This window comes from Typha latifolia, chromosome 11 (genome assembly GCF_019914945.1).
Source record: "Typha latifolia isolate L0001 chromosome 11, TyphaL0001v2, whole genome shotgun sequence".
Taxonomy (NCBI): Eukaryota; Viridiplantae; Streptophyta; class Magnoliopsida; order Poales; family Typhaceae; genus Typha; species Typha latifolia.
This window is the reverse complement of record NC_133096.1, coordinates 3,073,779-3,145,867: the sequence shown is the minus strand read 5'-3', so window position 1 is coordinate 3,145,867 and position 72,089 is coordinate 3,073,779. Positions and strand designations below refer to the sequence as shown.

The following is a 72,089-nucleotide window of genomic DNA, read 5'->3' as shown; positions in this document are numbered from 1 at the left end:
TCAGGCACTAAACGCTATTACTGTCAAGGACCGGTAACCTATTCTGTAAGCTCAACCTGAGGGCCGGGTATCATCAAATTAGAGTTCACCCGGCGGCTGGAAGAGCTTGCATTTCGGACTCCAGACGAGCATTACGAGTTCCGGGTTATGCCTTTTGGTCTCACCAATGCTCTAGCTACCTTTCAAGACCTCATAAATGATATATTTCAGCCTCTCTTGTGAAGGTATGTCTTAGTATTTTTTGAAGGATGTGCTGAATTTGTTGAAGCAAAACAAATTGAAGATCAAGAAGTCCAAGTGCCTATGAGGAGTACCACAAATGGAGTATTTAGGCCACATCATCTCAACAAAAGGTTGATACGATCTTCTCTTTGGGGCTAAGGCTCTGATACCAGCTTGATACGATCTGGCACGGAACTTTGAAATTAGATCCCAAAATATTCTGTCGTCGGATCGACGTGAGATTTTGATATGTTGTAGCCACGTAAAAGAGCTTTGCAACAAATCTAGTTATAGGCGAATCGGAGTTGGGGATCTCGAGATATCGTTCGTTTAGTGGACGAACGTCAGGATGCTCTGTTTGGATTCGTGGATGGAGGCACGAGATCCTGGGTAATGGTGGATGGTGGTGGACCGGCGTTAATGTAGTGGCACCGATGAAAAGTGATGGTGGAACGGTTGTGGTTGATGGAAGGATTAGGGCAAGTGTTGGATAGATTGGACGAAGGGGGAGAAGAGGGCCACCCCTAAGGGACTAGGGTGATTAGCCGGACGAGGGAGGTAAGAAGCGGCGTCGCCGGGGATTGAGAGAACGGGAGCGAAGAAGACGAAGGAGGCAAGGCAAAACTCAATCTCAATAATCAATAATGATTTTGGTTGCCCTACACATCCTTTTATAGGCTAACCAACAACTCACATTAACCCTAAAACACAATTTTTGCCGACCGCGTTCGAACTCGCCCGACCGAGTTCGAACGCACCGAATTAGCTCTTCTGGATTTGCGAACACGATGCTGGCGTTCGAACGCGTGATCGAACGCGTGATCGAACGCGCCTGTCGGTATTTGCGAACGCGATGCAGGCGTTCATAGTGCGTTCGAACGCACCGCGTTCGAACGCACAGTACATTCTCTTCTCCACGTTCACAACCCCGTTCACAAACCGCGTTCGAACTCACTCCACCCGTGTTCGAACGCGACTTACATAAAACTTATTTTAATGGAAATTAAACACTAAAACATGAAATAAAAACACTCCTAAAGTGAATCCATGCTCGAGACGACGTCGGTGAAGTCTGAATCGTATCAATCCACCACGCTTCCGCAACCTTGTCCTCAAGGTTTGAAGTTTGGAAAGCGATCCATGATATCTGACTCTAGCTCCCAGGTAGACTCGTCAGTAGATTTGCCCAGCCATTCAATTAGCACTTCAGTCTCTAATCTGGTCCCATGGCGTCTTCTCCTACGGTCTAATACTCGGACCGGTTCAGTGGGGCCATTCTCCTCCATTAGTTCGGGTAAGGCCGAACCCACCACCTGGTTAGGCCCGATCTGGGCCTTCAATGCTGATACATGGAAGACCGGATGTATCCCGGTTCCTTCAGGTAGGTCCAACCGGTAAGCTACTGGACCGATTCGTTGTAACACTCGGTACGGACCATAGTACTTGTAACCCAACTTTTGGTTCAAAATTGGTCTCAATGTGGATTGCCGATACGGTTGAGCTCGAACGAACACCAATTGATCCACCTCAAATTCTCGCTCACGTCGGCCTTTGTCATGAGTTTGCTTCATGCGATTTTGGGCTGTGGCTAGGTGAGTCTTGAGCAGTCTCAATGTTTCATCTCGATCAGCAAGCTCCAAGTCAAGCTCGGTCCTATCCGCCGCCGCGAGTCTATCAGAGGCACGCAAGACAGGGGGAGTGCGCCCATAAACCGCCTCAAAGGGGGTCATGCCGATGCTAGAGTGATGAGCCGTATTGTAGGGCCACTCAGCCCATGAAAGGAATTTGACCCAATCCCTTGGTCGTTCCGCCACAAAGCATCGCAAATATTGCTCCAGTCCGCGATTCACCACCTCGGTTTGGCCATCTGTCTCGGGGTGATAAGCTGAACTCAGGTTGATTTGAGTCCCTTGCAAACTGAAGAACTCGGACCAAAACTCACTGATGAAGATGCGATCCCGGTCTGACACGATCGTCCTAGGCATCCCATGCAAGCGTGCCACTTCCCGAACAAAAATTTCAGCAACCCTTTTTGCTGAAAACGGGTGAGACAATGTTATGAAATGAGCATATTTGCTCAGTCTATCCACCACAACCAACACCACCGATTGTCCCCGAACCTCCGGCAGCCCCTCGATGAAGTCCATGGAGATATCCTCCCAAATACGCTCTGGTATAGGTAGTGGTTGTAGCAGCCCGCTAGGCTTGAGTGCCTCCGATTTGACTCGTTGGCAGATTTGACATTCACGCACATACTTCTTCACGTCCGTCTTCATCGCTGTCCATGTACAGTTTTGGGCCAGCTGCTTGTAGGTACGTAATACCCCTTCATGCCCTGCTATAGGAGTATCATGGAAGTGTGCCATCAATAGTCTCCGTAGCTCTTCGTTCTGGGGTACCTTGATTCGCCCGCACTCTAGTACTAACCCATCGCGCTCCTCGTGCTCGGGGTGGCTTGAGGGGTTCTCTCTCAACTCCTCCATGAGTTGGACCAGCTCACTATCCTCTGCACTAGCTCTCCGTAGATCTGAGAAGAAAGGAAAGGTGGGCGCCGAGAAAGAAGCGAGCTCCCTTGCGACCCCTTCATTTGGAAGTTCAAGTAGCGGTTGGCTTCCATCTAGCAGCAGTCTCTTGTCATTTCTCCAAAACGTCAATGTGAGGCTTGTAAAATCAAATGTCACGGGCCCCAAGCTTCGAAGCCATTGGGTCCCCAAAATAATATCGGCACCTTGCAAGGCCAACGGATAAAGATCCAATGTGAAAGTTTGGCCTTGCACCTTCAATTCCGCACCTCCACAAATAGAATCCGCTCGCAATGTGGTGCCATCTCCGATCGTCACATCGAACCCTTCCATGGGTTCCGACTCGAGCCCAATCTTCCTAGGGAGCCTCTTGTCAATGAAGTTGTGGGTGGACCCGGTGTCAATCAAGATTCTCACTGTGGTTTTCTTGACTACCCCGTTTACCCATAAGGTTTTTGGCGCAGCTGTCCCCGAATAGGCGTGGAGGGAGATTTCGGCTATCATGTCCTGCCCGGGTGGCTCCTCAGTTTCTTCTCCTTGATGTCCAGCCACATCTGCACCTTCAGCTGCAAACTCATCCTTCGCTTCCTCCAATCCATCGATTAGCATCACCGATCCCATCGGTTTAGCGCAACGATGCCCGGGTACAAACTTTTCATCACAACGGAAGCATAGGCCCTTCGCTCTTCTTTCTTCTACTTGGGCTGGTGTGAGTGCTCGTCCCGGACCTCTAGGTGCATACTTCACATCTTGGGATGGCTTCAAGGGTGCTCGAGGAGGTACCACTGTAGCAGCAACCCTTGGTACTCCGATAGTATTTCCCGCCGCTATGTCTCGTTCCGGATCATGTCCTTGTCTAACCGGGGGAGGATGCACCATGAAGGGTTGATGATCCCTCCTTCGGTTTTGATTAACTTGTTGTGGTTCCGGATCGTATTGACCCGCCCACGGATCTTGATCTCCAAGGCGGTCTCCATAGTGGTTCACCCGTCGGATGGGTTCACCTACAACTCGACCTGGTGTAACCATCCTTGCTTGCCTCTGCCCATAGGGTGGTGGTAGCAGCGGCTCTTGTGGTTGCAAAGGCTGAACCGGTGGCGGTGGGTTCAAGGGGGTGGACTCGCGTCGTGGGGTCGATGGTGCTTTCCCGTTCGCCCATAGTTCCCGCATCATCTCCATCATCATCTGGTTGTTGATTGCCAATTGCTCTGAAATAGACCCCAACATGGCTTGAACGCTAGGTTCTTCCGTATTCTGATTAGATCGGGCGATTCCACGGGTGGAAGTCCTTGCAATCGTTTCTCCCTCCTCTATTGGGAGAATCTCTTCTTCATCATCTCTTTGGAAGCACTTGTCCGAGGAAAGGTGGCTCTGATACCAGATTGATACGATCTTCTCTTTGGGGCTAAGGCTCTGATACCAGCTTGATACGATCTGGCACGGAACTTTGAAATTAGATCCCAAAATATGCTGTCGTCGGATCGACGTGAGATTTTGATATGTTGTAGCCTCGTAAAAGAGCTTTGCAACAAATCTAGTTACAGGCGAATCGGAGTTGGGGTTCTCGAGATCCTGGGTAATGGTGGATGGTGGTGGACTAGGGTTAAGGCAAGTGTCGGATAGATTGGAAGAATGGGGAGGAGAGGGCCGCTCCTAAGGGACTAGGGTGATTGGCCAATCGAGGGAGCTTAGAAGCGACGTCACCGGGGATCGAGAGAATGAGAGCAAAGAAGACGAAGAAGACAAGGCAAAAACTCAATTCATCAATAATGATTCCATGGTTGCCATCCACACCTTTAGAGGTAACCAAACAATTCAAAAATGGTAATTATTAACCCTAAAACAGTAGATTTTCGTCGATCGCGTTCGAACGCGCCCAATCGCGTTCAAACGCACATTTCGCGTTCTCTATTTTTGCGAACCTGATATAGGCATTCACAAACATGTTCGAACGCACTCCATCCGCATTTGAATGCGACATACAAAAAACTTATTTTTCTATGAAATAAATACTAAAACAAGAATAAAAGATACCCTTAAAGTGTATCTATGCTCGAGACGTCATCGGTGAAGTCCAAATCGTATCACCTTCATCTCCATAATCATCCATAACCATAACATCCACTCCACTCGTCACCACCAATATCACCCATGTTATTCCGTGTTTTCATCTCAGTTTCTATTCGAATCTGTGAAGGGCGTAATACAAAAGTTCTAGATCAGGAAGTTACGAATCTAATCCAATTGGTTTCATAATTTTTTGACTATAGGAGAATATTTGACGAATATTTTCCCTTGGTTGCACGGACCACTTTCTGCAATAAATTATTCAGATCTTAAAGGAATTGTTCTGTAACCTATGTTTTCGTACAAGAACCCATCAATTTGGTATCAGAGCTTATGAAATTGGTATCAAAGCCAGATTTTGATCTTGGGACCTGTGGGTTATGGGCCCACCACGCTTCCGCTGATACCACTTTGATAGGCTCTAATACTAATTTGATAAGCTCTGATACCAAATTGATGGGTTCTTGTACCAAAAGATAGGCTACGGAATAATTCCTTTAAGATCTAAATCTATTGCAGAAAGCAGTCCGCGCAACCGTGAGAAAATATTCGTCAAATATTCTCCTGTAGTTAGAAAATTACGAAACTAATTGGACTAGATTCATAACTTTCGTATTTACGCCCTTCCCAGATTCGAACTAAAACCTTCATATTTACGCCTTTCGCAAATTCGAACTACAAAGGGGACAAAAATATGGAATAATGTAGGTGATGGTGGTGGTGACGGGTGGAGTGGATGTTAGGGTTATGGATGGGTATGGAGATGAAGGTGGATAGTGGATGTGATTAAGGGATATAGACGAAGGGAACGAAGTGGTCGAGATCCCAAAGAAGAGGAGTGGCTTGACAGACGAGGGAGATTAGAAGTTAGGAGAAACCTTGCCAACGGTAGAGTTGGAAGGACGGTGAAGAGGGAAGAGGGAGAGAGAGATTAGAGAGACGATAGGAGGCAACAAATTAATAATCCAATAGCATTATGAATTTGGCTACCATCCACATATATATAGAGGCTAGCCAATAAGTCCCAAAACAATAAGTAACCCAAATTCCAGAGGATTCTCGCCGATCGCGTTCGAACGTGCCCGATCGCGTTCGAACGCACAAAAAGCATTCTCTGCCGATGCGAACGCGACTGTAACACCCCCGCCCAACACGGGCACGTGCACGCCCACGCGCCCACACGGCACGCGCGGCGCATGCGACAAGTCGGGCGGGGCCCATCACGCACAAATACTCTCCTGTGCACATATAATCATGACATTATTAAATAAAACCTGCTAACCTATTCATGATCACATAATCCATCACCAGATAAATCATACTATTAACCAAATAAACTTGTTAACATATGAATATCCCAGTCCACAATAATATACATTAAACCACTATATAATCTGGCAGGACCCACACAGGTCACAACAAACCATCAAGATACAATTAAAATGACTAATATAAGAGTATACTATGATTCGACCTGTATTATACAATTCATCGTCTAATACAAAAGAGTACAAATATCAAATACTAGTACAACTCAATTCCTATATAAACTATCATCATCGTTCTAAAATATCTTCTCAAGATATCTCAAGTCGCTATCACGTACCACATATATGAGAGGGTTAGAAAATAAATAAAGAGAGTAATGAGCAAAAGGCTTAGTGAATAGACCTTATCCCAAATCAGTGATGTCAAACAAAAAGTAAATCATGTAGTAGATAATATGAATCATGAAAAAACCCTAGACACAAGTATGAATCTAAATACTAGGCAATAATATCGCTCGTTCACTTAAGTAAAAGTCCGTAGAAATATTAGGAACGAAAGCAGAGATGAACACCAAGATTTTAACGTGGAAAAACCCAAACGGGAAAAAACCACGGATCCAAACTCAGATCAAAACCAATCACTAGAATAGTAGCAGTTACAAGACTGACTCACAAAACAACCCGTCGATCTAAACGACTTTGTTTTTCTTAGTCTTGCTCACTAGAACCCACGATTCACTGCTTCTCATGATTGAAGTCCAACCTCAGTAACCCTTGAGATTGATCTTTTATCTAGATAGCTCTTAAGACGAAAGATTAACTTTTGTAGATGAGTGGAGCCTTGTTAGTTGAAGAACCGATGTAGCCTCAAAATGTCTCCTTCGATAATACTTCTTCAACCCCCCTCAAGATAGGGCATCACAATCCTTATATATGATCTCCAAGATAGAGTCAAATCCAAGTCTTATCCGTACTCACGAAAGTCCAATTTTATCAAACTTTGTTGGTGCGTTCGAACGCGGCCCGGGTGCATTCGAACAGCATGACTTGAACTCAAGTGCGTTCGAATGGGCCCGAGTGCGTTCGAGCGCGACAACTTGAATTCTTCAGGTTGTGTTCAAACGCGTTTGTGAACGCAGCTCTCGATCTATGTGAACGTAGTACCCGCGTTCGAACGCGATTGTGAGCGCGGCTCTCTGTTTGTGTGAACGCAGTACCCGCGTTCGAACGCGTTTGTGAATGCGGCTCTCTGTCTGTGTGAACGCAGTACCCGCGTTCGAACACGTTTGTGAACGTGGCTCTCTGTTTGTGTGAACTCGATGGCTTTTCTCCAATAAACTTGCAATTCTTCAAACCAGAGATATTCTAAACTTGTGTAAAGCTCATATACATGAAAAAATACACTTAAAATATTTTGTACACAATTGCCAACAAATAAAAACCTAACAAATCAGAAAAAGAAAAAGCATCATGTAATGAATGAGTATATGAATGTTCCTTAATAACACATAAATGAAAAATAGATAACATGTCATGTCATAACTAATAAAATATATAATCCTCAACAATGTATAAATAAATCTCCAAGTCATACCGTCATCATAACTCTCTCTCAAATATAACACATATGATGCATGCCGATCATGATCATGCTATGATATTAAATGCAACCACCTATGATGCATATTAACCATTCAATAATCAGGTATAACAGATGATAATGAAATCATATGTATTTCTCAACATCACGATCATCACCGACATCTCAATATAATATCATCATATTAGACAACTATGCACAGTCAACACCTAGTACCCGGTCTCAACATCATGTCTGAAGGCTCAGAGCATACTCCGCCACCCGCAAGAGTATCTCAAATATAACCATACCCCGCCACCCGCTAGGGTATCAACATCCATCCAGACCGGGCACCCACATAGTTGATAGAAACCTCGTAAGGATAACTCGCCACATATGCCCTAGTGAACGGCATGTGTCCGAATGTCTGTTGCACACACAAACTAACGACCTTAGATGTAAGACCAACAGGATCGCGACTATGTTGAGCGATCAATCATCTCCAGGCACGCCCTAACCCTCGTGCCCACTCGAGTATCCTCACGCTTTCTATCAACTATCCTATTAATCACATTTTGTGTTTTCCTTCTAAATGACAGATCTTATGCATATGTCAAGTTCGATAATAAGTCAATGCATAATAGGAATTTAGGTGGAATAGGAATTAAGAGAAAATAATGCAATGTAGTCTCCAACTGTATCGTCAACATATGCATACTCATGTTAATTTATTACATGCATACTCATTCTATAGATCAACTCGGTATACAATCATAATAGTAGAATCATCTCGAATTATCTCTATATATATCACCAATGTACTCATATTCTAGATCACCATAATCAAAAACATGATAAAATATGCTCGACTGTGATCATCTCTAGATAAAATTATATAATCATGTTGAAGGCCAAAACATGTATGTACATAATATATAATATAACCTAATTTGAGAAAGGCGTCTAGGGGATAAGACTATTCACCACCACTACAAATACCAAGAGGAAATAAGGGAAGAAGGAGGAGGAGGAGAAGAAGAAGAAGAAGAAAAAGAAGAAGAAGAAGAAGGAGAAAGGAGGAAGGGAGGGAGGTGCAGACCCGGGCTGGCGAGGAGGGCACCGGCAGCTGGTGGCCAACCAGCTGCCGGCCTCTCCCCGATGGCTCGGCTCCGACGGGCCCTAGCCCAAAGCAAGAAAAAGAGAAAGAGAGAGAGATAGTGATAGAGAGAGAGAGAGAAGAAAGAAGAGGAAGAAGGAGGAGGCTCACCTGCGGTAGCATGACGACAGCGGCGGCAGGTCGGCAGTGGGGGGAGAGAGAGAGAGAGAGAGTTTGAGGGAAGAAGGAGAGAAAGAGAAAGAGAGAGTCTGAGGGAAGAAGGAGAGAGAGAGAGACCAAACGAGAGAAAGAGAGAGAGAGGAGAATAAAAAGATAGAGAGAGGCGGTGGGGGGGTTGACGGTGGCTGCGACGTCGCTGGGGCCCGCCACAGCCAACTGGCTGCAGCCGGTTAGCTACGGCGACGTGAAGGGGTGCGTGGCACCTCCCCCACACTACCCCATTGCATGGGCATGAGGTCGGCCACACTATGGCTGGCCACGTATGCAAAGTTTAATTTTTTTTAAGGATAGGTTGTATATTTTCCTTACCCCCTTATAAAAATTTCAACCCCGAAATTTAAATCACACTCGTATTGTAAGAAAATCCACATATCTAGTTTTACCACCTTCTACTCAAATCGGCAACTGTGCAATCTTACTTTTTTTCAATTCTATAACTTATATCAACCACAAGTAACTCCCTTACAAAATTAAAATTTCTAGATCTAGGTCAGTTAGGTAATCATACAATGTCTATGCACATCAATAATACCACTGGTCTGCCAGAAAGAGTACATTCATTCTACAATATAAAAAGTGTTGTCATCTATTACTTGAATCATATTCTACTCTAAAATACCTCAAGCTATCCAAATTTATCACTTTTTCTGCTAACTACAACAATACATATCATAATGCCATAATCACCTATGATAATACGATACAACCTGTTTAATTAAATTATCTTCAATCTACTGAATATATACTCTGATCCCAAACATAATGGATTATCCCGCAATACTATCACTAATACCAAGTAGAACGATAAATACCAGTTATTTCAAGGACATCTGAAATACTTAACTCATGCTTCTCTTTCTAGATAAATGATCTCACTAATCTAAACATACTCAGTATCATAGGATATCCTCATAAAATTTAGGCGATAGCACAAACACTCTTATTTAAAGTGCACTGCTCATATGCTTAAACCATTATACAAATTACTAGATAAATTAATATAAGAGATCATACCTATCTATATCAGACTACAATATCAACCTGTATTCATAATACATTCTTCATAATAACATACAGTGCATCAAATCGAACCAATCAATGTAAACCCTAATACAAACTCAACCGAAATTTATATCCTCGCCTGATTCTCCACATTATCTTCCTTCTTAATCTGCAACATCTAAAAGGTTAAATCCAAACTATCTCAAGAAACATACATGATAAACTTTATAATGATCCTTCTATCAATCACTTCTGTATCTAAACTATTCATTCCTCGATTCCCATAATTCCAGTTTGATCATTATCTATTTAATTACTATCACTACTGGTATATCCACCAAAATATCACTTAATGATATCGATATTCAGATCCAAAGACTATCCACTGAGTTCTATTAAATAATCCAATAATCTCTTCCATATCTCGACAGATATAATATTCAGTTCATAATATTAATCCATTGCCACACAAATATTTACTAATCTATCATACTTAATCTTTAAGAATACATAAACATATTTTAGACAAATCCACAAAATCATTGTACATAAACTAAAGCTACTAAGATTAATCTCCCGAATTGGTAATGCTATTATGATCTGCTAATAAAATAACTAACACTAATTGCTTCATGTAGATCAAAAGACATCCAAAAATATAAATTACAATCTTACTAATATATCTTCCATTTTACTTTAGGTCAACTCACAACCTTAACTTTGCTATTCATTAAAAGATCAAATTTCGACAAACTATAATGGAACCAATCATGAAATCATTATATCCCAATTATGAAATCATTATTTCTAATTAAATATCTTTATCTTAAGACTTAAATGTAAACATGTAAGTCTTAATCATTAAGATCAATCTCATCATTCTAAAGGCTCGCTCAATAATCTCTAGTAAAAATCAAACATGTAAGCCAACAATTAAACAAATGCTAATATAATTATTTTTCTATACATCATTATCTGTTTATCATCTAGCAGTATAATAAACATCCATCGATACACTGAATTTGATTCGTTCTATGAAGCAATTAGTTCAATTTCCAAATCATTTATCAGTCATAATGAATAACCATATCTATAGGCTCTATGAATAACTCTATCATATTATCTCTCCAATTAGTATCACCAAAACAACTAACCTATAAAAGCACATAATACCTCAATTTAACATGTATGATTAAAAACCAACATATCTTATTTATAATTAAATCATTTAAAACCTTATATTTCTTCAAGAGTCACAACTTAATATTCTATCACATCCTCTATATAAGGTGCACCACATATACTGAACAATTTAATCTTATAGCATCAATAAAATCCTTCTATAATATTATTAATATTACCTAATAATCACGAAAAATAAGTCTGTATATTTGTAAATTCATCACCCAAAATACACCAAAATGCACGATTTCCATGCTATAATATTCTTATCCTCTCAATCAATGTCCAAAACTAAATCAATAATCAAAATATATTTTCACTGTCATACGAGATATATCATGAGACTATCAACTTTAGCAACTATCATCACCCTATATAATTCATCTCATTACCATTCTTTCCATCTAATCAAATTCACACAATTAGCAACTTCTAAACTAAACCTACTATCATGTTATCCAGAAAGATATACATTAAGTCTCCACTACTGAAATAATTCATAATCCAATAGCTATATCCATGTCATATTTTCTATGCTCATTACCCTATTTGGTAATCATCAACTTAAATATTTAAACAAGATGTTAATCCTCTAGTAGTACTGTAACACCCCATTTTTATAAATAAAAAAATAAATCGTGCATCACAGGTGCCTAACCCCCCCCCCCTTCCCCCCCGCCCCCGTCCTCTCTTCTCCTTCTTCCCTTTCCCTTGCTGTGCACGCCACCTTCCCCACCTCCTCTATCCTCCCCTCACCGTAGCCATCCCAACCCCCCATTTCTTCTCCACCTCACTACCCCTCTCCCTCTCCTCTCTCTCTCTCTCTCTCTCTCTCTCTCTCTCTCTCTCTCTCTCTCTCTCTCTCTCTCTCTCGGGTTGCCGATGCCGGAGCGACGAAGCCCTGGACCGAGAGCCGTCGAGCCTCCCCTTCGATAAGCCTCTCCCCCCGCCATTAATTTTAGTAGTTAATTTCCCCTCCCTCTCGTGATCAACCTCGGCGGCCGATGACCCCGCGTCCGACGCCAGTCTAAGGGCTCCAGTGGACGGAGAGAAACCCCCTCCCTAGGATGGCTTCGGGCCCTTGGTGAAGGGAGGGAGGATGGACTCCCCGTGGCCGTCGGGTCCTCCTCCTCCCCTTTTTTTCCCTTTTCCCCTTTCACTTACCCGTCGGTCTCGTGGCCGTGCCACCGGCCTCGTGCTGCGCCGCCGGCCCTGTGGACCTCCCCTTCCCTCCCTCTGTCTCCTTACCTTGGAAGGGAAGGGCATGCAAGCGTGGGGGTGGTTTAACCCCCCACCCACACTCGTGCTGGCCGCAGCCTACGAGACTTGTGGGCTGCAGTCCAGCCGCAGCCCATGAGCCTATCTGGTAGCAGGCTACGGTTCTAACCGCAGCCCATGGACCCACAAGGCCTGTGGGCTGCGGGTCAGACCGCAGCCCATAGAGCCCGTGGGCTGTAGTTGGACTGCAGCCCACAAGCTATCTCCTCCTTATCTTCTGATTTGGGCTTGGGCCCAACCCAATACCTCCCAGCCTAGCTCATTTGGGGCCATTTGGACTCTATACCCCTGTTTAACTATTTCCACCCAATTTAATTAGCCTAACCCCCCGTAATGACAATTTATTATCATGTGAATTTTGGAATAACATAGGACTCACTCTAGGAGACCCCAGACTCATGTATATGCCAAACATAAATGCTCTAATAAGATAATTAATTCTATTAGTTCGCTAATCTTACGTATGGCTTACTTGCGTGAATTAATAGGATTGACACAGCGTGAGGGGGATTTTAGGATTCCGGAGGAGCCGGCTAGCTGACGAAATTTAGCATACTGTGGAGACCCCCCAAGCGAGTAGAGTTATACAAATCTAGAATAATGTAGTTACAGTCATTATACCTGTCATGACACTATAGGAAGTGTCGGTATTAATACATGTATTTAGTATACCATATTATGTCGTTACATATGCAGTTATTGATAATTTGCTCATCATGATATTATGAGAATGTTAATGTAGCATAAATATTAGTGTGATGATGCTCTACATGTATCTTGTACGACAAACCCTTGCATATATGTATATCTGTTGTGAATATAGAATGTAACGATCATGATTACTATGACATGCTTGATACACTCATAGACACTACACCACTTCTACCTATCATTAGTAGTCGGATTCTGACTATGCAGTACCCTTACTCACTTAATCTAGGGTTAACGGTATAGTGTATTTTATATGACTATACTATTAGCGGCCTACACCTGAGGTCGAGAGCCTGTTTGGCATTCAGGTTGTTATACTGCATAGTCTGGACTAGATTATGATAATAGAAGAACATAATTGTGAGGCGGGGATATAACTCTAGCGGTACCCGATGACGCAGGGTTAGGGTGTCTATTGATGAGCTGAGGGCTCCTAATTCTCCCTCTAAGGGGGGTGATGATTTAGAGAGAGTGAGATATGAGCTTTCGACCGGGGTCCTTAGTTTGATGGCCACAGACAACTGGTCACTTGTAGTGTCGCCATATACGTGTAGGTGGCATTACCGCTAGATGTGTATATATCCCCCCTCGATGTATGAGATGATAGATGGTTATGTGATGGATGATTATTTCTTGAGAGTATTTACCTTGTGTGGTGAATAGCTCGATGAGCGATGATAAGTATGATTAATGCTTTGATAGGCATGAGATGACTAAACTGCTCTTTTATTGCTATACATAATATGTAAATACTATGATTGAGATGGGTATGAATAAGAGATTGTACCAAGCTTTATATCTGTGTGGACTTATCTTGATACGTTAAGAACTAGCATGTTCCAGGATAGTGACTAATAATCTTTATCGATTGCATTGATTTAGTAACTCATGTTAAGTCATCTCAATAAGCATATTGTTATTGCTAGCAAATATAGGCATACAATGTATATACATATGCAATTTCATTATTTTAGATGGTATGGATCCTACTCGCTGGGCTGTAAGCTCACCACCTCTTGGTGGCATTATTTCAGAACTAGAGGACGTAGGTGTGGGTAGTGAGGAGTAACTGCCTTTCTTTTTTAGTATGTATATTAGTTGTATTAAGCCTCTGCGAGGGCGTTATGATTAATGATGTATTTTGGACTTTAGCATTGTATTTTGGATGTATATTTAGAAGGCTTGTTGTGACCTGTGGAACTTGTATCCGGACTCTTATGGTTGAGTTTAATTATAGTGAATTTGTGCTGTTGTGTGCCTTGTGAAATCTTTGTACTGACAGGTCATGTGATGCACCGCGTGGGGGGATTTACCCACGCGGTTTACACGTATATTTGGAGGTTTGGATGTTTCAAGTACTATTGGACAAACATATCCCTAGTAAATCATCCATCTAGTAGGTACAATCAAAATTTTATACCTACTAACACAAGTATCTTGCAAACATAATTTATCATACCAGTCATCCAAAAAATTCTTTTCCATATACAATCTACAATCATCTATATCACATCACCTAATATTTTTTTTCACTACACAAAATCATCGTGTCTTACTCATCCATCCACAATCCATAATTATTACTCTCATAAAAATTAGAATAGTCTCTCTGTACATATATCTTTTTTCATTAATCTCCTAATCTCAAATGTATCCATAATAGATCAAAAATCAAAAAATATGCTATATCTGCTCAAAATAACATCAAATCTACTGATAATAATCCTTCTGCACAAAATACCTATCTCCACATGTTTACAAATTTCTACACTTTATCACAACATATGAACATGTCGACATCTCCAATATTACGCTCCACTGACTATAACACCTCAATCTCAATAACATCAATGCAAGATATAGTACTATCTCTTCCTATTCATTAGTCGCTCAGATAAATTCTCAATATATCAATATCACAAATTATTTCTATCAATATCATCAAGTATCGAAACTTAATAATCTCAACATCACCACCTAGATCTCTATCTCAACCAATTAATATCAAACTCATCGAGATTGACTACTAGGGTAACCCTAAAATAAACCGACAACTACTATATTTGATGGTTTGCTAGATCATCCTTAAACCTAAGCTCTGATACCACCTGAATTGTAACGCCCCCGCCCGGCACAGGCACATGCACGCCCACGCGCCCACACAGCATGCGCAGCGCACGCGACAAGTCAATTGGAGCCCGTCATGCACAGATACTCTCCTGTGCACATATAATCATGACATTATCAAATAAAACCTACTAACCTCTCCATGATCACATAATCCATCACTAGATAAATCATACTATTAACCGAATAAACCTGTTAACAAATGAATATCCCAGTCTATAATAATATTTATTAAACCACTACATAATCGGCAGAACCCATAACAGGCCACAACAAACCATTAAGATACAACTAAAATGACTAATATAAGAGTACACTATAATTCGACATGTATTATACAATTCATTGTCTAATACAAAAGAGTACAAATATCAAATACTAGTACAACTCAATTCCTATATAAACTATCATCTATATTGTCTCGCATCTATAGCTCACCTCATCATCGCTCTAAAATATCTTCTCAAGATATCTCAAGTCGCTATCACGTACCACATATCTGAGAGGGTTAGAAAAGAAATAAAGAGAGTCATGAGCAAAAGGCTCAATGAATAAATCTTACCCCGAATCAGTGATGCCAAACAGAAAGTAAATCATGTACTGGATAATATGAATCAGAAAGAGCATCATGTCATGAATTAGTATATGAATATTCCTCAATAATATATAAATGAAAAATAGATAGCATGTCATGTCATAACTGATAAAATATATAATCCTCGACAATGTATCAATAAATCTCCATGTCATACCATCATCATAACTCTCTCTCAAATATAACACATATGATGCATGCCGGTCATGATCATGCTATGATATTAAATGCAACCACATATGATGCATATTGACCATTAGATAATCAGGTATAATAGATGATAATAAAATCATATGTATTTCTCAATATCACGATCATCACCGACATCTCGGTATAATATCATCATACTAGACCACTGTGCACAGTCAAAACCTAGTACCCGGTCTCAATATGATATCCAAAGGCTCAGAGCATACTCCGCCACCCGCAAGAGTATCTCAAATATAACCATACCCCGCCACCCGCTATGGTATCAACATCCATCCAGACCGGGCACCCACATAGTTGATAGAAACCTCATGAGGATAACTGGCCACATATGCCCTGGGGAATGGCATGTGTCCGAATGTCTATTGCGCACACAGACTAACGACCTCAGACGTAAGACCAATAGGATCGCGATTATATCGAGCGATCAATCATCTCCAAGCACACCCTAACCCTCGCGCCCATTCGGGTATCCTTACGCTTTCTATCAACTATTCTATCAATCACATTTCATATTTTTCTTCTAAATAACAGATCATATGCATATATCTAGTACGATAATAAGTCAATGCATAACAGGAATTTAGGTGGAATAGGAATTAAGAGAAATGATGAAATGTAGTCTCCAACTGTATCGTCAACATATACATACTCATGTTAATCTATTACATGCATACTCATGCTATAGATCAACTCAGTATACAATCATAATAATAGAATCATCTCTATATATATCACTAATATACTCATATTCTAGATCACCGTAATCAAATGCATGATAAAATATGCTCGACTGTAATCTTCTGTAGATAAAATCATATAATCATGTTGGAGGCCAAAACATGTATGTATATAATAAATAATATAACTTAATTTGAGAAAGGCGTCTAGGGGATAAGACTACTCACCACCACTGCAAATACCAAACAACCACTCGTTCACGTTATTACGACAACGATCAAGCCTCGATAGCTAGGTCCACAGGGTCTTGAACAGGGGGTCGGGATCTGAAATTATTTATAACAAATAATGTTAGTCTTTCTATTCATTAAAATTAACCTAGCAAAAAGATAGTTTCTTGTTGTAATTATTTACTCTTCATTTCTATATTTATTTTCGGTTGGCTGCGGCGATGCGAGAGGGTGCGTGGCACCTCCCCAACGCTGCCCTATTGCATGGGCACGAGGCCGGCCACAGTGTCATGCCCATGCAAAGTTTAAATTTTTTTTTTAAGGATAGGTTGTTACAGCGACGTAGGCGTTCAAACGCGCCCGACTGCGTTTGAACGCGGCGTTCGAACATGCCGCCCGACTACGTTCGAAAGCGCATTTCGTGTTCTCTGTTTTTGTGAACCTGATGTAGGCGTTCGCAAGGGCGTTCAAACGCGACCCCTGCCGCATTCTAACACGACCTACAGAAATTTTATTTTAATGAAAATAAATAATTAATGCAATAAGAAAAGACTATAACAAGGTGTATCATTCTCATACTTCATAAGAAAATATGGTAATCCACTTTGTAGAGAAAGATTCTATCAATAGCATGCTATATTCATAAGCAAACTAACATCTCACTTATTTATTTTTAACAACAAAGTCCTGCATAATAAGGTAAAAAGAACATAAAAAGATTCTGTATAGAAAGGATCTTCTAGTGATATTAACTTATTAATAGAATTACATTAGGAAATTTAGTGGAAAAAGGGAACTAAAAAATAAATTTACAATGATATGCAAAATAATAACAAGCAACTTGATTTATACTCATTCCAGCTTCAATCCTGTTTATACAAGGGCATGCTACTTATCTATGGTAGTCTATTTTTAATTGCAAAGTGTATAGTATACTGAGGGTTGCCCCAAACTTTGAAATGAGGATAAGGCATCACAAACTTACACTAATCCAAATCAAATTTAATAATGTCAAATTTAATAATGTCAAATTTAAACTATTGCAAATTGTATTGTAAAAAGCTAGATAGATAGAATAACTTAGACTTAGTTTTTTTTTATCAATGGTAAAAGAGAAGGGAGGAGGGGACAATAAAGGAAATTGATCCTTGTGAGAACATAGTAGGGCGTCCTTGAGCTTCTCGTCACCGAAGAGGAAAGAATTAGGATGTAGAGAAGAAATGGGGGCTTTTGAGAAATTTTGAACAATTTGAGCTTCGTATTACCAAAGTAGAGATTTGATGGTTTGCAATCTAATGAAAGAGTGAGAAGAGAGTTGAAAACAAGAACTCAAGATCTTTGAATGTCTCCCCAAAGAGAGAATTAGGAAAAGAATTTTACTTTTTGTAAATGCTATAGATCTCTCTCTGCATTTAACGTAAGGAGATATTTTTAAAGTTAGTGCAGACAATAAATTTAGTATTTGTTCAGAAAACTTAGCTAAAGCTGCAAGGGCGATTTGCACCATAAAATAAATTCTTTTATAATTTTGCCTGACTAATCATTTTAAGTTTTCTTTGCAGCTTCACCTAAACTTTTCCAAGTATACCAAAATTGCCCTTGCACTAATTTTGAGGATATTTCTTCAATTGTAAGTTACGATAAGACTTTATTTAAATATAAATTGGTCAAATCCCCATCAGCAACACATTAAATATGGTTTTATCTTTTTCTGATTTTATATTCATTAGTAACGGGGATAGAAAGAGAGATAAGATTTCTTTCTTCTCCTGCACTAAAACAAACTCTAGATTTCTTTCTAGCAAGGAAGAGTTTTACAACAAACTCTTTCTTTTCACCTCTCCAATGGAAATAGCTCAAAAAACTCTACCCCTACCATTATGCTATAGTCTTAGATGAATCAAGCTCATATATTAATTTGTTGTAGTGAAAGCTAATTTTGTGAAACAATGAAGTTATATTTAGAACAATTTGGATGTTATTTTATGGACCATTTGTGTACAACAATAATAATTCATATATGTCTGAAATGTTTGTGTATAACAACAAAAATTTATTTCTGAAATATTTGTATACAACAACAAATAATCTAGAAGTTCTAAAATGTTTGCAACGATAAGTATTTTAATACATAATCAAATATAATTTCGTAGTTCGTATCCTAGATTCCATAATTGATAATTATGGATTCAGTAGTTACTATCTATGGATACCATAATTAATAACTATAGATTTCATAGTTAAATAACTATGGAATTTATAATTATTAATTATGGAATCTATAGTTACTAGGTATGAATTCCTAAGATACTAATTTGAGATTCCATAGGTAAGAACTCAAAATATACTCTGTTATAGATTATATGATATATTTAATTTAAACTTAATTCTTAATTGTAACACCCGCCACCAAATATATGCCTTCACGTCGGTAGAACCCACGTGATTATCATATGACCTACTGGTTAATATTTCAACACAATATATAATAAAAAAAGTCCATATTTCAACAAATAATACAGACAAAAAAAGCTCATAACACCATGGCACAACAAGCCCAAAATACATATCTAGAAAATATAAATCAATACCCATGCAAAAGCTACAAACCATCTAGCTTAATTTACATGAATAGAATAAAATAAGAGAGAGAAGACTAAACACCAGTCTTCGCCAAATCCTCCACGGGTCTGAGCCATCTACTAATCTAAAAATAACTTCACTAAACGGTGGTGAGCACAAAGCCTAGCAAGTATCCACTACTATAATCTAAAAGTAGTGCAATGAATGATACAACAATAAGTAAATATGAATATGTGCGATATAATCAAATTAATGCATCAGTATCTCATACTCAACATGTTCATATAATGTGCACATGTATTAGAAATCGATAACCTACCATGCATCAATCCGGACTATCAAGTCTTTAAACTCGAGTTCACGCCATGCTCCACTCATAGGCAATGTCAATACTCACCGACCACAAAGAGAGGCTAAACTCTAATGGTAGAATCATCAGCCAATCACCTGGCAAACAGCATGACTAATTGTCCATTACTACAGACTGAGAATCTTAGTCATAAGGCTATCACATAGGTTAGTATCATACATCGATACTACCATTATATCTCGCCCCTAACCCTGGCTGGGGAGGTGTTAGGTACTATCAAGACGCAGTAGTTACCACTTTATGGTTGTGCACATGTGCAAGTGACATGATAGTATACATCACAACAAGCATAATGAAACACACATTATTATCATATTTTATGTGCTAACACACATATTTATGCCTAATAAATATACATAAAAATCATGATATGTGAAATTTTATCAAACAATAAAATAAAATTAATATGCATAACGTGTAATAATAATAGTAAGAAAAATGTATGCACATGCATGATATGAATGTGATGATGTTATAAGGTAAGTTACTTTATTCTTTATACTACTAGATTATAGAAGTTTCACTTGCTTGAACCGCTTTCATGATACTAGCTGCAATTGTGCCACGTGATTATCCTCATAATTTATAGAGTCCACCTCGATAAGAAAAAATAATAAAAAGCATAAGCACAAATACCTACCACGGATTAATTAAATAACCCTATTGACGTTCGATATAGGCTTAGGTAGGTCTATTTAAGAATCCTCCTATTTAATAGACAGATAAGACTAGCATAGCTATACCAAGGCCCAATACATTATTAAACGTAATTAAAATAATTTACCTCAAGTTATCGTTCATACCATTATTACCATTACCAATTCAAAGTAAATCACATAGTCAATATTGAATTAATCAACTTCTTTAAATAGGGCAATTTCCTTACTACCATTTCACTACACTAATCTGTATTAATTCTTTGATAAGAGAAATTATTACAAATATGCTCAAACCACCAACTCCTTTGATAAAATTGATTTAACCTAAAAAATTATAATCAGCAATGCTAAACTCCAATTAGAGCTATATCCATATTAAATTAAACCATTAAAATCAAATAGTAGTGGTACTCTTATACTGTTGCATCATTTATTAATAAAGGTTTATAGCACTTAACATAACAAAAAAAAATCACTCTCTATCGATAATTATTATTATTAAGGCTCAAGTTTGACAGTGATAATTAAATAAAAAGACCAAAGAATTTGAAATAAATTAGAGAATCATTAGTCTACTTGGGTCAACTCAAAGCCCAAAGAGTCCAACACAAATCCACTAAGAATGGGTCCAATGCCCAAAGCCACAATATTAACACACACTACCCAATAAAGCCACTTGGGCCAGGCTACACCCAAACTTGCGCTAGGCTGTCTACTGCCCAAGTTTGGCCTGGGCTGCCAGTAGCCCACCCACCACCAAATTGTGTTGGGTTGCATGCAACCCAACCATACCTGACACTTGGGTTGGGCTACACCCAACCTGACTCAGCACTCGAGCTGGGCACTCGGGCTGGCTGCACCTGGCCCGAGCTTGAGACACCCCGCCCCACCCTCCTTCTTCACCTCAACCGAAAGGAGAAAGAAAGGAAGGATGGCTGTCGATGGTCACCGTTGCCAATAGCCGGGGCCACTAGGCCGGACAACACCCTATCAGTAAAGGAAGACACCCTATTAAGGATCAGATCTGGAATGATCCGTCCGTAGGATGATTATGAAAATTTAGGTGGAAGTAGCCTCTGAGTTAGGGTTCTAATGGCTCTAGTTTCACCTAAATCGGAGGTTGGGATGAAAAGATAAAAACAAAATAGTGGAGATAGGTCAGGGAGGCCAGAATAGTAATTTCCGACGTTGTGGCGGTCGTCGGAGAGTGGTGGACGGCCAAGGGTGGTGGTGGACGGCCATGTAGTAGGGTGGCTGCTGGAGGTAGGAGATGGCTAGGGTTTGAATGCTTGTAAGGGATCTACGGTTAAGATCTACTCCTATGAAGATAAAGACAATCCAATAGTTAATATAAAAAAAGATAAGGATAGGAATAATAACTAGCTAAACTCAGATTTCTCTCAATGATCCTTATCAACTCATGTTCACCCCTATTTATAGGAGTAAAATCCCTAACGGATCGGATTCACATGCGGTTTATCCAATTTATTTGAAATTCAAAACAGAAAGATAAAGCTAAGTAACTAATTTGACTCGACTCGACTTGACTCGACTTAACCCATGTGATCGGATCGTAACAATCCACCACGCTTCTGACACCTTGTCCTCAAGGTGACTAGTCTCTCACGCCCTTGTACTTATATAACATGACGCGGGCTGGCTAGTGCTTGCATTTATGACCAGGGGTAAATCGGTCATCATAGTAAAAATACAAGCATTTTCTTTGCCGCTCTTCCAAGTCGTTGGGTACAAAGTGACGTGTGATCATCTGTCCGTTAAGCTGAGCCGTTGGTGCAGTCTGAGTCAGGGCAGATGCTGTCTCTAGTGGGTCGTGGGCTTAGGCCACCTTTCTTCTCTCCTCCTTGCGGATCTGGTTTAATTGATCCAACTTGGACTCCATCAGAACAGCTAAGGAGAAGGCCTCTTCAGAAGTAGTGGGCCTCAAAGCCTTGACCTTAGCCTGAATGTCAAGCTTAAGCCCACTAATGAAGGTACTCTTCAGGGCCGAGTCAGACTAGTTAGTAACTTGGTTTCATATCTGCTCGAACTCCTCCTAGTATGCTTGAACTGTTGTTGACTAAGTCAGCTTAGTCAATATGGCCTGAAAGTCCTCGTACTGAGTCGGACCGAATCGAGCATAAATCGCATCCGCAAAGTCCTGCCAAGACTCAAATGGTCGAGTCCGCTCAGCCGACTGGTACCACATAATCGCCACGCCCTCCAAGTGAAATGAGGCTAGCTGGACCTTCTAGTGGTCGGGCATGTCATGGTACGTGAAAAACTGCTCCACTAGATAGGTCTAATCTAGCGGGTTTCCTCTAGAAAATATTAGAAAATCAAGCTTGACGATCCGAGCTTGGATCCCAAAATGTAGTCTATCATCATGGGCGAAGTGACCTTGGGGTCGAGGCTAGTCTCGTGGGTCATAGGCCCAGAGGTTTGGCTCATGTCGCCCCCGGGCTACACGCAGGTTCGGCTCAATCTGACAATGCGGGCCCACTGGTTCATTCCACCATTCATCCTCGGGCTCGTACTCGTGCTTGTGGTCTTGTTCATAGGTTCCAAACTGGTTTGCACGAGGTGGTCGAACCGGTTCGCAAAAATTTGGCCTACCTAAAAAATCATGCATTTTATCTCCTTCATTCCAATAGCACATAGGTTCAGACCTAAACCAAGGATCTTTTGTGACCCCGACAATGCTATTCGGGGGAGAATTGCACGCTTCAATTTTTCAAAATTCTAAGGCGGTGATCCGACGAATTGGGTGTTTCAAGTGGAGCAATACTTTGATTTTCAAGGGACAGCAGAGGACACAAAGGTCCAGATGGCAAGCTTTCACCTCCAAGGAACGGCATTGCATTGGTATCGATTGGTTACTCATGCGAGAGGATTTACTAGTTGGGCAAACTTTTGTAGGAGGATTACGCGCAGATTTGGACAGTTTAAGATTTTGCTACCATATTAAGCAAGATGGTTCAGAGGATGACCATATTGGAGTACCAAGCTGAGTTTAAAATAGTTAGTAGTTGTTGCGAGCCACCTTGGCCTAAACCGAAATTAATGAGCACATTCATTTCAAGGCTGCGAAAGGAGATATAAGCGGATATTCATGCTCTCTGTCCTACCACTCTTGAGGAGGCCTTTGAGAAGGCCGTGAGGATGGAGCAAAAGCATAAGGCTCTCAAGATGGCAGCAAAAATAAGTTGGGGCAACCGGGATGGGTGATTTGCACCTAGAACGTCGGCTGGAAATTCTACGAGTTCGAAGACAACGACTGCTAGTACTAGACCATGACCACCTTTGAGACCTTCTTCCGATGTTAGAGGAGGCACAAGACCTCCCGTTCGAACTCTCACACCTGCCCAAGTGGAGGAACAAAGAGCGAAAGGGCTTTGCTTTCAATGTGATGAACGTTTCACCCTCGATCATCAGTGTTCCAAACCGATCAGGAGTGTGATGCTCATCGACGGTCTCGAGGAGGATGATGAGGTTACTGATAATAGAGAGTGTCCAGAGGAGGTCCATGAGGGTGCGGAGGAAGATATCCAAGATAAAATATCGATGCATGCATATTCGGGTACTTCCGTGTCAAGGACATTACGAGTAGACGGACTCGTTAGAAAGCATTATGTGCACATCCTCATCAATTCCAGGAGTACACAACTTTCTAAATGAGAGGTTAGTGAAGAGATTGGGCTTGGATGCTGAACCGACCATGGGGTTTGACGTTGCTATTAGAGACGGCACGAAGCTTAAGGCGGAGAACTTGTGTCGTCAGGTTGGTATTCGGGTGAAAGGACATGACATCATTGTGGACTTGTATCCGTTGGCGCTGCGAGGAGCAGACATTGTCCTAGGCACTAAGTGGTTACAAAGCTTAGGACCTATCACATTTGATTTTCGGAGCATGTGGATAAAATTTAAACAAGGAAACAAAGATGTTCAGCTTGATGGCGTTCAGTCTTCGCCGATTCCTACAATGTAGCCTATGGTGGGGCTGCCTTGTGCGTATGATTTGGCATATCTTCTTCAATTAGGACTAGCAGGAGATAAGACTCAAATGAGTTCAGGTACTACAATTGAATTGTCTAATTTATTAGATAACTTTTCTAGACTATTTGAGGAGCCACAGGAGTTGCCACCGAGGTGAATGGCGGACCACTGCATAGAGATTTTGCCCGGGGCTGCACTGGTGAACGTGAAGCCACATCGGTATCCACATGTGCAAAAAGAAGTTATCTCCAAGGTGGTAGCTAAGATGTTAGAGCAAGGCCTCATTCAACCAAGTCATAGCTCATACTCATCCCCCGTACTATTGGTGTGAAAGAAGGATGGGATCTGGCATTTTTGTGTCGACTATCGGGCATTAAACGCTATTACCATCAATGATCAGTATCCTATTCTGATTATAGTGGAGCTACTGAATGAGCTTGCAGGGGTGACCATATTCAGTAAGCTTGACTTAAGAGCCAGGTATCATCAAATTAGAGTTCACCCGGCGAATGTGCACAAAACTGCATTTCGGACTCCGGACGGGCATTATGAGTTCCGGGTGATGCCTTTTGGTCTCACTAATGTTCCATCTATCTTTCAAGGCCTCATGAATGATATATTTCAGCCTCTCTTGCGAAGGTATGTCTTGGTATTTTTTTGACGACATTTTGATGTATAGCAGGACTAAATTGGAGCATTAGCGGCATTTAGAGGATGCGCTGAATTTGTTGAAGCAAAATAAATTGAAGATCAAGAAGTCCAAGTGCCTATGAGGAGTACCACAAGTGGAGTATTTAGGCTATATCATCTCAGCAGAAGGTATAGCGGCGGATCCTCAAAAGGTAGCATGCATGATCGTTGGCCTATTCCTACTACTACCACCAGATTGAGAGGATTTTTGGGGTTGACTGGATATTATCATCGATTCATCGCCGGGTATGGCAAGATCACTGCTCCCGTTCTAGCGCTACCGGACTTCACCAAAGAGTTCATTGTGGAATGTGATGCGTCGGGTGTTGGCATAGGAGCTGTACTAATGTAGTGAGGACGTCCCATAGCCTTTCTTAGTAAGGCTTTGTCACACAAATCTTAGCAATTATCGACTTATGAGAGAGAGATGTTGGCAATTCTGCATGTGGTGACAAAGTGGAGACCTTATTTGATCGGTAGACGATTCATTATACGAATCGATCAAAGGAGCCTTCCACACCTTATGAGACAGCGCATACACACTCGGTCACAGTAGCGATGGGTTACAAAATTGTTGGGGTATGATTATGAAATCCAATACAAGAAGGGAACGAAAAATAGAGCAGCGGATACACTATCGCGCCAACCCGATACCGCCGAGCTTGCAGCCTATTCTTCTCCTACCTTTCTCTTCCTTGACGAGCTGAGGTATGCATTTACATCTGACCTAGATGTTTTGAGATTATTGCAGGAGGTGATAGATGATCTGAAGCACCATCTTGAGTTGGAGAACCGAGGTGGTTTGCTGCTAGACTACGAATGTATTCAAGTGCCCGCAAATGATGGATTGCGGTAGAAATTGTTGGAGCACTTTCACAAAACTCCAGAGGCTGGTCATGAGGGTGTCTTGAGGACTTATAGTAGGTTATCTCAAAGTTGCACGTGGCCAGGGTTCAGGCGGAATGTGAGGAGTTTTGTCTGTGTTTGTGAAGTCTATCAAAGGGCTAAGGCAACCACATTGAAACTGGCCGGATTACTACAGCCTTTATCTATACCAGACCATATTTGGGAAGAAATTTCTATAGATTTCATAGAGGGTCTTCCACTGGTATGTGGTTATGTTATTTTTGTAGTGCTTGACAGATTGAGTAAGTATGCGCACTTTTCGGCATTGTCACATCCATTTTCAGCCAAGTGAGTGGCTAAAATTTTTGTGAGAGATGTTACTCGATTACATGGCATGCCACGCACGATTGTCTCGGATTGTGGTCGTGTATTTATGTGCGACTTTTGGACAGAGTTTTTCAGATTGTAGGGGACTCGATTGAACTTCAATTTGGCCTACTATCCACAAACGGACGGCGAAATCGAGGTGGTCAATAAAGGAATTGAGCAGTACTTGAGGTGCTTTGTTGGAGAGATGCCTAGACGATGGTTGGAGTTCTTACCATGGGCGGAGTGGTCTTACAACACTGCCTACCGTAGCAGCATTGGCATGACTCCATTTGAGGCGGTGTATGAGCGCACGGCTCCGACATTACGCACTTATGATCTAGTGGCATCTGCAGATCGGATGGATATGGACTTAGCTTTGATGGATAGAGACGCCACATTGAGGAGGTTGCGTGCCCATCTTAAACTTGCTCAAAACCGTATGAAGCAAGTTTATGATCGTAGCCATCGAGAGCAGGAGTTCGATGTCGGTAGTTGAGTGTTTTTGAGAGTACAGCTGTATCGACAGGTGACCTTCCGTCCAATGTGAAACCAAAAGTTAGCACATCACTACTTTGGTCCGTTTTGGGTGTTAGAGCATATCGGTCTAATTGCATATCATTTGGAGCTGCCGGAGGGGTCGAGAGTACATCCTATTTTCCATATTTCATTACTAACGGAGCGGATTGGATATCATGAGGCCATTGGATCAGTTCTACCAGAGCCATTGGAGGAGATAGAGATCGTAAAGCCAGTTCGTGTACTTGCTCGGCGACGACGACGACATTGTACTAGATTAGAGATGGAGATTCTAGTCGAGTGGCTAAGCAAGCCATCCGATAAGGCGACATGGGAGTTGGAGACTGACATCTTAAAGCGTTTCCCTGACTTTTCACCTTGAGTGCAAGGTGGGGGAAGCGTGGTGGACTGATACATTTAGTTAGGATCTTTTCTTACTATATTAGTTATTTATTTTTATTAAAATAAAATTCTTATATGTCTCGTTTGAATGTAGGAGGGGTCGCGTTCGAACGCCCTTGCGAACGCTTACATCAGGTTCGCAAATACAGAGAATACGTAATGCACGTTCGAACGCCAATTTTCGAACGCCTACTTCGTGTTCGCACATACAGAGAACGTCTTTTGTGCATTTGAACGCGATCGACGAGAATCCTCTAGAATTAGGGTTACTAATTGTTTTAGGACTTGTTGGCTAGCCTTTATATATATGTGGATGGCAGCCAAATTCATAATGCTATTGGAATATTGATTTCTTGCCTCTTTATCATATTTCTACCCTAATCTCTCTCATCCCTCTTCATCATCCTTCCACCTCTACCGTTGGCAAGGTTTCTCCTAACTTCTAATCTCCCTCATATATCGAGTGATACGATTCGGACTTCACCGACATCGTCTCGAGCATGGATTCACTTTAGGAGTGTTTTTATTTCATGTTTTAGTGTTTAATTTCCATTAAAATAAGTTTTCTGTAAGTCGCGTTCGAACGCGGGTTGAGTGAGTTCGAACGCGGTTCGTGAACAGGGTTGTGAACGTGGTGAAGAGAATGTACTGTGCCTTCGAACGCAGTGCGTTCAAATGCACTGCGAACGCCTGCATCACGTTCGCAAATCCAGAAGAGCGAACTTGGTGCGTTCGAACGCGGTTGGGCGAGTTCGAACGTGGTCGACGAAAATTGTGTTTTTAGGGTTAATTTGAGTTGTTGGTTAACCTATAAAAGGATGTGGTAGGCAACCAAATTGATCATTGATTATTGAGATTGAGTTTTGCCTTGCCTCCTTCGTCTTCTTCGCTCCCGTTCTATCAATCCCCGGCGACGCCGCTTCTAACCTCCCTCGTCCGGCTAATCACCCTAGTCCCTTAGGAGTGGCCCTCTCCTCCCCCTTCTTCCAATCTATCCAACACTTGCCCTAACTTTTCCATCATCCATAACCCTTCCACCACCACTTTTTCACCGGTGCCACCCCATTAACGTCGGTCCTCCACCAACCACCATTACCTAGGATCTCGTGCCTCCATCCACGGATCCAGAAGAGAGCATCCTGACGTTCGTCCACTTAACGGACGATATCTCGAGATCCCCAACTCAGATTCGCCTGAAACTTAATTTGTTGGAAATCTCTTTTCTAGGGCTACAACATATCAAAATGTCACATCGATCCAACGGCAGAATATTTTGGGATCGTATTTCAAAGTTCCATGCAAGATCAGTCCAGATCTGAGAATCGGAAGAGATCGATCCATAGCCAATGGCGTGATCGTATCAAGCTGGTATTAGAGCCACCGTTCCTCAGACAAGCGCTTCTAATGATGACCACCAGATCCATGGCTGCACGGCAAGATGATGAAGAAGAGATTCTCCCAATAGAGGAGGGAGAAACGATTGCGGGGACTTCCACCCACAGAACCGCCCGATCTAATCAGAATGCGGAAGAACCTAGCGTTCAAGCCGTGTTGGGGTCTCTTTCAGAGCAGATGGCCATCAACAATCAGATGATGATGGAGATAATGTGGGAAATCTGCGCGACAAGAGAAGCCATGTCGAACGGGAATGCACCATCGACCCCACAACGCGAGTCGACCCCCTTGAACCCACCGCCACCGGTTCAGTCTTTGCAACCACAAGAGCCACTGCTACCACCACCCTATGGGCAGAGGCAAGCAGGGATGGTTACACCAGGTCCAGTTGCAGGTGAGCCCAGCCGACGGGTGAACCACTATGGAGACCGCCTTGGAGATCAAGATCCGTGGGCGGGTCAATACGATCCGGAACCACGGCAAGTTAATCAAAACCGAAGGAGGGATCATCAACCCTTCATGGTGCATCCTCCCCCGGTTAGACAAGGACATGATCCGGAATGAGACAATGGCATCCGTGGACAAGTCGTGCATCTCGAATTCCCCAAGTTCAAAGGTGGCGACCCGATCGATTGGTTGTATAGGGCGAAGCAATTCTTTGCATACCAAGGAACGACGGAAGAGTACAAGGTGACGCTTGCGAGCTTCCACCTTGAGGATACGGCGCTTCATTGGTTTCGAGCAGCCAATGCCACTGAGGCTATCGAAACTTGGGCTGAATTTTGCGCCGATATCACACGGCGATTTGGAGCATCGGGATATGAAGACTTTGATGCTCTCCTCTCAAAGACGGTGCAAAAGACCACGGTTGGGTCATACCAAGAAGAATTTGAGAGGATTAGTAGCCGATGTCATCCACCATGGACGGATCGGCAACTTCGCAAAGACCTTCATCTCCGGGCTGCGCGGGGTGACATACAAGCCGATGTAAGGGCTTTAAGGCCTAGAACCTTAAAGGAGGCCTTCGAAGATGCAGTGCTTATGGAAGACAAACATAGGGCCATGAAGATACACCTGAAACAGAGTTGGACGAGCCAAGGAAGCCGCAATCAATCTCAACCAACCATAGCGGCAGGAAACATCACCGGAGCACCAAGAGTTGCTGCTGTAGTGGTACCTCCTCGAGCACCCTTGAAGCCATCCCAAGATGTGAAGTACACACCTAGAGGTCCGGGACGAGCACTCACACCAGCCCAAGTAGAAGAAAGAAGAGCCAAGGGCCTATGCTTCCGTTGTGATGATAAGTTTGTACCCGGGCATCGCTGCGCTAAACCGATGGGATCGGTGATGCTAATCGATGGATTGGAGGAAGCGGAGGACGAGTTTGCAGCTGAAGGTGCAGATATGGCTGGACATCAAGGAGAAGAAGCTGAGGAGCAACCCGTGGAGGACATGATAGCCGAAATCTCCCTCCACGCCTATTCGGGGACAGCTGCGCCAAAGACCTTGCGGGTTAACGGGGTAGTCAAGAAAACCACAGTGAGAATCTTGATTGACACCGGGTCCACCCACAACTTCATTGACAAGAGGCTCCTTAGGAAGATTGGGCTCGAGTCGGAACCCACGGAAGGGTTCGATGTGACGATCGGAGATGGCACCACATTGCGAGCAGATTTTATTTGTGGAGGTGTGGAATTGAAGGTGCAAGGCGAAACTTTCACATTGGACCTTTATCCGTTGGCCTTGCGAGGTGCCGACATTGTTTTGGGGGCTCAATGGCTTCAAAGCTTGGGGCCCGTAACATTTGATTTCTCAAACCTCACACTGACATTTCGAAGGAATGGACGAAGGGTGTTGCTGGATGGAAATCAACCGCAGCAGGGACCAACATTGCAACCACTTGTGGGCTTTCCTTGTGTAGGGGACCAAGCTCTACTATTGCAAATGGCTGTCGCTAAACCTAACTTGAGTCATTGGGAGGACCAAATCCAGATCCACTAACTGCATCTAACTCGACCTCCCAAACGCAATCGGATGCACCAGATTTCTATTGCTGAACTGACATTGAGTCAAGTGGTTCGACCACCTGACACCAAGTGGACTCAATGTAGATGGACCCGAATTCCACCTTGGGTTAGTAGGAGTACAAGTAGACAAGCTCGACTGAGGATGAACCACTTTGAGGCGGTTATGGTCGCACTCCCCTTATCTTGTGTGCCTACGAAAGACTCGCGGCGATGGATAGGACCGAGCTTGACTTGGAACTTGCTAATCGAGAATCGAGCGGCTGATGCCCTTTCGCGCCAATCGGACACAAGTGAGCTTGCCTCTTTTCAGCACCAGCATTTTCTATATCTTCAGATATGTCGGCAACCAATGTAGAAGATCATACCAGGGAGGAACTTAAGCCAGAGTTCAAAGATCGCTTCACAAACTTCAAACCTTGAGGACAAGGTTGCGGAAGCGTGGTGGATTGATACGATTCGGACTTCACCGACATCGTCTCGAGCATGGATTCACTTTAGGAGTGTTTTTATTTCATGTTTTAGTGTTTAATTTCCATTAAAATAAGTTTTCTGTAAGTCGCGTTCGAACGCTGGTGGAGTGAGTTCGAACCCGGTTTGTGAACGGGGTTGTGAATGTGGTGAAGAGAATGTACTGTGCGTTTGAACGCGGTGCGTTCGAACGCACTGTGAATGCCTGCATCGCGTTCGCAAATATCGACAGGCACGTTCAATCGCGCGTTCAAACGCCTGCATCGCGTTCGCAAATCCAGAAGAGCGAACTCGGTGCGTTCAAACGCGGTTGGGCGAGTTCGAACGTGGTCAACGAAAATTGTGTTTTTAGGGTTAATTTGAGTTGTTGGTTAGCCTATAAAAGGATGTGGTAGGCAACCAAATTGATCATTGATTATTGAGATTGAGTTTTGCCTTACCTCCTTCGTCTTCTTCGCTCCCGTTCTATCAATCCCCGGCGACGCCGCTTCTAACCTCCCTCGTCCGGCTAATCACACTAGTCCCTTAGGAGTGGCCCTCTCCTCCCCCTTCTTCCAATCTATCCAACACTTGCCCTAACCTTTCCATCATCCATAACCCTTCCACCACCACTTTTTCACCGGTGCCACCCCATTAACGCCGGTCCTCCACCAACCACCATTACCTAGGATCTCGTGCCTCCATTCACGGATCCAAAAGAGAGCATCCTGACGTTCGTCCACTTAACGGACGATATCTTGAGATCCCCAACTTAGATTCGCCTGAAACTTGATTTGTTGGAAATCTCTTTTCTAGGGCTACAACATATCAAAATTTCACATCGATCCAACGGCGGCATATTTCGGGATCTTATTTCAAAGTTCCATGCAAGATCAATACAGATCTGAGAATCGGAAGAGATCGATCCGTAGCCAGTGGCGTGATCGTATCATCGAGCCACCCGTCTTCTTTGGGATCTCGACCACTTTGTTCCCTTCGTCTATATCCCTTAATCACATCCACAATCCACCTTCATCTCCATACCCATCCATAACCCTAACATCCACTCCACCCATCACTACCACCATCACCCATATTATTTCATATTTTCGTCCGTATTGCTGTTCGAATCTGCGAAGGGAAAAAATACAAAAGTTGTAGATTAGGAAGTTACGAATCTAATACAATTTGTTTTGTAGTTTTATAATTATAGGAGAATATCTGAAGAATATTTTTCCACAGTTGTGCGGACTATTTTCTACAATAAATTCATATCTTAAAGGAATTGTTTCATAACCTATCTTTTGGTACAAGAACCCGTCATCAGTGTGCTCTCTATTGATCTCCTTGTTGATACCATCTTTCTTGTTTCCACCATTAATGGAGGTCCACGGTTCAACTTGGCTCTAATACCAATGATAGATTACGGAACGATCCCTTCAAGACCTGGATTGATTGTAGGAAACAATCCACATAACCGAGGAAAAATATTCACTAAATATTCTTCCATATTCAAAAAATTATGAAACTATGTTGGATCGATCTATAACTTCCTGATCTACGATTTTAATATTTACCCTTCATAGATTCGAACTGCAACTAGGACAAAATCATGATATAGTGGGGATGAAGGTGGTGGTGAAGGGTGGAGTGGATGTTAGGGTTATGGATGATAATAGAGATGAGACCTTGCCAATAGTAGAGGTGGCTGGTTGGTGAAGAGGGAGGAGGGAGATTAGGGTAGAGAGACTAGAGAGAAGATAGAGGAGGGAAAAAAAACTAATATTCATTAAGCATTATAATTTTAACTGCCATTATACCTTTATAGAGGCTAGCCATCAACCTAAAATAATAATTATTAACCCTAATTCTAGTGGACTCCCGCCGATCGCATTCGAACGTGCCCGACCGCGTTCGAATGCACAAAGGTGTTCACTGTCGATGCAAACTAATGCAGGAATTCGCACGTAGGCGTTTGAATGCGCCCGACCGCGTTCGAACACACATTTCGTGTTCTCTATTTTTGCAAACTGATGCATGCATTCACAAAAGCGTTCGAACGCGACCTACAGAAAATTTATTTTAATGAAAATAAATAACTAATGCAATAAGAAAAGACTCTAACTAGGTATATCAGGGTGAAAGGGCCGGACAGGAAGGGGGCAAGGGGCACCAAGCTCAGGGAGAGGAGGAGAAAACATAACCGGGGTTTGGCTTCATAAAGGAGAGCAATCCGTTGTACGGGTCGTGGTGCACAATGCAAAGGCGGCGGAGAAGGGTGGTGCAACCTCCGGCAAGGCCAACGGCCATGATGCGGAGCCCGAGAAGGAGCGAAACAGAGGTTAAGCAAAGGAAGGAAAAGATTGGACTTAAGAACGAAGACCCAAAGGCCAAGGCCAACCAACCACTCCCTTTTAGAAGTTTTCATGCCAAAGGAATGGAGGCTTTGGGACTAGGGAACAAGGGGAAAGTTGACCATGCACTGCCTACCCAAAATAGTACATAAGGCCAGGGCCCAAGCTTCGATGAAGAGCCAAAAGTTGGAGGGCAAGAATGCTTTAGGCATCAAAAGGCTGTCAGCTAATGAAAAACGGAAGAGTATGGAGATCCTGAAGTTCTCAGATATCCTGGTGGATCCTACCATAGTTGAAATGGTTGATGGAATGGGACAGGAGGGCGTGACCTCAACTAATGAGGTGGCTTCTAGTAAGCTGAAAAGAAGAAGGAACAAAGAGCAAACTTTGGGACATGTGCTTTAGGAAATAGGTAGCTTGAACAACACATGCACAAGGGAACGAGAAGACCATGTTAATGGAGATATGACTTCAGCCGTGGATCAAGACAGTGTTTGCATCAAAGGAGTAACTTTTTGACTTGGGACTAGGTCTGACAGTGCGCGTAGTTGGGTTTCCTAGCAACACTCAAAGGGAAAAAGGGAACAAAAGTGACCAATTACCCGAAGGAGGTGTGTAAGGATGGGGTTGCAGCCACTGGAATGAGGCCGCCGACGGCAAAGGAGGGCCTTGGTATGCATTGATGGTGGGGATGGATCAAGCGTGCAGGCCATGGATGAGGAGGAACCCAGTCTATCGGTCATGGAGGGCCATGAGGGATCGGCTACAAAGTGTGGTCAAATGGCTTGATCTAATGTTTCCGTTTTGGTTCACAATGATGAAAGCCATATACTGGAACTATAGAGGAGCTCTAAAAAAGGAAGTGCTTGATAGGTGCAGGGAGTTGATCCAGGAACACCACCTTGACTTCATCTTTCTACTAGAGACCCATGCAAATTGGGAGAAGGCCAAGGTGGTGGGCCGAGCGATGGGTACGAACTAGTCATGGTTCGCTATGACAGCTGAGGGCACCTCTGGGGTCTGATCATGCTTTGGAAAACAAGTTTTGGTTATGTGGATGTAGTGGCGGTATCTCGCTATGCGGCTCACATGGTGGTTTCTCCACCGGATGGCAATACCTAGCTCATGTCAGCGGTATATGCTAGTAATTACCTAGAGTGCAGCTACAATTATGGGAGGAGATGGTGGAGTTTCGGATGCTAGGCATCCCATGGATAGTCGTCGATGACTTCAACGCCATCCTAACGGCTGGGGAGAAGAAGAGCCGGACTCTGGTCATGCTGGACCTAAAGTCCAAGGCGTTCGCGAGGTTCGTGGATACCGCTGGGCTTTGTGACCTCAGGTACAAGGGGCTTTCTTTCACCTGGTGCAATAACCAGCAGGGGGAGAAGCGGGTTTTGGTTAGATTGGATAGGGCCCTCACTAACTCAGAGTGGATTCACCTCCACTCGAGAAGCCGTGTCATGCACCTAGATCGGTCTTCCTCAGACCACGCCCCTATCCTGGTCTCTACTTTGAAGGGGGAAGATGGTAGGAGAAGGTCGTTCAGATTTGAATTGTACTGGGCGGAATACGAGAAGTGTGGCCACATCGTCAATAGAGCGTGATCTGGTGACGTGCATGGGAACCCCATGCATGATTTCTATCATCATGTGGGAGCCAAGTAATGTCACCTATGTGGCTGGAGCAATTCCACCTTAGGCCACTTGGAGTCTTGTCTACAAATGGTCAACCGCGAGATCATGGTGCTGAGGAGACTGGTGTGTCGGAAGGTCTTGAGGAGGAAGGTATTGCCAAACTGAGGAGCTGCTACAATCGGAAGATAGCGCTGAGCCGACAAATTAATATTAAGTGGCTGCAGCGATCGCGGCTAAAGTGGGTAAAGGATGGAGATATGAACACGACCTTATTCCACTTAACTACTATGCTTCATAGGAGAAGGAACCGTATCTAGGGCCTTTTCTCGGAGGACGGTGAGTGGATCCAAGGCTAGGAGGGGATCGAACAGCTATTCTTAGACCACTATGAAGGCCCATGGGGTCCTAAGGATACCGGGGAGTGGCAACTCCCTGAGGGCCTATCCTTGCCAGCAGTTACCAACCAAGAAGCGGAGGAGCTACTTAAACCGGTAGTGACGAAGAGATCCATGTGGCCATTAGTAGCATGCCTACAAGTCATGCCCCTGGCCCAAACGGCATTCTAGTGGAGGTGTATTCCTGGTACTTGAGGGAGGTGGGAGATAACTTGAGCCATGCAATCAAGTTCTTCTTTGAGCAAGGTAAGCTTCCTGGACACTGGGGGAGGACCTACATCACCCTCATCGCAAAGATCGACAAGCCGGTTAAGGTGAAGGATTACCGACCAATCTCCTTATGTAACGTGGCGTACAAGATTATAGCCAAGATATTAGTAGGCCGGCTAAGAGGTCTGTTACCAAGGCTCGTGGGTCATGAGCAAGTGGCCTTTGTGGGTGGCCGAAACATCTCAGATAATATTCTGGTGGCTCAAGAAGTCGCGCATTCCACAGCAAGCTGCAAGAGCGGCAACTCGATGATGATGCTCAAGCTCGACATGGAAAAGGCCTATGACAAGGTGAGCTGGAAGACGGTGTTGGGTGTCATGGATGGCATGGGCTTCCCGGCGAAGTGGTGCGGCTGGATTCATGCTTGCATTGAATCACTGAAGTTCTCAATTATGGTGAATGGCTCATCGTCGAGTTGAATCACCCCTCATCGAGGACTACGATAGGGTGACCCTTTGTCACCATACCTATTTATTCTCGTATCCCAAGTGCTCACGAGTTTATTCAATGATAGGATGGCTCACGAGCAGCTCTGAGGATTTCAGGTGGGAGGCATGCAGCTGTCACACCTCCTTTTTGCCGACAACCTACTAATTATGATAGAAGCGTTAGAGAGGAATGTCAAGGTGATCCAAGACTGCCTCCATGACTTCCAAGAGATTACCAACCAAAAAGTGAACACGGCTAAATTAGAGCTTTTCCTACCGGACTGGATCGAGCCGAGGCTGGCAAGCCAACTCAGTGCGAGGCTAGGCCTCAGTGTGGCCAAGATGCCTTTCGTGTACCTCGGGGTACCCATCTCTAGAAGGAGGGTAAGTGTGAAAGAGCATGGTTGGCTAGTGGAGCAGGTTGCTAGGAAACTGGACGGGTGGAAAAGAAACTACCTACCTCAGGCCGGGCGCTTAACGCTACTCAATGCAGTGTTATTGGCGATTCCAACATATTGGCTCGGATGCTTGTGGGTGCCGAACACCACTCTTGAGGCTATCAACAGGGTGGCAAGGGGTTTCCTCTAGGACAATGGAAGAGGGAAGGGTCTCCATCTCGTGTGCTGAGATACGATGACGCAGCCTTGAAGAGTCGGTGGACTTGGCAAGTTAGACACAGCTAGATGGGGCATGATGGGGAAGCTCGTGTTCCGAGTTCTAAACGACGACGACGCTCTGTGGGTACAGATTGTGAAAGCAAAGTATGGACGCCTTCATCCCTGGAAGCAATGTAAAAGGAAAGACACATTGCAGCTTTAGCAAACTTTGTGCAGGACTGTAGAGGAACTTAAGATGGGTTGCTGTAAACTTATTGGCAACGAAAAGGACATGAGTGCGGCGGACGACCTGTGGATCTCGTTGGTTCCATGGAGGTGGCAACCACGGGTCATTCACCTAGACCTTATGCAGGAAAAGCTCACGGTGGCTTAGCTTCTATAGAGGAGAGAGGTTGATGGTTTTGGCATCACTCGGTTCGGAGGGGTGGAGCTAGCCTATAGTGTTGCGGCCATTAGGCTAACCGATGCCTCTTGTACTGACCAATGGATCTAGTGGCTGCATCACATGGGTTTGCCGAAGGCGGAATCTATCTACAAATTCTTAAACCCCATGAGCAAGGAGTAGAGGCGAGAATGACGGATTCTCTAGAAACTTTGGGTTGCACAAAGAGTTTGGATGATTTGTTGGAAGATTATATAGAATAGGTTGCCAACAAAGGTAATGCTGCACTCCTTCTGGTTAGACTCTCTAGAAACTTCAGGTTGCACAGAGAGTTTGGCTGATCTATTGGAAGATTATATGGAACAGGTTGCCAACAAAGGTAATGCTGCACTCCTTTTGGTTAGGATGCAATGATCGTTGCTGCCTTTATGGACTATTTGCTAAGACCAAGGACCACCTACTGTATGGCTGCCGCTTTGCTAAAGAGGTGTGGGAGCTTGTGGCGAGGATGTAGCCAACTATAACAAGGTAGGGGAGCTTTGTGGAACAAGACTAGATAACAACTTCATGGGGGAGGACTGATGAGGAGGACGGCCTCGCGAAGGCGCTGATAGTGACCACGTGCTGGGAAGTTTGGAAGCAACAAGTAGACATGCTTTCAATGGGACCAAGGAAGCTTGCATGTGTGGTGCCCGGCGGGCAGTCCACATGACCGAAAGCTATGCATACACACCAGTGTTAAGGAGCCATAAGGGGTACTGATGGAAGGGATAGATTGGTCCAGACCAAAGAGAGGGTGGATTAAGCTGAATGTGGATGGAGCCTACAAAGAAGGTTTATGCCAAGCGAGGGCGAGAGTCGTTATTCGAGATGAACACGGGAATGTCCTAAAGGTGGCATGGGCTCCATTGGAGGCGGTCTCACCTCTATATGTTGAAGCGTATGCCATGAGATTAGGCTTAAGTCTACTGGCCTTTGACGTGCATGTTGGAGGTGAAGATGGATTTGAAGCAACTGGTGAAGATATTGGGGGAGGAATGTGTCTGCCCATGGTAGATTCGTAATATTATCCATGAGCGTAAAACCTTAATCAAGGATTTCAATGGATATAGTGTGTCCCATGTACGTAGAAAGGGTAACGTGGCTGCTGATTGGGCAGTGAGCCGAGGAATGAGTGCCACCTGGACTGTGGTCCTTGAAAATGGCGAACCAATTCCTCCCGATTTGCGAGTTTTGATTGAGATGGAGATTTCTTCATCTGGAGTAGTTAATGACAGAGTAAGCTCCTTTTGATAAAAAATAAAAAAAAGAAATCACAAAGCACCTGGGCCCTTTACTGACTCCCCACCTGCACAAAATGGGTTCCTATTAGAATCCCTTAGGATATATGCAGCTCCACCAACTTGGACCAGTGATCGAAGGATCCCTGGGCATTGGCTTTGGTCCAATCTAGTGGAGGGGGAATCCACCTAACCAGCCTCACAACCAAGTTAGGCTCTAGTTGATTGCCAATTTTCTTAGAACTCTTTGGTGAGGGCTATAGCCTTCTGGGCCACCATTCTATGTGATAAATTTATCACAATACTTGTAATAGAAGTGATAAAGCATTGCCAAATAATAAATATCACAATACTTGCAAGTGGAGAGAATAAACATCCAGATTTTGTTTTCCTTTCTATACCATCAACAATGTTTTATTTTTGTTGACATAATATTATTCACTTCGATCTGTTCTAGAACAAGCAGAAGTATATAATATACAATAATACTATATAGATTGCATAAATGAATGATCAAAAAATTTTGAGATATAACCCGGTTAAATTACTTTAAATTTTTCTTATAACTTTTGTAAGTTTTACTTGAATTTAATAAAAAATACATTCCTTCCGAATCTGACACCCACGAAGAGTTGAGCCAAAAGATGGAAATCAAATTCAAGGTGGCGTTGATAACAGTCAAACACCTTGCCAAGGTAAGAGATTTTTCCATTACGACTCAGCCCTCTTGAGGGACACTTTGTTAACAAAGTATTTGTGGGGTATCTATCTTAATGTGTTTAGGCTACTAAAATATTAAGTAAATAGTATATTAAAATAGGGGTATATTTGAAATATCAAAATATAAAAAGAATTTATATTTTCTTTTCTTTTCTCTCTACTTCTGGAGAGAGATTTTTTTTTGGCTATTAGATATTTTATTTTTTCTCTCACTCTCTCCCAAAAATTCAATTTAAATAAGTTATATTCTCTCCTGACTTTTTTTCTTTGTCAGTGTTATTTTTGAAGGTGCGTTGAGTTTAAATTTTTTTTGTGAATTTTCTTATTCTTCCAGCAATTTACGCTATTCACTCTGTTATGCTTCAATAACATTTACAGTAATCATTTTCACAGCACGACGTCGATTCTCCTTTTGAAATCACTGTCATTTACATCACTTTTCCTCCTCAAAATCTATCAAAATTCTTCATCTTCCATTTGCAAAAAGCAATACCTATATTGCTGTCAGAGTTCTACCCATAATTCTGTTGCTAGCATTTTCCGGTTTAGTTTCGACCATATTTGACAAAACTCTGATCACGAAATCGAATCGGATCTAATTTTATCCACGGACCCGGTTGGAGCAGTTACCCGTTTAGTTTGCAAGAGGTTTTCACAATGTTTTGAAATGCATTTGATTCGGTCGCCTAGGTGTGCAAACATTGTGTGCGGGTGCGGCCCCATATGTGGATTTGGCGGGCCGTCTTAACGGGCTAGCAGGTCGAGTCGGGCGACCCATGATTCTCGTTCTTCTTCTCTCCTTCTCCCTTTCTCCTCTTCTTTCCTCTCCTATTCTCGCCATCCAAAACATAGCCTAAAATTCCCAAATCCCTGATCCACTCCTGTCCGCTCTGCTCCTCTCGATCCCTTCCTCTCTTGTGATCCTCTCTCCAACGGCGCACGGGGCACTTAGGCAGTGGCTAGCGGCTGACGACGCAGGTACGCCCAACGATCGATCCCTCTCTCTCACTCTCGCTATCCCCGCCGGCGGCCACCCCACCGCAGCCACTCTCTAAATAGGTAATAAAAAAAAGATCATCCATGGAAACTCTAAATCCCCAAATAAAAAATTTCCCACCTTCCGAACGATGACGGTGGTGACAGGAGGTTGGAAACTCGATGGCAACGGTGGTGGCTACCTGTGAGGTTTACTCACCGGCCACCGCTCCCATCTTTCTCCACTCACCGTCGCCAAATTTTCTCCCTCTCCTCTTGCATGTCTTGTTTACAATATTTTGAGAAATAGATTCTGCAGTCTATGATTTAACTTGCTGCCGGTTTTTGTGATCTTGAGTCTAATCTGTGTCATATGATTTGCATGTTTGTCGAAATTGAGGATTTAGAAACGTCAGAAATTTTTAGTTGCCGTATAGTTGGATGAGCACATTGTTTCAATAAATGTGATCAAGCATGACATAGAATTAGTTTAGTACTCATAAAATTTGATATATATAGAGTATATATATATATTATATATATATATATTATAAATAATTATTTTTATATTGAAAAGTTAGACCATTTAGGCGCTCGCACTCTGCCTTGGCGCTATGTGGTCGGGTGACAGCCCGCATACTGCAATGCCCTTTAATTGGGGTTTTGACGACTTATCTTTTTAAAAAAAATAGTTTGAGGTCTTCTTCCTCGACGACTAACGGGAGGTGGAGGAGGAGAATAAAAGAAATGGTTCACGTCTCTGAATCTGAAATCTGGAAGCAAATTGACGATGCTGAATGGTAATTCCCAATCACAATCTCCTTGCTCTTTAATCTGAATTCTGTTCTTCTTTGTTAACAGAGTTTGATCTATCTAGGTAAATACTGCAATTTTGTTCAGTTTATGTAACAAAATTGATGTTGTTAGGGTTTCTGCTATAAATTTTGATTTTAAGTTTAGGGCAGGAGATTTCATAGGTTAAATATGTAACTGTTATACAGCTAATGTATATTTACTTTATTTTTCTTCGATGGAATTTTGTTGATAATTTGTCAAAATAAGTACAATCATGCCTGTTCATTTTTTTCCTTTTTGATTTAAATTTTGTATTCATGGTCCAGTTGTCTTGTCCATGGTATGTTCGAGGAGGCAGCATCTCTGGCTTCTTCCGTCATTCGACAAGTACATACTGCCCCCTCAGAAGCAGTGGTGGACAGTATTCAGTTGGTTGAAATGATTGAAGTAGCTGGTATTATGTTTATGCAGTCACTGGAAGCACTGGGAAGGTATCTCCTTCTCTCCCCGATAATCTTAGAGTATTATATGGACTTTTCTGCATCTCATGTTGTCACAATTTTAATGAAGTAGGAAAACTATGAAGTGCCGATTTAAGATCGTAACAATTTAACAAGTGTCAGATTGTCGGCTAATAATTTTGAGTATAGCTAACGATCTGCTTCTGACCAACTTTAAATTTTCTTTATTCAGTTGCAAATATTAAACAGCTTTCATGCAGGTGTAGTTCATTATATCCTTCCTGAAAGGAATCATTTTTATCATGGTTATTTTGCATTGGGTTTGATTGGTCGAACCTTTAATTTTATCTTGATATTTCATTCATCAATTCTTCATTATGCAATGGCAAATATTGCAGGACAATGCAATTGTTCGTCGAGCTTAAGGAGATATATGGTTCAGTTCCAGCTTTACCAGTTCGATTTGTCCTCGCAGGGTATGATAGATCTTTTACTTATGTATTTCTATCTAGTAGCTTACTAGCTACATCATGCTTTCTGAATCTTAATATGTGCTTCTCTCATTATATATTTACTTTCTATAAATTTTGTGGAGTTATAATTTAGTGTCTTGATAGGGCTATGATGCAAATAAATGGAGGATTTTCATCCAACCTTAGAGCAATCCTTGAGGATTACCTTGCCAAGTGGAAATATGCAGAAGGTGATGTTTATGTTTTGACAGACTCAGAACCACAAACCTCCTTCAATGGGTGCATAAGTCCATCTGTTATGCCCACTGAAGATTATTTGAAGGTGGTGGAGCTTTACACTATACAACTTCTTGGAATGATCTTACACGAACCTGATGTTGCAATATATTGGATAGAGAGAGCAGAGTTGCCAGAACATAACCGTCAGGTAATATGTCAAACCTCTCTGTCTCCCCCTTGTTGTTCTCTCATTGAGCTTATCAGGGTTGTAGACCTTGGTTATTTTGCTTCATTTTGTCACAGGATACAAATCATACTAGGGATCAGCTATCTATCTCTCAGATTGACTAGTAGCATGTGAAAAAGCTTTCCCGTCTGATGTTACTTTCACATAAAGCTTGGTGTTGTGCAGCTCCATGTTAAATGGGGTTAGATGAGGCTACAGGAGGTTGAACACGACCTCTAGAAAAATGGCTATAATACCATGTTAAACTGACTGACAAACGTAAACTTACGGGTAACATACCAACGATGTATATTGTAACTTTAATAAATACAAGGGCTGTGGTGCTTGCAGTAGTGATTTTCATTTATTTAGCATGCGATCATTGCTAATATAGTCACTGATAGGGGTCTGTCTATTTGTTGGATACAACCACAATTAATATTCTAGGCTTCTAGGTTTTGAATTTGCTGATTTAAGATTAAGAAATCTGAAAGTCTAGTACAGTTGTCTAATCCAAGACTCACCTTGGGTTAGTCTGATCTTAGTGGCTTGTGCAGTGCATCATGCACCTTGTTAACCCTTGCTATTTCTCTGTTTTTCTGTGTAAGATGTACCTTTTAAATGTTATTACATATAAGATCAATACTTCAGCGCTTCCAGACTACCAACTGTTATATTTAATGATTAGTCATATTTACATAATTTTTTAACCCCTCATGAGTGAACACTGTTTGTGTGATTGTAAGAATGGGTTCTTAATGGGGGACTAAACCAAGTTCTTCAGTTGCTTTATGTTGCCAGTTCTGAGAGTCATGAATTCATGTCATTTTTAGGGAAACTTCAGAAGTGGAAAGTTCTTCCCACTATCAGTTTCAAACTTGCTTCCATTGTGTGATGCGCTATAATATTTACCAAAAATGAGGACTAATTAGCCGTCCTCTGAAGTGAGCCTATACCTTTTGCTCCTCTATGTAATTCTTCTGGATCCCGCTGTCCGTCATTCCTGGAGGTAAATTAGCCATCCTCCTAGTATCAGTTTCAAATTTGCTTCCATTGTGTGATGCGCTATAATGTTTACCAAAAATGAGGACTAATTAGCCATCCTCTGAAGTGAGTCTATGCCTTTTGCCCCTCTATGTAATCATAATCATGACAATAGAGGTTTTACTCTGATGGTTATACTATTAGGCATGGAAAATTGGAAACAGGTTTTGTGTCTAAGGAGTAAAAAGATCTTGTTTCATTGATCTGCATGTAGTGTTTAGGAGACTTAAATTACCTGCCTACCACGCTTAGTTAACAGTATAAGCATATGAGTAATATATACATGATCATTTAGAAGACTTCACTTTTGATAGCGAAGTACCTTGTATGATGGTGTTTATTGTTCATAGTTTTTGTTCAGGCCCTGCAGGCTTTTGAAAAATATATAGTACGCTTTTCATTACTCATTGATTTTTTATTTTGGCTTCTTTAGGACTTGTTGAGGAGACTACACAAATTGCGTTCTGCTGCAAAACCTAGCACTACTGCAGGTGAAGGAAGAAAACAAGTGACAGAGAGGAGTCTTCCTGCTTCTGCTGCTCCGTTGACGGTGGATGATTATCCCCAGACCTCCGAACCATGTTATTTGTCAAATCAGAATACGTTAAAAGGAAGTCATTTAAAATCCATCCAAAGTGTCACTGGCCGTGTTGACCCATGTTTTTGGTGGTTTCGTACAGTACGCATAAAGTTTGGCAAACTGCAGCTGATTGTTCCTAGTGGAAAGATGATGCTTCTCTTCTCGTTAATATTCTCGACATTGTACATTCTCCGGAACAGAACTGTTCTCTTGAAGCGGTAAGATGTTATTGCATATACATTTATCTCTTTGCACACCATCACCTTTCTTTGCATTGGCCACCTACTTAGGATCTTTTGAGCTCTGACATCTCTGGAGCTTTAACTTTTGTTTTATTAAAAGGATATATTGGTTCCCTAGGTTTCTTTTGTCTGTCTTTTCTTTGTCATTATAAAATTTGTTCCCAGATTTAGGGGTTTTTTCAATATTTTGCTGCATCATAATAGCGACGGAATATGGGATCATAAAATAATAATGATAGTGGATGCTAAATGATTGGTTGATGCTTCATAAATCTTAGACATCTAAGTATCTATGTTTGAATTCATTTCATAATTCTTTCTTCTGTTCATTTCACAGGGTAGCAGCCAGGCAAGTTTCCTATTTATTGAGAGTGTTGTTGGATGCTTGGCGGCTTGCATTTTCCGTCCAGATGAACCCACTGGCTGCTGTTCAGCAGTTGCCCTCTGCCCCACGAGGAGGCAGATGATCTGGAGGTATTTCTAACACTTGGTAAGAGAGAGTGCTACTTCAGTGTATCGTCTGATACGAATAAAAGGGATGCTGTCATCGATAATTAGAGTATCATTGTTATTGTATACGTAATATATTTCCCATTATTGGAAAAGTATACGCAATAAATTTTCCTTCAACTTTTATGTATTGTTTTATTCTTGAAGCCATTTTTCTTCCTTAAAAAACCCTCTTTGATGATCGGAGAAAGTTTTATAGTCCTTGTAATATAATTGGTCAGATCAAGGAATATATACATATACATATATATATAGAGAGAGAGAGAGAGAGAGATGTATTCTGCTTTTTTGTGGCAATTTGGCTTCATCAGACTACTATTCTACCGATGTTCTAAGACCAAAATGCTTGACGGATAGGTGCAATGGAAACCTATTAAAGATTTTTTTTTCCTTTTTTAAATTTTTATTAAAAAAAAGTGCTATCAAAGATTGGGTTAAACATATTTTATCCCAAAATTACTTTATCCTCTTGTATTTGAAGAAGTCTTAAATTAATTTTTATACTTGTGATTAAAATAAAATTATTAGTTTTTATGCCAAACTGAATTGTGCTAAAATGACTAAATTACATTATCACATTTGTTAAATAAGATATGCAGATAACAAAAATAATTACGATGCTTAGTTAAATTTAATAGAAAAATTAATAATTTTATTTTAATCATAAGTATAGAGATTAATTTAAGATTTTTTAAAATATAGAGGGTAAATTAATTTTGGGCATAAGTATAGTGTCATAAATTTACATAGTGGTAATAGACATTTAAAGCTAATTTATTTCTTTGCCAGTAGCGAAAAGTAATGGAACATTATATTATATTTTTCCTTCTTATGACCAATCATAGCCTTATCCACCAGAAAATCATTCTTATATCAATACTAGCAATAATGGTAAAATGCAACAAAATGCAATTCCTACCATACAACTGCAGCTAAAATGTTCATTCAATTATGGTTGCCGTGTGAGCTCATATTATCTTTTCTATGCTAATTTAATAGCATGTAGGGTACCGATTGGACCGCGCCTAAACCTAAATACACTCTTACAAAAATTGACCACATTAGTCTTAATATAATTGTAGTACACTCTAATGGAATTTGTCCAAAAAAGTTTTTCACACATTTATGTAGAGATTTTATATATCCAACCTCATAATTTGTGAGACAGAACCTAACCACTTAAAGTAAGTCTCCTCAAATTAATATCTTATTAAGCGCAATGAGAGGTTTCCTCAAACTAATTATATTTTTCCTTAGCATTACTTGGTTTTCCACAGGTAATGTAACCTTATTTTTACTGCATCTACTATGGTTGATCAATCAAAGCGTAAGACATCGGATGCGACAGATGAGGGCCCACTTCAAGAGGAGTTTGTAGAAGTTTTTTGTTCTTTCTTTTTAGGGTAATGATAGCTTTGATTAGAATATTTCGGCCAATAGAATCAGTCGAAGTATCAAAAAAGAGGAGCGAACACAACTGTTGGGGGAGCTCCTCAGCAAACCCCAATGAGCAAAACCGAGAAGCCAACTCTGCTCCTAGTGTATAGCTCAGTCTGCCACTCTATTGGCTTTCCTAAACACGTAGAAAACTCTGACCTCACTAAGCCCTCTTAGCATTACAACACACTCCTCCGTTACCACCTGGATCCGCCAAGGCCACACCCCTCCCTTCTTCACTTACTGAGCTAGCGAGTTTGTAAAAGTAAATAAGTAATTACTAAAACAAAAGTTCAGGGTAAAAATAACGGGCAAACTATGCAGCAAATTCCTGTATCGTTAAAAAAATAATTCCTGTAGCCTTTACTGCAGACGATCCGCTACGGGTTATCTCTCCGGGACTCTGGAATATTCCGATTGTTCACCACGTGTACTTTTCCCGCTGCATGCATGATGACACGTTGACGTAAGATAAGAGCTGGACGATTAACATATAAGGAGGTAGGGGTGGTAATTCATCTTGTTATCCTTCTCAACTTGGATAGTAAAATTAAGCGAGAAAGTAATTTACCCAAATGGGACAAGGTGAAGAAGTAAAGACGAGGCCCGAACCCAAGGTGGAGATCCAGGTGATCAATACTTTCTTCTTCTTTTCCTTTTTTTTTCTTCCATTTTTTTTTCTTTATATATGACATATACATATGCAGGAAAAGGGAGAAATCTTCTTCTTCTATAGGCCCAAGGTAGGCAAGGACGAAGCAAAAAGCGAAGACGATGTCCAACGGATGTACATCGTCCTTCGCCTCGAATCCGGCGAGCGCTCGATAGAAGAAAAGCAATCGTCGGTTTCCGGCAAAGAAGGCGAGAAACTCTCTGAGGAACATGGAGACGAAGAAGGAGGTGACAAAAGTCCAGACAGTGGCAGTAAAGGTGGCCATAGCAGTGAGGTATATATCCAGATTTTATAATCATTATCAAAAGATACTACTAACTTTTGTGTTGAAATATGATGGCTTGAAGGAAGTGAACATTGAAAAGCAATCACTGCTCCGATTCATCGTCATGGGACGGAAGAGCTTGCCTGATCCAAGCCAGAGGAGCAGGCCTTATTGGGGATTTGTGGAGCTCGTGACGACCAAGATAGAGGACGTCAAAGTTGCTCTCAAAGGCGGTTTGTTCGCAATCTAGATGAAGAATTTTACTAGATATATAGTAGATTATTCTTTTCATCGTTGCAATGGTATATGTTTTTTTAACCTCTAGAAGAGAGATAGTTGACTCTAATGGATTTTTCGTGGTTTTATTTCCTCAATGTGAAATAAGAGTAGGCTGACGAGCTATCGTCGATGACCTTAAAACAAAACAAATATAATCTGTCAGTTTTAATCTGGTACCATGTTAACGTTAGATTACTAGTTGGCCCAAAGCGTAAATAAGTTATTGGATAATTGGCATGTCTGTGCCATACTGTAAGTGTGATAATTTGCTAGCATTGAATGAAATTGTGGTGTTCTTTTCATCTGGATTCTATCGTGATTGCAAAATCTTTTGACTTCATATCTTGAAAAAGAAAATTAAAAAAAAAATAAATGGCATCTTTAATCTTCAGAGGAGTATGACACCGCCACACGCGGCCACCGCCACAAACCGCCGGCAAGAGCCCTCGCCGAGGGTGTCTACCGCATCCTCAGGCACCAATCCGGCCGGCGGACGCACACCCACCTCATCTACAAACTTGAGTTCCTTCCCTCCGACAGCGACAGCCGCGAGCCGCAGGAATCCCTCAACGTTGAGCAGGAGGGCTCCTTCCTCATCCAAATCAAGAACCCTAATCAGCAGCAGGGCGGCAGCGGCGGCGGGTTCAGAGGACTCCAGCGCAAGCGCAAGGCGGCGTTCCCCGCGCACCTCCAAGCGCAGTTGGGGAAGTCGCGGTTCTCCCCGGCCGATCCGCCGAACTTCTTGAACTACGAAGGGTGCGAGTTCTTGCTGATCTCGGCGTCGGATGACATAGAGGAAGAGCTGGGGTTGGAGCTGAAGACGGAGTGCGAAGCAGATCCAAAGTGCTCAGATTTAGTGCAGATGTTCGGAGAGACAGCTTCTTCTAAGCCATTGCTCAGTGGCACTTGGGTTTAAATTTTCTACTATACTGCGTAACGTAGCTGCATGTCTTTGGCCAAAGGATAACATTTTGTGGCCATGGATGTACCGAAGTCCTCTAGAGATAGTGTGAAATCTAATATGTATGTTAGCATTTGAGTTTATGATGCATGCTTGCCCCAGCTTGGGTTCCAAGTAGTGTTCTTACGTCAAATTAGACGACCGTCTAATGTTAAACTAATGTTGAACTGTTATAATTTTCGTTCAAATTCGAGAAAAAAATGTTTTTTTTTCTTTTGGCAGAAGGTCCATGATCCAATTTCATTAGAAACTTAAAACAACTCTAGCATTTCTTGGCCATAGAAGAAGAATATCTTGGACAACCAACAAAATAAAAAAAACACTACAGATATAATAAACACTTGGTTTGAGGCTAAGCTTCGTTCGTAGTCTGATTTTTTGGAAAGTGAATCCGATTAGATATAGAAAAAAGAGAAAAATGTTTACTTAGTTAACCGTCATTTTAACTTAAAAGAAAACAAGGCTTCCTTTACTTGAAAGAAAATAAGGCCAAGGTACTACCAGCTATCTAAACCCACTACCACATAAAGTTTACCGCCAAAGTTTCTTGCCAATATCATTCTAACTCAAAACACAACCAAAAGCCACGTATAAAACAACCATCCAAGCACACCATGATATCAAAAACATAAGGATCAGACTAGTTCGCAATCTAATCCTCATGCAGCACCAATACCTCGCTTTGACGCACCCTGCTCAGTAGAAGCTTCTTGGCTTTGCTTTTTTTTTTTCGTGAGGAAAGAGAGCTAGATTAGATAGAATTGCCTCTAACTTGCCAGCAAAAAAATCTAAAAATATAAGGCGTTGTGCACATTAGGAATAAAGGTGAAATAGAAACAAATATAAATTGTTATTACTAAAATGAGGATTTATTTTATGAATAACTATTCCTATGTTTATTCATATTTTAGAATAAGGACGTAGTGATTATGTTTAATGTGATATAAAGTGAAGATAAAGAAGAAAAAACTACTAAAATATCACTTGGTTTGATTTAAATTAGATTGATAGAATATATAGTAAATAAATTGACATATTTTATATATGTAATGTTTGTGAGTTACATATGTAATGCTAGTAGGGCATTACATATGCAATCTAGAGAGAGATATATACAATATAATGCTATGCTAGAGAGATAGATATGCAATAACTCAAAGGTTGGTGTGCAATACTTGAAATGTAAGTGTGCAATATTTGAGAGGTAGATATGCAGTACTTATACAAATTTATTATTATATTTTGAATATATTTTAATTTTCTTAAATATTATTAATATTTATCTTTTTTTATATTTAATCATACCTATTTTATAGTCGAAAATAATAATTTATTATTCTAAATGTCATAAATATTAAAATATTATAAATATTATGATATTTTATAGTCGAAAATATTAAAATTTTATTTTACATGGAACATATATTTTTTTAATATATCTTTGCAAAATGAGATTATTAATAATATTAATATATTTGCACTTTCATATATTTTATTTTAGCTTAAACATGAGATTATTAATTATATTATATTAAAACTTTCCCAAATTTCTTATTTTATTACATTAAAAAAGAAAGATTTTATTAGGTGAATACATAATTTAAATAGTAAACATATCATTCTATCTATGAGTAAATGTTTAATTTGATAAAATATTAGTTTATTAATATTATATTTTTGATGTTATTAGTACATACACAAATTGTTTTAATCATATAATTTATAAAAAATTATATCAATTAAATACTAGATTAGTAAGAATTTTATAATATTTATATTTAAGTATATACAATTAAATAATATTTAATAATAATAATACTTTTAAAAATGTGATTATTTGTATGAAATATTAAATTATTGATATTTATGCTGTTGAATTTTATTTATTTAGTGTAAAATAAAAAAAATATGATAAGAGAGGAGAGAGAGTAGAGAGGAGTGAAAAATTAGGATAATATAATGATAATATGTTTTAGAGAGAAAAGAAAGGAGTAACGAATTATTATAAAATATGTGAAAGAGATAAGAGCTAAGTCATAAATTATAATAAGAAATTTAAAAGAAGTTATAGTCAAATCAAGGATAAATTGGTAATTAGGTTAGTGTGCAGTATAAGATGTAATTTTGATAAATAATATTTATATTATGAAATATGACTATTTTAATTTTAGCTGTTATTCTGGAATAAGAGATTGTATTGTAGAGTAAATTTTTTTTGTTATTACTGTTTCTAAAACAACTCTAGCACCGCTCAGCCATAGAGCAAGAACACACATCTCGGACAACTAACAAACTAACCAAAACACCAAAGTACTACAGACTATCTAAACCAACCACTACACATAAAGATCACCACCAAAGTTTCCTGCCAATATCATTTTAACCCAAAACACAACCAAAAGCCATATATAAAATAAGCATCCACAATTACAACACACCATGATATCGAAAACACAAGCGTTAGCAATCTAATCCTCATCCAGCACTAATACCTGGCTTTGATGCACTCTGCCCTATAGAAGCTTCTTGGCTTTGCTGCTTCCTTTTTTTTATGGAAGCCAACCATGGCCGCTGGTGGGCGTGGGAGCGTCAGACCTGCGGCTACTAGCCGCAGATTTGCTGCAGCATGAACCATCGTGACTGGCGGTCTTCCAACCGGTGCCGACGCAAAAGGCAGCCTGGGCTCGAGTGCAGGGGCCTCGTGGAAGAGACCGATCATGGGGGTAGAGGCCATGAGTGTCTGGACAGCCGCTGGTGGGAAGCTAGGGTTTTCGGCCCTAGCTCCCATCGCGGGTGGGGAAGATGATCTCGCGAACACTGTTGTGGGCGGTTCCGGCGTGGCGGCGGCATCTAGGAAGGTTTGCAAGGCGGAGGGGTCCCCATTCGCTGTTGGAGGAGGAGTTGAGGCCGCGATTTGGGCTGGCTCATCCCCTCCCTCACGGGTTGGTAATAGTGGCTGCATTTGGCTTTGTCCCATCGTGGCCGGCGGTGCTGGCGGCGCAAGGTGGCCATGCTGAGTTAGGAGGGTTGTCACCAAGGCTTGAATAGTTTTGTCCATCCTCTCCATAGATCTAGTGATCTTGTTAGAAAAATCTTTAAAAATCTCCTTCGCCCACGCCGATGGCTCGTCGTCAACTATTGGTGGAGGTAGCCTCGTGAGTCAGGAGGGCTGTCACTAAGGCTTGATTAGTTTTGTCCATCCTCTCCATAGAACTAGTGATATCGTTAGAAAAATCTTTAAAAATTATCGTCGTCCATGCCAACGGCTCTGATACCAATGTTACGGACTAGATATGGAACGATCCATTCATAGGATGATTATGAAAATTTAAGTGGAGGTAGCCTCATGAATTAGGGTTCTAATGACTCTAGTTTTACCTAAATCAGAGGTTAGAATGAAAAGATAAAAATAAAATAGTAGAGATAGGTCAGGAAGGCTAGAATGGTAATTTCTGACGTTGTGGCGGTCGTCGGAGGGTGGTGGACGGCCAAGGGTAGTGGTGGACGGCTATATAGTAGGGTGGCTACTGGAGGTAGGAGGTGGCTAAAGTTTGAATGCTTGTAAGGGATCTACGGTTAAGATCTACTTCTATGAAGATAAAGACAATCTAACGGTTAATGTAAAAAAAGATAAGAATGAAAATAATAACTGGCTAAACTCAGATTTCTCTCAATGATCCTTATCAACTCATGTCCACCCCTATTTATAGGAGTAAAATCCCTAGCGGATAGAATCCATATGCAGATTATTCGATTTATTTGAAATTCAAAATAGAAAGATAAAACTAAGTAACTAATTTGACTCGACTCGACTTGACTTGACTTAACCCATGTGATTAGATCGTAACACACCCTTAGTGTCAACTCGGCTAGCGGGGAAGCCAAAGACCACCCACAGACAACAAGAATCCAGCCGGTGGGGCGTGGTGGTGTTGCTAGTGATCCAGACCGTCGACAATCCTAGCCAACCTTCCCGACACCCTCCTATCAGCAAGTAGAAGCTTGCTAAGGGGGAGTCCACCTGCCATAGGCGGCCGGTGGCGAGAACCACGCTCGTTAAGGTGAGGGGCTGCTCAGCGGCTCCAAAGGATGCCATCGAGGGCATCCTCGTGAAAAGGGGAAGCTCAGCGAACCGAGGCGGCAAGGCACAAAGTTGCTAGTCGGCCAGATCACGACGAGACTAAGAGGAGGAAATACTGGAAGGAAAAACTCAAATTAACTAATGAATTATATCGATCCACGAGGTTGGCCAATCCGGCAGCGCTCCGGCGCGACGAGAAGAAAATGGAAAGGATGGTAGCTGCGGGGTGAGGGAAGAAAGAAAAGAGAGAAGAGAGGGAAAAGAAGAAGAGAGAGAGGGGAAAAAGAGGACAGGAGTGCACGTGTGCGCCCTTGAGTTCAGCGCACGTGCCGATCACATGCACGCCCCTTTTTTTTCGGATGTTACATTAATATAGTAATTACTAATATATTTTATACATACTAATCAGTTTCTATAGTTCATATTTTTAGATTCTACGTAGGAGAAGAATAAAGTTAATATTCGTTTTTCTATAGTAAAAGAATAAACAATAAATCTTCTCTCTCCTTATATCTATTAAAAAAATAGGAATTCTCTTTCCTAATAAGTATAAAACTAGGAAAAATATAAAAATCATATTTAATACTGCCACCTTGCGTGAGATGATGATTTGGTCCATTAAATGAGTAGAAGGGCATTATAGTTATTTACAACTAAAGCTACAAAGGAAAACTAAAATATGTTAATAAGATAAAATCATAAATATGTTTGGTTTACGGTGCAAATCTCCCGAGCTGCAAAGAAAAATAAAAATAAGTAATAATGTAAATTATATGATTTATGTGCAAATCGCTCCCTAAGTTTTTAAAGTTATAATTAGATAATTGAGTTGTAAATGAGTTATTAGATATAATTCGAATCCCTCTCACATTCCTATCCACACCTGCCTCTTTCCTGCTCTGGTTAATCATGGCTCTCTCCCTCTTCTCTCCAACCCCTCACGCTTTCTCCATCTCCTCCCCCTTCCTCCCACCCATCTCTCTCAAATCCAGTACCGTCGTCATCCCTTTCCCCCTGATCGTTCCCAACCCCATACCAAGACCAAAAGCAGACACCACCCGAAAGAAAGTCCCCGATTCCACCATCCACTCCTCCTCCACAAGGCCAAAAATCGTGCGCTGCCCCTCTCTCGACCGCCAAGCGTCGCGCAACAGCCGCCTCCGCTTCGCCCGCAAATTAAGAACCCTACTCCTCTCCAAAACTCGCCGCTTCCTCCCCCTCCGCGTCCTCTCCCGCTGCCGCCGCTACCTTGGCCTACCCTCTTCCCGTCCCCTCCTCCCCATGATCCTCCGCTACCCTTCCCTCTTCCGACTCTTCTACTCCCCTTGCCGTTCCCCTTCCTCCTCCTTCTCCTCCCTACTCTCTGTCTCCCTGACCCCTGCCGCCGCCGCCCTCGCCGACCAAGAAGCGCTCTTCCTCTCCCGCATCGCCGGCTCCCTTGCCGAGAAGCTCTCTCGCCTCCTCATGCTCTCGCCGCATCGCAGGGTTTTACTGTCCAAGCTCTCCCACCTCGCCCCCGACCTCGGGCTCCCCGCCAATTTCCGCTCCACCATCTGCTGCCGCCACCCCGACCGCTTCGCCGTCGTCCACACCTCCTACGGGCACGCCCTCCAGCTCGTCAAATGGGACGCCGCCCTTTCCTCCCCTCTCCCTCCCTTACCCCATTCGCCCGTCTCTGACCGGATCGTCGACCGGCCACCGAGGTTTAGACACCTCCCATTCCGCCTCCGCCGTGGGCTCAACCTCAAGCGCCGGCACCGCGACTACCTCATCCGCTTCCACGACCTCCCGGAGATCTCACCTTATGGTGATCATGGACCACAGACGCCAGAGGTGGCGGAGAGGCGGGCATGCGCTGTCGTGCGGGAGGTGCTCGCGATGACAGTGGAGAAGCGGACGCTGGTTGACCATTTGACACACTTCAGGAAGGACTTCGGGCTGCCGAACAGGTTGCGGGGAATGCTGGTGCGGCACCCGGAGATGTTCTATGTCAGTGTGAAGGGGGTGCGGGACTCAGTTTTCTTGGTGGAGGCGTATGACGACGAGGGGAGGCTGGTGGTGGAGGACGAGCTGCTTGCGGAGAGGGAGAAGCTGATGGAGTTGATTAGGGAGGGGAAGAGGATGAGGAGGGCGAGGAGGAGAGGTTTTGATGTTGATGTTGATGGTGAGGAAGAGGAGAAAGAAGAAGAAGAAGAAGAAGAGGAGAAGGATGGGTTTGATGACTTGTTTGAGTCTGGGATCGGGGAGGACTGGGAGGAATTTAGTGATGGTGGTGAGGATGGTGATGGGGATGAAGAGATTGAGGAGTTTTGGGTGAAGAAAGCAGCTGCTGCAGGGGTGATTAATGGCAGTGGTGGAGAGGGGATGGAAATTTGGTGAGTTGTAGGGAGCTTTACCAGGTGTTTGTAACGTGGCCCCTCTGGCAGTCATTTCATAAATCACCATTATACGGAGAACCCTAAAGTTTAAGATTGTCAACAAGGACCTGAATGATGGTGGCGTAGATAATTGATTTAAACAATTACGCAGACAATGAAATCAAGAAGCACCAATTCAAAGGTATACATCAACTAATCTTTGGAAAACTTTATGCTGAGCAGTCCAGATAATTTAGATTACTGAATGCTTCTACTGAAGGTTTGATGGAACTTGTTACCTTTTGGCTTCCTACAATTTAAAATATGTCTCCTCTAATTGTACTTCCAATGAAGGTCTAACAGCTGTAGTAGAGGTAGAGTTGGAGAGCTCCAATGAAAAAGACTCACTATGTTTGAAACCACTCCTAAATGGATTTCGTTTGAATATAATTCAATTGATTTTATTTCGAAATGAATTCTGTTGTTCGGAAAATAGTGAATGGCCATATTAGGTACTATGCTATAATTAAATAGTTCAATGACTATGCTATTACATTATTCAAATGGGACTGGTGTCCAATAGCAAGTTCTAGAAACATAATTAACCTTTTTACGAAGGATTGAGTTACCCAATTCCCTTTATATTAAATTATGGAGCTATTAAATTATGTCATACAGGACATTTATCATGGTCATTACCTACCATTATGTTGTAGCAATCTCTTGAATGATATCTTCAATTTTCTTGATCAAATTTCTTCATATTGATATGAATCGAACTCAGCTTGGATCAACTTCGGGTGTAGGAAGACAGACTTTGGATTCGATCCGTAACTTTTTGACCTACGATTTTAGTATTTACACCCTTCGTAGATTCGGATCACTGCTAGGAGTAAAATACGGTGAAACCTCGGTGGAAGGGTTGGCGACAGAATGATAGAGATGAAATGAATGTGAGTTATGATAGGGGTTGCCCGAGGGCTGTAGGGTAAAGAGGAGAGAGAAGTGAGTCGGTGTCCCAAGAAGGAGGGAGGGTCCGACGGACGAGGGAGGCTAGGGGTAACCGGCATTGATGGTGCACGACTAAGGCTTGAGGGAAGAGGGAGAAGTTTTCAGTCTAGAGGGGAGAAGAAAAGATAACTTGATAATTTTATTTCTGATCCCTAATAAGGTTGTCATCCATATTATGTATTGGTGGCTAACCTAGTAAAAACAACCTAATAATCTCGTCCTAATACAAGCATCCTCGTCGAGTGCATTTGATCCAAGATCGGGATTGGCCGATTTTAGTTAAACGGGTCATATCTATTATGGATCTGACCTGGATCCGACCCGGGGACATCAATTATTGATATCCCTAAGCCAAGCCAAAACACTTTTTAAATTTTTTTTACTTTACCTTTTTATTCTCTCTCTCTCTCTCTCTCTCTCTCTTCTCTCTCTCTCTCACTCATTTCTCATTTTCTTCAAACTCTTTCACTCTTTCTAAGTTATAACGGAGAGATCTAGATCCGACGAAAACTCCGGCGAATTTCGGCGACGCAGATCTAGCTCCGGCGAACTCCGACGAACTCATTAAATTGTTTTCTCTCAGTTTGTTAATTTGCTGAATTATTTAATTTTCTGAAATTGAGATTAAATAGTTGCTGAAATTGAAATTAAATATATGCTGAATTATTTAATTTGTTGAAATTAAGATTAAATATTTGCTGAAATTGAGATTAAATATTTGCTAAATTATTTAATTTGCTGAAACTGAGATTAAATAGTTGTTGAAATTAAAATTAAATATATGCTGAAATATTTAATTTGCTGAAATTAAGATTAAATATTAGCTGAAATTGAGATTAAATATTTGCTGAATTATTTAATTTGCTGAAATTGAGATTAAATAGTTGCTGAAATTGAAATTAAATATCTGCTGAATTATTTAATTTGCTGAAATTAAGATTAAATATTTGCTGAATTATTTAATTTGCTGAAATTGAGATTAAATAGTTGCTGAAATTGAAATTAAATATCTGCTTAATTATTTAATTTGTTGAAATTAAGATTAAATATTTGATGAAATTTATATTAAATATCTACTGAATTTTTAATTTGCTGAAATTGAGATTAAATATTTGCTGAAATTGAAATTAAATATTTGTTGAATTATTTAATTTGCTGAAATTAAGATTAATATTTGTTGAATTATTTAATTTGTTGAAATTGAAAAAAAATATTTGTTGAATTATATTTTTAATTTGATCTCTATTTAGGTGTTTACATTAAAATTAAAATGGCTTTAAAAGAAAAGTCACAAGATATAGACATTGGCTGGTAACATTGCGTTACTCGTAGCCAAGACAAAAGACGTGTCAAATGCAACTATTGTGGAAAGGAAATGAGTGGCAGTGTCAGTCGATTGAAAGAACATTTAGCTGGAAGACAAGGAAATGTAGCAGCTTGTACTCAAGTTAGTTTGGAAGTCAAAAGAGAAATGTTGGCTCATTTAATAGGCAAAAAAAAGATAAACAAGCTGCACAAAGAAGAGAGTTAATGATTCGTCAAGAATTAATGTATGACTATGAAAATATTGATGTTGATAGTAGTGAGCAGAGTAGAGAGGATGAGAAGAAGAGACAAATGAGGGCAATGAAAGAAAACAAAAATACACAAAGAGAGGAGGAGATAAGAAGAAACAACGGTGGACCTAGTGGTAGCTTTCAAATATCTAGATCAAGTCATATGCAGGGAGAAAGAGAATATAAGGGCAGTAGTTCTGGTACTCCTGGTGTTATGGGTTTTACAACGAGTCCGAAAATATTCAGACCAATGAATACATATCTTCAGAGAAAAATGGGTCGTATACAGACTACTATCAAGATAGTTTTCAAAGAAATAAAAAATGCAAAGAAATATATTTGTAGAGCTATCTTTAAACTTTTCTTCTACTATATTCCTTTCAATATAGCTAATAGCTCTTATTATCATACCATGGTGAATACTATACAGTCAGTAGGGCCTGGTGTTCCACCTCATAGTTCAAAAGATATTGCTACTAAATATCTTGACTCAGAGTTAGATGAGCTTCACACTTATTGAGACCTTTAAAAAGTATTGGGATGAATTTGGTTGTATACTGATGTATGATGGATGAACTACACAAAACAGAAGAAATATAATTAATTTCCTAGTGTATTTAGACATGGGGACAATATTTTTGAAGTCTGTGGATGCTACTACTCATTTTAAAAGTGTAAATTATATTTTTTAGTTGATAGATGATATAGTAGAAAAAATTAGTGAAAAAAGGGTAGTCCAAGTGGTTCCTAATAATGGGGCAAATTATAAGGTTGCTGGATAATTACTTATGATAAAAAATAACATTTATATTGGACTCCATGGGCTGCACACTGTCTTGATCTCATGCTGGAAGATATTGCCAAAGATCCTAAAATTAATAAAGTAATACATGAAGGTCAAAGGTTGACAAACTTCATATATAATCATGGTTGGGTTCTTAATTTGCTTAGGCAAATGACTGGTAGTAAAGAGATTATCAGATTTGATCTTACTAGATTTTGCTACTCATTTTCTAGCATTGGAGAGTATAATGCGATATAAAGATAAGATTATACGAGTATTTACATCAGCAGAGTGGTCTACAAAAATTAAGAATATGAAATCTAAAAATCAAAGTTTAGGTGAAATTTTGAAGAACATGGCTCTTAGAAATACATTTTGGCATAAAATTACAATTGCCACCGTAATATTTGAGTCTCTTGTCAAGGTATTATGACTTGTAGACAGTGATGACAAGTCTAAAATAAGTTTCTTATACAATGCTATGAACTTAACAAAATAGTCAATAAAAAAATGTGAGCAAAAGTTATAGAAAATAGTAGAAGGTGATTGACTTCAGGTGGAATAAGCAACTACATAGAGATATACACGCTGTTGGTAAGCATTAGTTTATTAATTAATTTATTTTTTAAATATTTTAAAATTTGAATGCTTATAGATTTTAAATTATAAATTTCTACAAGATATTTTTTGAATCCCAGATTTCAATTTTCTACATATGTCAATAATGATACTGAAGTTTTGTTAGGAGTTAGAAAAGTAATCAGTAGACTAGAACCTGATATTCATAAGCAAATCTTTTGTGATAGAAAAGTGAGTTATTATTCAATTAAATAATTTTATTATTATTTGTTTTAAGTTTTAATATATTCAATTTCTTATAAAATATATACAATTATATATTTCAAATAGAGAAATATAGATTGAGAGCTGGCTAATTTAATACTACTAAAGTTGCTGCAACTATATCTCATAATAGTTCAGCTAAATGGTGATCTATTTATGGATGGGAGGAGGCACCAAATTTGACACCAATAGCAAAGAAGATTTTAAGTTAAACTGTATTTTTATCATAGTGTGAAAAAAAATGAACTACATTTTCCTTGATCCACGTCAAAACACGCAATCAATTGACAATGGAGAGATTAGAAAAATTAGTGTTTTGCCATTATAATATAAGATTGAGGGAGAGAAATGTAAAAAGAAAGACGGAAAATGATTAGTTGATTGATATAAATTATATTTTTGATGAAGAAGACTCCATGAGTCCATGGATTAGAGAAGTGGAAGATAGATTATTAGATGATAGAGATAACCTTTGGTTAGATGAGGTATTGGGGGAGATCACGACTAGAGTAGAGACTAGTACAAGTCGTTCGGCAATGAGAGATAGTATAGCTACTAGTGTCAGCGATAATCCTGATGATACATCTGGTGGTAAGATCGTCCCTTCCACATTTACTGAGGGAAGTTAAGAAGGCATAGTAATTGAAGATAGAGAAACTAAGGATGTACATATATATCAGTGACGTCATTATTAGGATGTTGCTTCCTATGACTATGGTTCATTAAGTATTCATTGTTTTGAACTATTACATGATCCATATGCTGATCATTATCCTCCTCAGTATCCTCAATATCTTCAGACAGAAGATCCACATATTGATTATTATTCACCTGAGAGACAACAAGATTTATTTGATATGAATGATATGATGCAATCACTCTTTTTGGAGTATTAGACTCTAGACACTATTATTTATAAATTTATGGTGATTATGATGAAGACAACCACAGGGATTTATGAGCTAGTTCGATATTCATCAAAGTTTTGATTTTTGAGTAAGATAGTACTTTTGTTTAATTTTTAGGGTTCATATGTGAATAATTATCATTATTTTTTATTTTTTTGTCATGTTTTCTAAATTTTTTAAAATTTTCCTATATTTTTAAAAAATATTTAGAACTTTTTGTAATTAAAAAAAATTTGATCCGATCTGGGCAACCGATACGGCCAATTCGGCTGATATGTATCGTTTTCCTGGAAAGTTGATCCTGATCCTAATTTTTCGAACCTTGGTTTGAACGTGCGCTTGAGAGGCATTCGAAAGTGCTTTGAGCGGTCTCTGTATTTGCGAATGCGCTCAGGCATTCGAACGCAGTTGTCGAACGCAATTTGAGCATTCTCTATCTTTGCAAACGCACTAGGCATTCGAACACCCTTTCCCAACGTTCGAACGCACCTGCCAGAAACTTTATTTTCTAAGAAAAACTAGAAATGGAACCACAAGTCAAATCTTAAGACATATTTGAACATTTATATTGCCATTTTTACAAAAACTTTTATTAAAAATACAATATTGTTTCCTTGTTTAATGGCTTTTCTGCAAACTAGGTTAAGTCAGCCATAAGTCATTGTCGTAGAGGATGTATTGATTGCAGTCTACCTATACGCATTATCTTTTTGTTGTCATAAAAGGTACAACTTCCACCTTTTTGCATGTGTATTTGTTGTATGTATCGATCATTCTACTGGTGTTGTTCTATATGTCCACCTTCATTCTACTGGTGTTGTTCCATAGGTCCACCTTCGTTTTGTGCCTTGAGTTCCAGGTTCCATCTAGTTTCTTGCGTGATGCATGCTCAGTCAGATATTGATAAGTTCTGGGCTCTCTCGTAACTGCTCGATCTTTTGGTTTATGGAGTATTGCAGCCAATCTATATGGTGTTGGTGTCCTAGAAGTCTTGGGTCCAAATGTGCCTAACCTTGTTCTTTATTTGCATTGAGCAACTATTCTTCTGTACTTTACTGTTGTCCACATGCTCTTGTGTTTTGATATACCCCTTAGGTCACTTTCAGGTTTCGTTTCTTACTGCTTCTCAAAGCTTGTCCCAATTTTTTACAATGCACATTAGAGGTGTTGCTAATAGTTTCCTAGTTACTTTTACTCACTTTTGTCCCATATCTTCCACACTGCACGTAGGAAGGGATGTTAAATAGTTCTTCAACTCAGTGCTTCTCATGTTTTGATCCATATCTTCCATAATGAATATAGGATGAGATGTTAATTAGCTTTTCTACTTACTGCTTCTCGTGTTTTATCTCATAACTTCCATGCGTCACACATATCAGGGATGTTAAATAGCTATTTACTTCATCTTCAAATATTCACATTAAGTTTGCTTTATATTGCATATGGTTTAGATTATGTTGTGTTTCTATAGGATGGTGAAAGATACACCTAAACTTATGTATTTATATATTTTGTGTTGGAGAATGCTCCCCTCCCCTCCTATATTCTCATGTGCACTCAGGTTGGATTTGCCTTTAAGTTCCTTATCTTCTTTGTTCATTAGTCATTATCCAATGTAAGGTTTCCTACGTACCTTCCTTTTATGCATATGAAGGGTATTTTGTAGGTATGTGTGTTGACATGTTATATCCAGAAGGCATGACAGCGGCTTTGCTGTTTATCACGATACAAGAGCGCATTGATCTTTTACAGGAGTTTGAAACTTTGAATCTGCGAAACCTCATATATTCTCTCATATTGGATAATCATACCATTGTTTTCCACCACTCTTTTTGTAAATCTGTTGGATTGGATTATAACTTGGTTACCCAAGTTTTTCTGTTGGTGATTCCAGCCTTCCAGTATTCATGTGCTTGAAGTAGTTGACTAGTTTTTCATGCCATTCTTTAACAGCCTTCTGAGTTAACAAAATCATGCTTGAGGATTTTATTTAGGATGTTTGGGCCTACTGAATATATTTTCAATCATTTGAGGGTGGTTCTGAATTTCAGATAGCTAAAGATGATAGTTGAACAATTGATTTGACTATTGAACTTTTGACAATTGCCAAACTGGATTCAGCAGTCACTTTATTATCTCGCCGCTGTTATTTGTTAAGTTTAATTAGGTTAAGTTTGGTAAGGTAACCATTCATAGATCCAACGAGAGGTATATTGCATCTATGATGGCTGACTTACATCAAACTGTTCTATATTATGTCGTTTCTATTAGAAATGATTTGGGGATATGAGTAGGTTAAGCTGTCTGTCGGGATTGGTAGTTGATAAGTAAACAAATAAGCAAATTTCAGTTACCATGTTGAGTTATATTTATTGCCCATGCTTTGAGATTTTACCTTCAGACCTGTTATTTTCATAAGAAGTTTGATAATTTTATTACTCTGGTTCAGGTGTTTGGGTTACTGTGAACAACTATGGTACAGGCCTAATCCTGGCATATACATTAAACTCATTGTGATGCTCGGGAAATGCAGCCAACGGGAAGAATGCATGCACCTTTCCAAATGATGTTGATGAAGGTTGGATCATTAATCATGAATCCTACACTGCTCTTGTGTCAGCCAATAGCAGGAGTACTCTTTTTGATGAAGCATTTTCCTTGCTCAACAAGACGAAGATTGACATTGTAGGAGCTCGTCCACTTTGGTTAGATGGTTTGCGAGGTTATAACCTGGCTAAATCTTATAATTCAGTATAGGAGCTTTTATAATTCAGTGTGTACATAGTGATATAACCCAGCAAAATTTTAAAAATTAGTGCTATATTTTTCAGTTATAATTTTTTATAAATTTATTGAGCAATACCAAGAATAGTAAACTTATGAAAAAATATATTTTTAAAACAGGAGAACCAATTAAACTTCGCCAATTAAAGTTCAACAATTTAATGAGATAGAATTAAAGTTCACTTTGAATTTTGCAAAATGTGCAACATAGTATTTCATCCTAAAAATTTAATAAATATAATTAGTAATAGAAACTAATATTAATTAATAAGAATAAGCACAAATATAAAGTATACATTGTACCTTGGTCCCTTCCTTCTCACAAATTAGTACTATCAGTTTTTAGTTTATTGCCATTACGGTTATAATCAATAGATTATTCTTATGTTTCAATCATATCAAATTGTTTATCATCATGGTTTGACATACATTCCATATTTCCAACCATAGAAATATACCTATCATTTTCTTGATTGTGTATAAAATAAAATTGTGCAATAATGCATATGCCATGACAATTTGATACATTTAGTTAGAATCTTTTCTTATTACATAAGTTATTTATTTTTATTAAAATAAAATTTCTGTAGGTCGCTTTCGAACGCAAAAAGGGTCGCGTTCGAACGCCCTTTCGAACGCCTGTATCAGTTTCGCAAATATAGAGGATGCGAAAAGCGTGTTCAAATGCGATCGAGTGCGTTTGAACGCGATCAGACGTGTTCGAACACCTGCATTGCGTTTGCACATATAGAGAACATCTTTTGTGCATTTGAACACGATCGGGCGCGTTCGAACGCGATCGGTGGGATTGCACTAGGATTAGGGTTACTTATTGTTATTAGGGCTTTTGACTAGCCTCTATAAAGGTATGGATGGCAGCCAAATTTATAATGCTATTAGATTATTGATTTCTTGTCTTCTATCTTCTCTCTATTCTCTCTACCATAATCTCTCTCCTCCCTCTTTACCAACCTACCACCTCCATCGTTGGCAAGATCTCTCCTAACTTCTAATATCCTTCGTTCGTCAAGTCTTCTTTGGGATCTCGACCACTTCTTCCCCTTCGTCTTTATCCCCTAAACAACATCATTCATTCACCCTCATCTCCATTATCATCCATACCTATAACTTCCACTCCACCCATTACCACCACCATTATCCGCAATATATTGTATTTTTATCCCAGTTGCAGTTTGAATCTGCGAAGGGCCTAAATACGAAAAACATAGATCAGGAAGTTAGATCGATTTCACTCAGTTTCGTAATTTTATGACAATAGGAGAATATTTGGTGAATATTTTCCTACGGTTGTGCGGATTGATTCCTATAATAAATTCAGATTTTGAAGGAATTATTCCGTAGCCAATCTTTTGGTTTCGTAACCCATCAATTTGGTATTAGAGCTAGGAGAATCTCAGACCTCTATTAATGGTTGAAACAAGGAAGATGACATCAACAATGAGACCAATAGAGAACACACCGACAAGAGAAGACTCAACCCACGATAACCCTAACCGTGAGGCTGATTCCTTTGGAGCGTCCACGGCAAGACCGAGTCAACCAACGTCCATGGGTGTGAATATGGGCTTGGCGGATGAACTTAGGGTATGTTCCAAATATTGCTGCATAGAGTTTACGTAATACAAAAGGATCATAATAATTTAAAGGAATATGTCATGAACTGATCAACTTCGTCATCTCCTTGACAAAGATCGGTGCCTCAAGAAGGACTAACAGTGGGACCTCATTGAACCGATACCCCACAGGTCTAGATGCGACATGTTAGTGCCAATGATCCCATTTTACCTATGCCTACACATCATCCCCTACCTCCGATACAAAACCCAAGACCGGCGGTGGTAGAACCCGAGAGGCGTGCGGCACCGGTGTGCTTCGTCGATGAGGAGGATTGACACTTTGAGGATGAGGTTGATCCCTTCGGAGATGGTGATGGACGTGCTCGAGGATTTAGAGAATGAGATCAACATGCACAAAGGTTCAGACCTGAACCAAGGATCTTTCGCGAACCCGACAATGCTATTCGGGGAAGAACCGCACGCTTGGACTTTCCAAAATTTCAAGGCGGTGATCCAACGGATTGGGTGTTTCAAGTTGAACAATACTTTGATTGTCAAGGGACAGCGGAGGACGCAAAGGTCCAGATGGCAAACCTTCACCTCCAAGGAATGGCATTGCATTGGTATAGATCGATTATTCGTGGTGGAGGATTTACCAGTTGGCCTGACTTTTGTAGGAGGATTACACGCAGATTTGGGACAGTGGCATATGAAGATTTTGCTGCCACATTAAGTAAGATAGTTCAGAGGACGACCGTATTGGAGTACCAAGCAGAATTTGAAAGAGTTAGTAGTCGTTGTGAGCCACTTTGGTTCGAATCGGCATTGATGAGCACATTTATTTCAGGGTTGCGAGAGGAGATACAAGCGGATGTTCGTGCTCTATGTCCAACCACTCTTGAGGAGGACTTTGAGAAGGCCGTGAGGATGGAGCAAAAATATAAGGCTCTCAAGATGGCAGCAAAAACAAGTTGGGGCAATCGAGATGGGCAATTTGCACCTAGAACGTCGGCTAGAAATTTTGCGGGTTCAAAAACAGCGGCTGCGAGCACTAGACCATGACCACTTTTGAGACCTTCTTCTGATGTTAGAGGAGGCACAAGACCCCCCGTTTGAACTCTCACACCTGCCTAGGTGGAGGAGCGAAGAGCGAAGGGCCTTTGCTTTCGATGCGATGAACGTTTCACCCCCGGTCATCGATGTTCCAAACTGATCGGGAGTGTGATGCTTATCGACAGTCTTGAGGAGGATGATAAGGATGTTGATGACGGAGAGTGTTCAGAGTAGCTCCATGAGGAGGCCGTTGAGGAGGGTGCAGAGGAAGATATCTAAGCTGAAATTTCAATGCATGCATATTCGGGTACTTCCGCGCCGAGGACGTTACGGGTAGACAGACTCGTTAGAAAGTATTGTGTGCATATCCTCATCGATTCGGGGAGTACACACAACTTTCTAGAAGAGAGGTTAGTGAGGAGATTGGGCTTGGATGCTGAACCGACCATGGGGTTTGACGTTGCTATTGGAGGTGGCACGAAGTTTAGGGCGGAGAGCTTGTGTCACTGGGTCGGTATACGGGTGCAAGGACATGATATCATTATTGATTTGTATCCGCTGGCACTAGGAGGAGCGAACATTGTTCTTGGCACTCAGTGGTTACAGAGTTTGGGACCTGTCACCTTTGATTTTTGGAGCATGTGGATGAAATTTAAGCAAGAAAATAAAGATGTGTGGCTTGATGGCGTTCGATCTCCACCGATTCCTACGATGCACCCGATGGTGGGGTTGCCATGTGCGTATGATTTAGCCTATTTTTTTCAGTTAGGACCAGCAGGAGATGAGCCTCAAATGAGTGCAAGTACTACAGTTGAACTGTCTAATTTATTAGATAATTTTTTTGGACTGTTTGAGTAGCCACATGAGTTGTCACCAAGGAGAACGACAGACCACTGCATAGAGATTGTGCCCGGGGCTGCACCGACAAATGTGAGGCCATATTAGTATCGACATGTGCAAAAAAAAGTTATTTCTAAGATGGTAGATGAGATGTTGGAGTAAGACCTCATTCAACCAAGTCATAGCTCATACTCATCTCCCATGCTATTAGTGTGAAAAAGGACGGGACATGATATTTTTGTGTCGACTATAGAGCACTAAACTCTATTATCGTCAAGGACCGATACCCCATTCTGGTTATAGAGGAGCTGCTGTACGAGCTTGCAGGGGCGACTATATTCAGCAAGCTTGACTTGAGGGTCGGGTACCATCAAATTAGTGTTTTTGGCGGATGTGCATAAAACAACATTTCAGACTCCGGACGAGTACTACAAGTTTCGGGTGATGCCTTTTGGTCTCACCAAATGCTTCAGCTACTTTTCAAGGCCTCATGAATGATATATTTTGGCCTATATTGTGAAGTTATGTCTTGGTATTTTTTTACGACATTTTAGTGTATAGCAGGACTGAATTGGAGCATTGGCGGCATTTAGAGGATGTGCTGAATTTGTTGAAGAAAAACCAATTGAAGATCAAAAAGTCTAAGTGCCTATGGGGAGTACCACAAGTGGAGTATTTAGGCCACATCATCGCAGCGGAAGGTGTATTGGGAGATCCTCAAAAGGTTGCATGCATGACTGTTTGGCCTATTCCTACTACCACCACCGAATTGAGAGGATTTTTGGGGCTGACCGGATATTGTCACAGCTTCATCATCGGGTATGGCAAGATCGTAGCTCCTCTCACTTCTTTGTTGAAGGACTCTTTTAGATGGACGGATGAAGCCACTACAGCCTTTGAAAAACTAAAAACAGCAATGACGACGACACTCGTTTTAGTGCTACCGGACTTCACCAAAGAGCTCATTGTGGAATGTGATGCATCAGAAGTTAGCATAAGAGCTGTACTAATGCAAGGAGGACGTCCCATTGCCTTTCTTAGCAATCACAAAAATCCCAGCAATTATCGACCTATGAGAGTGATATGTTGGCAATTCTGCATGCGGTGACAAAGTGGAGGCCTTATTTGATCGGTAGGTGATTCATCATCCGAACTGATCAAAGGAGCCTTTCATACTTTATGGGACAGCGTATACACACTCCGGCATAGCAGAGATGGGTCACAAAATTGATGGGGTATAATTATGAAATCCAATACAATAAGGGAACGGAAAATAGAGCGGCGGATCTACTATCGCTCCAACCCGATACCGCCGAGCTCGTAGCATCTTCTTCTCCTACTTTTCCCTTCCTTAACGAGCCGAGGTATGCATGTACATCTGACCCAAATGTTTTGAGATTGTTGCAGGAGGTGTTGGATGATCCGGATCACCATCTAGAGTTGGAGAATCGAGGCGGTTTGCTACTGGACCGCGGATGCATTCGGGTGCCCGCAAATCATGGATTGCGGTAGAAATTGTTGGAGCACTTCCACCAAACTCCAGAGGCTAGTCATGAGGGTGTCTTGAGGACTTATAGTAGGATATCTCAAAGTTGCACATAGCCAGGGTTGAGATGAGATGTGAGGAGTTTTATTCGTGATTGCGAAGTCTATCAAAGGGCTAAGGCAACCACATTGAAACTGGCCGGATTACTACAGTCTTTACCTATACCGGACCGTATTTAGGAAGAAATTTCTATGGATTTCATAGAGGGTCTTCCGGTGGTACGTGGTTATTCCATTATATTTGTGGTGGTTGACAGATTGAACAAATATGTGCACTTTTCGGCATTGTCACATCTATTTTCAACAAAGTTAGTGGGTGAAATTTTTGTGAGAGATGTTGCTCGGTTACATGGTATGCCACGCACAATTGTCTAGGATCATGATCGTGTATTTATGATCGACTTTTGGATGGAGTTTTTCAGATTGCAGGGGACTCGATTGAACTTCAGTTCAGCCTATCATCCACAGACAGACGACCAAACCGAGGTGGTCAATCGAGGCATTGAGCAGTACTTGAGGTTTTATGTTGGAGAGATGCTGAGACGATGGTTGGAGTTCTTACCGTGGACGGAGTGGTCATACAACACCGCCTAACATAGAAGCATTGGCATGACTCCATCTGAGGTAGTGTATGGACACACAACTCTGATATTACGTGCTTATGATCTAGTGGCATCTGCAGATTGGACGAAGGTGAACTTAGCTTTGATGGATAGAGATGCCACATTGAAGAGGTTGCGTGCCATCTTAAACTTGCTCAAAACCACATGAAGCAAGTTTATGATCGCAGCCATAGGGAGCAGGAGTTCGACATCGATAGTTGGGTGTTTGTGAGGGTGCAACCGTATTGACAGGTGACCTTGTGTCCGATGTGAAACCAAAAGTTAGCACATTGCTACTTCGGTCTGTTTCGGGTGTTAGAGCGTATTTGATACGATTCGGACTTCACCGATGTCGTCTCAAGCATAGAGTCTCTTTAGGAGTGTCTTTGTTTCATGTTTTAGTGTTTAATTTCCATGAAAATAAGGTTTCTGTAATTGCATTCGAACGCGGGTGGAGTGAGTTCGAATGCGGTTGTGAACGGGGTTGTGAACGTGGGTGAAGAGTGTGCATTGTGCGTTCGAACGCCCCGTTCAAACGCATTGTGAACGCCTGCATCGCGTTCGCAAATCCAGAGAAGTGCGAAACAGGCGCGTTCGAACGTCTGCATTGTGTTCGTAAATCCAAAGAGGAGCGAACTTGGTGCATTCGAACGCGGTCGGGCGCGTTCGAACGCGGTCGGCGAAAATTGTATTGTTAGGGTTAATTTTGAGTTGTTGGTTAGCCTCTAAAAGGATGTGGATGGCAACCAAAGTCATTATTGATTATTGAGAATTGAGTTTTGCCTTGCCTCCTTCGTCTTCTTCGTTCCCGTTCTCTAAATCCTCGGCAACGCCGCTTCTAACCTCCCTCGACCGGCCAATCACCCTAGTCCTTTATGGGTGGTCCTCTCCTCCCCCTTCTGCCAATCTATCTAACACTTGCCCTAACCCTTCCGTCAACCATAACACTTGCCCTAACCCACCACTTTTCACCGGTGCCACCCCATTAACGCTGGTCCACCTTCAACCACCATCACGTAGGATCACGTGCCTCCATCCACAGATTCAAAGCAGACCACCCTGACCTTTGTCCATTAATCGGATGATATCTCAAGATCCCCACATCCGATTCATTTTAAACTAGATTTGTTGGATACCTCTTTTCTGGGGCTACAACATATTAAACTTTCACGTCGATCCGACGACGGCATATTTCGGGATCTTATTTCAAAGTTCCGTACCAGATCTAGTTCAGATCAGGAAATTGGAAGAGATCGAACCTTAGCCTAAGGGGAGATCGTATCAAGATTGGTATCAGAGCCACCGTTCCTCGGAGAAGCGCTTCCTATGACGACCACCAGAGCCATGGCTGCACGGCGAGATGATGAAGAAGAGATTCTCCCAATAGAGGAGGGGGAAACGATTGCGGGAACTTCCACCCGCGGAACCGCCCGATCTAATCGGAATACGAAAGAACCTAGCGTTCAAGCCATGTTGGGGTCTCTTTCCGAGAAAATGGCAATCAACAACCAGATGATGATGGAGATGATGCGGGAACTACGGGCGACAAGGGAAGCAATGACGAACGAGAACGCACCATCAACCCCACGACGCGAGTCCACCCCCTTGAACCTACCACCACCGGTTTAGCCTTTGCAACCACAAGAGCCGCTGCTACCACCGCCCTATGGGCAGAGGCAAGCAAGGATGGTTACACCAGGTCCAGCTGCAGGTGAACCCATCAGACGAGCGAACCACTATGGAGACCACCTTGGAGATCAAGATCCATAGGGGGGTCAATACGATCCGGAACCCTTCATGATGCATCCTCCCCCTGTTAGACAAGGACTTGGACATGATCCGGAACGAGACAACGGCATCCGTGGACAAGTCGTGCATCTCGAATTCCCGAAGTTTAAAGGTGGTGATCCGATCGATTGGTTGTATAGGGCGGAGCAATTCTTTGCATACCAAGGTACGGCGGAAGAATATAAGGTGACGCTTGTGAGCTTCCACCTTGAGGATGTGGCGCTTCATTGGTTTCGAGCAGCCAATGCCATTGAGGCTATCGAAACGTAGGCTGAATTTTGTGCTGATATCACACGGTGATTTAGAGCGTCGGGGTATGAAGACTTTGATGCTCTCCTCTCAAAGACGGTGCAAAAGACTACGGTTGGGGCATACCAAGAAGAATTAGAGAGGATTACTAGCCGATGTCATCCACCATAGATGGATCAGCAACTTCGCAACACCTTCATCTCCGGGCTGCAGGGTGACATACAAGCCGATGTGAGGGCTTTAAGGCCTAGAACCTTAAAGGAGGTTTTCGAAGATGCGGTGCTTATGGAGGACAAACATAGGGCCATGAAGATACACCTAAAACAGAGTTGGACGAGCCAAGGAAGCCGCAATCAATCTCAACCAACCATAGCGGCAGGAAACATCACCGGAGTACCAAGAGTTGCTGTTGCAGTGGTACCTCTTCGAGCACCCTTGAAGCCATCCCAAGATGTAAAGTACGCACCTAGAGGTCTAGGACGAGCACTCACACCTGCCCAAGTGGAGGAACAAAGGGCCAAGGGTCTATGCTTTCGTTGTGATGAGAAGTTTGTACCCGGGCATCGCTGCGCTAAACCGATGGGATCGGTGATGCTAATCGATGGATTGGAGGAGGCTAAGGATGAGTTTGCAGCGAAAAGTGCAGGTGTGGCTGGATATCAAGGAGAAGAAGCTGAGGAGCAACCCATGGAGGACATGATAGCTAAAATCTCCCTCCACGCCTACTCGGGGACAGCTGCGCCTAAGACCTTGCGGGTGAACGGTGTAGTCGAGAAAACCACTGTGAGAATCTTGATTGACACCGGGTCCACCCACAACTTTATTGACAAGAGGCTACTTAGGAAGATTGGGCTTGAGTCAGAACCCACGGAAGGGTTCGATGTGATGATTGGAGATGGCACCACATTGCGAGCAGATTTTATTTGTGGAGGTGTGTGGAATTGAAGGTGCAAGGCCAAACTTTCACATTGGATCTTTATCCGTTGGCCTTGCAAGGTGCCGATATTGTTTTGGGGACTCAATGACTTCAAAACTTGGGGCCCGTAATATTTGATTTCTCAAACCTCACACTGACATTTCAGATGAATAGACGAAGGGTGCTGCTGGATGGAAATCAACCACGGCAAGAGCCGACATTGCAATCACTTGTGGGCTTTCCTTGTGCAGAGGACCGAGCTCTACTATTGCAAATGACTGTCGCTGAACCAGAAAATCCACCACTAAGGAAAATAGCCGCTGACATGCAAGAACTATTGCAGGATTCTAGGATCTCTTCGAGGAACCCCGAGGACTGCCGCCAACCCATCGGCATGATCATCGCATACAGATCATTCCAGGGGCTGAACCAGCAAATGTCCGGCCCTATCGGTACCCGCATGTCTAGAAGGAAGAGATCAGTATATTGGTGGGAGAAATGCTCGAGCAAGGGATTATTCAACCAAGTAGAAGTGCCTACTCGTCGCCGGTGTTGTTGGTTCGAAAGAAAGACGGGAGTTGGCGATTTTGCGTCGACTACCAAGCCTTGAATACAATTACTGTCAAGGACCGGTATCCAATACCGGTGATCAAGGAGTTGCTAGATGA

General features: G+C 41.5%; 5 protein-coding genes across 8 annotated transcripts; all 5 read left to right on the top strand.

Annotated features, from left to right (window-relative positions):
* Positions 1–34,839: 34,839 nt before the first annotated feature.
* Positions 34,840–35,265, top strand: LOC140797720 (uncharacterized). The gene has a single exon (XM_073151356.1). The coding sequence runs from the start codon at positions 34,840–34,842 to the stop codon at positions 35,263–35,265; it is 426 nt and encodes a 141-aa protein (XP_073007457.1).
* Positions 35,266–36,514: 1,249 nt separating this feature from the next.
* LOC140797718 (uncharacterized) lies at positions 36,515–36,976 on the top strand. The gene has a single exon (XM_073151355.1). It carries the CDS (start codon positions 36,515–36,517, stop codon positions 36,974–36,976), a length of 462 nt encoding a protein of 153 aa, XP_073007456.1.
* A 3,103-nt stretch (positions 36,977–40,079) lies between these two features.
* LOC140798283 (protein APEM9) lies at positions 40,080–45,038 on the top strand. 4 transcript variants are annotated; one of them, XM_073152091.1, is made up of 7 exons: positions 40,080–40,446; positions 41,055–41,162; positions 41,484–41,648; positions 42,017–42,094; positions 42,236–42,518; positions 44,014–44,378; positions 44,740–45,038. In XM_073152091.1, the coding sequence occupies exons 2-7, from the start codon at positions 41,110–41,112 to the stop codon at positions 44,867–44,869; spliced, it is 1,074 nt and encodes a 357-aa protein (XP_073008192.1). In that variant the 5' UTR covers positions 40,080–40,446; positions 41,055–41,109; the 3' UTR covers positions 44,870–45,038. The 4 variants fall into 4 exon arrangements, with proteins under 4 accessions (XP_073008192.1, XP_073008191.1, XP_073008194.1 ...); XM_073152090.1 differs by having other exon boundaries at positions 40,164–40,365; XM_073152093.1 differs by lacking the exon at positions 41,055–41,162 and having other exon boundaries at positions 40,231–40,365.
* Positions 45,039–46,919: 1,881 nt separating this feature from the next.
* Positions 46,920–48,482, top strand: LOC140797717 (uncharacterized). The gene is made up of 4 exons (XM_073151354.1): positions 46,920–46,978; positions 47,057–47,296; positions 47,370–47,520; positions 47,959–48,482. Exons 1-4 carry the CDS (start codon positions 46,925–46,927, stop codon positions 48,480–48,482), a joined length of 969 nt encoding a protein of 322 aa, XP_073007455.1. The 5' UTR covers positions 46,920–46,924.
* Positions 48,483–53,459: 4,977 nt separating this feature from the next.
* Positions 53,460–62,904, top strand: LOC140798285 (protein WHAT'S THIS FACTOR 1, chloroplastic). The gene is made up of 2 exons (XM_073152094.1): positions 53,460–55,167; positions 62,517–62,904. Exon 1 carries the CDS (start codon positions 53,518–53,520, stop codon positions 54,985–54,987), a length of 1,470 nt encoding a protein of 489 aa, XP_073008195.1. The 5' UTR covers positions 53,460–53,517; the 3' UTR covers positions 54,988–55,167; positions 62,517–62,904.
* Positions 62,905–72,089: the final 9,185 nt, after the last annotated feature.

Coding starts and splice junctions, on each gene's coding strand:
- LOC140798285 (XM_073152094.1), top strand. CDS start 53,518: ATGGCTCTCTCCCTCTTCTCTCCAACCCCTCACGCTTTCTCCATCTCC.
- LOC140797718 (XM_073151355.1), top strand. CDS start 36,515: ATGCAGCTGTCACACCTCCTTTTTGCCGACAACCTACTAATTATGATA.
- LOC140798283 (XM_073152091.1), top strand. CDS start 41,110: ATGGTTCACGTCTCTGAATCTGAAATCTGGAAGCAAATTGACGATGCT. Junction 41,163..41,483: donor CAAATTGACGATGCTGAATG/GTAATTCCCAAT, acceptor TTCATGGTCCAG/TTGTCTTGTCCATGGTATGT. Junction 44,379..44,739: donor AGAACTGTTCTCTTGAAGCG/GTAAGATGTTAT, acceptor TTCATTTCACAG/GGTAGCAGCCAGGCAAGTTT.
- LOC140797717 (XM_073151354.1), top strand. CDS start 46,925: ATGGGACAAGGTGAAGAAGTAAAGACGAGGCCCGAACCCAAGGTGGAG. Junction 46,979..47,056: donor AACCCAAGGTGGAGATCCAG/GTGATCAATACT, acceptor ATACATATGCAG/GAAAAGGGAGAAATCTTCTT. Junction 47,297..47,369: donor AAGGTGGCCATAGCAGTGAG/GTATATATCCAG, acceptor GATGGCTTGAAG/GAAGTGAACATTGAAAAGCA.
- LOC140797720 (XM_073151356.1), top strand. CDS start 34,840: ATGGTGGAGTTTCGGATGCTAGGCATCCCATGGATAGTCGTCGATGAC.